We start from the raw sequence: 72,089 nt of genomic DNA, 5'->3' as shown, positions 1-72,089 counted from the left end.
GTCAGGTAGCGGTCCTCTTTCATTGTTTTGGATATGGATATCCAACTCTCCCAGCCCCATTTGTTGAATAGACTGCTGTGTCCCAGTTCAGTGGTTTTGGGGGCCTTATCAAAGATCAGTCAACATAGACCTGGGGTTCTATCTCCGAATTCTCAATTCAATTCCATTGATCAATATGTCTATCTTTGTGCCAGTACCATGCTGTTTTGACTACTGTGGCTTTATAATAAGCTTCAAACTCAGGGAGCATAAGTCCTCCCACTTAGTTTTTCTCTTATAGAATGTTTTTAGCAATTCAAGGCATCTTTCCCTTCCAAATAAATTTGATAACTAGCTTTTCCAAGTCTGCAAAGTAGGTTGTTGGAATTTTCATTGGAATTGTATTGAATCTGTAGATGAATTTGGGTAGAAATGACATTTTAATGACATTTAGCCTTCCTATCCATGAACACAGAATATTTCTCCATCTTTTTAGGTCCCCTTCTATTTCTTTTAGTAAAGTTATGTAGTGTTCTATGTATAGGTCTTTTATATCTTTGGTTAAGTTTATTCCTAGGTACTTGATTTTTTTAGTTGCTATTGAGAATGGAATCTTTTTCTTGAGTGTCTCTACAGTGAGGTCATTTCTAGTGTATAGGAACATTACTGACTTTCATGCATTAATCTTGCATCCCATTACTTTGTTAAATTTGCCTATTAGCTCAAGTGGCTGTGTCATTGATTTCTCAGGGTTTGCCAGATCTAAGATCATATCATCTGCAAATGATGAGAGCTTAACTTCTTCCTTTCCAATTTGGATGCCTTTCATTTCTTTGTCTTGCCAGATTGCTCTGGCTAGCACTTCTAGCACAATGTTGAGTAAGAGTGGTGACAGCAGGCATCCTTGTCTGATTCCTGATCTTAGAGGGAAGGTTTTCAGTCTCTCACCATTGAGTACTATGCTGGCTGTGGGTTTTTCATATATACCCTTTATTATATTGAGGATGTTTACTTCAATTCCTACCTTTTGAAGTGTTTTTATCAAAAAAAGATGCTGGATTTTGTGGAATGCTTTTTTCAGCATCTATTGAGATGATCATTTGATCTTTCTCTTTGATTTGTTTATTACAGTTGATTTTCTTATGTTGAACCATCCTTGCATGCCTGGAATGAACCCCACTTGGTCATGGTGTATGATTTTTTTAATGTGTCTTTGGATTCGATTTGCAAGTATTTTGTTGAGGATTTTTGCATCTATATTCATTAGGGAGATTGGCCGGTAGTTTTCCTTTTTTGTAGCATCTTTGCCTGGTTTTGGTATTAGATTGATGTTAGCTTCATAAAATGAGTTAGGTAGTGTTCCATTTTCTTCAATGTTTTGAAAGAGTTTGAGTAAGATTGGTGTCAGTTCTTTCTGGAAAGTTTGGTAGAATTCCCCTGTGAAGCCATCTGGCCCTGGGCATTTATTTGTGGGAAGATTTTTGATGACTGATTGGATCTCTTTGCTTGTGATGGGTTGGTTGAGGTCTTCTATTTCTTCTCTGGTCAGTCTAGGTTGTTCATATGCTTCCAGGAAATTGTCCATTTCTTCTACATTATCCAGTTTGTTGCCATACAGTTGTTCATAATATCCTCTTATAATTTTTTTAATTTCTTCAGGATCTGCAGTTATGTCACCTTTTTCATTCATTATTTTGTTTATATGGGTCTTCTCTCTTTTTGATTTTGTCAGTCTAGCTAGGGGCTTGTCAATCTTGTTGATCTTCTCAAAGAACCAACTTTTGGTGATATTTATCCTCTCTATTGTGTTTTTGTTCTCTATGTCATTTATTTCTGCTTTAATCCTTGTTATTTCTTTTCTTGTACTTGGTTTAGGATTGGTTTGCTGTTCATTTTCTAGCTTCTTCAGTTGATCCATTAGTTCTTTGATTTTGGCTCTTTCTTCCTTTTTAATATATGCGTTTAGTGCTATAAATTTCCCCCTTAGCACTGCTTTTGCTGCATCCCATAGGTTTTGGTATGTTGTGTTCTCATTTTCATTCATCTCTATGTATTTAGCAATTTCTCTTGCTAGTTCTTCTTTAACCCACTGATTGTTTAGGAGTGTGTTGTTTAACCTCCAGGTATTTGTGAATTTTCTAAGTCTCTGATGGTTATTGACTTCTAATTGTATTCCATTGTGGTCAGAGAATGTGCTTTGAATAATTTCAATCTTTTTAAATTTATTGAGGCTTGTTTTATGTCCCAGCATATGATCTATTCTGGAGAAAGTTCTGTGAGCACTAGAAAAGTATGTGTATCCTGGTGATTTGGGATGTAATGTCCTTTAGATGTCTGTTAAATCTAATTCATTTATCAGATTGTTTAGGTTTTCAATTTCCTTATTGGTCTTCTGTCTGGTTGATCTATCTATAGGAGAGAGTGATGTGTTGAAGTCTCCCACAATTATTGTGGAAACATCAATTGCTTCCTTTAGTTTTGCCAGTGTTTCTCTCATGTATTTTGTGGCACCTTGACTGGGTGCATAGACATTTACGATTGTTATTTCTTCTTGCTGAATTGCCCCTTTTATTAGTATGTAGTGGCCTTCTTTGTCTCTCAAAACATCCCTGCATTTGAAGTCTATTTTATCTGAGATTAATATTGCTACACCTGCTTTCTTTTGGCTGTAGCTTGCATGAAATATTTTTTTCCATCCTTTCACTTTCAGTTTCTTTGTGTCCCTGTGTCTAAGATGAGTCTCTTGTATGCAACATATTGATGGTTCATTTTTTTTGATCCATTCTGCGAATCTATATCTTTTAATTGGGGAGTTTAATCCATTTACATTCAACGTTAAAACCGTGAAGGCATTTCTTGAATCGGCCATCTTATCCTTTGGTTTATGTTTGCCATATTTTTCCCTCTCTCTATTAATATCCTTTATTGTACCCATACTGAATCTCTTTAGTACTGAACCTTTCTCCAAGTCTCTCTGTCCTGTCTTTGTTTCTCTGTCTGTAGGGCTCCCTTTAGTATCTCCAGTAGGGCAGATCTCTTGTTAGCAAATTCTCTCAGCATTTCTTTGTCTGTGAAAAATTTAAGCTCTCCCTCAAATTTGAAGGAGAGCTTTGCTGGATAAAGTATTCTTGGCTGGAAATTCCTCTCACTCAGAATTTTAAATATATCGTGCCACTGCCTTCTCGCCTCCATGGTGGCTGCTGAGTAGTCACTACTTAGTCTTATGCTGTTTCCTTTGTATGTGGTGAATTGCTTTTCTCTTGCTGCTTTCAGAACTTGCTCCTTCTCTTCTGTGTTTGACAGTGTGATCAGTATATGTCTCGGAGTGGGTTTATTTGGATTTATTCTATTTGGAGTTTGCTGAGCATTTATGATTTGTGTATTTATGTTGTTTTCAAGATTTGGGAAGTTTTCCCCAACAATTTCTTTGAATACTCTTCCTAGACCTTTACCCTTTTCTTCCCCTTCTGGGACACCAATGAGTCTTATATTTGGACGTTTCATATTATCTATCATATCTTTGAGGTCCATTTCGATTTTTTCAATTTTTTTCCCCATTGTTTCTTTTATGCTTTCATTTTCCATTCTGTCATCTTCGAGGTCACTGATTCATTGTTCAACTTCCTCTAGTCTTGTACTATGAGTGTCCAGAATCTTTTTAATTTGGTCAACAGTTTCTTTAATTTCCATAAGATCATCCATTTTTTTATTTAGTCTTGCAATGTCTTCTTTTTGCTCTTCTAGAGTCTTCTTGATATCCTTTGTATCCCGTACTATGGTCTCATTGTTCATCTTTAGTTCTTTGAGTAGCTGCTCTAGGTGCTGTGTCTCTTCTGGTCTTTTGATTTGGGTGCTTGGGCTTGGGTTATCCATATCGTCTGGTTTTTTCATATGCTTTATAATTTTCTGTTGTTTTTGGCCTCGTGGCATTTGCTGAACTTGATAGGGTTCTTTTAGGGTTTGTAGACCTATTGAAGTCCTTATCTCTTATTTATCAGATCTACAGCTTCGTGGAGTACACTTTCTCTAACTAACCAGCAGGTGGCATCCACAAGCACCTGTTCTCCACAAGCCAGTTCTCCCCTGCTTAGCCTTTTTGGTGAGTGTGGGAGTGAGTCTTGTGGGGCCCAATTGGTGTACCAAGCTTGCGTGTGTAGTTGGTGTTGCCTGCCCTGTATGTGGGGCGTGTTTCTGGGCAGTCGGGGAGGGGGGGTGGCCCTAACAATCAAATCTCCCTGGTGATCCTAGAGTTTTAAAGCTGCTGCAATAGTCTAATCCTTCAGTTCAGTCCTGCCACAGTTTGTCTCTGCCACTGACCCACAAGTCCTTGGTATTGGCGTATGGCTCCTGAGACTTGCAAGTGGGCCCCTCTTCCAGGCCGTGCACCCCGGGTCCTCTGTTGAGGGATGACTGTGCTATGTCACAGGTGAGTGCCATCCCCCCAGGGCAGTTCTGGGCTGCTGGGCTGTGTAGGGAGGCTCCCAGTCTGCTGAAATGATGGCTGAATGGGGCTTTGTTAATTCACACTGCTCTACCTTCCCAACTCTGGGACAATCAGCTGAGGTTGCAGGGAAGGCTAATGTCCACGCCCAGTTTTGTGGTGTGTGCCTGTTATTTGAAGCACTTCCGTCACACTGGGTTGTCTGGGGCAGCTCTGGGCTATGGGGCTGGCGCTGGGCAGGAGTGTTTCCTGTCCACCAGGATGGTGGCTGTGAGCGGACACCCCCCTTTTCTTGGGAAGTTGTGGTGTTTAGTGAATTTTCTCAGCCAATGGATTATTGCCTTTTGTCTCAGAGCTCTCTTCGTTCTGCTCTTGACTTGACGTGCCCAAATTGCAAGTCTTTGAAGCTTTCTGTATTTAGAAAAAGAAAAAAGGATTAAAAAAAAAAAAAAAAAGAAAAAAAAAGAAAAAAGGGCCCTCCTCAGAGATCTAATGGGTTATTGAAATGCTAAGAGACAAAGCAACCAGGGCCATTAGGGAAAGGTCCACAGGGCAGAGAGATCGGCTTTTCTTCGGGATTTGCATATGCGCCTTAGGGCCTGAGCTCCGCCCTTCCCCTTTCTGTGTTCACCAGAACTCCAAAAATCCTCTGCTTTTATTTTGGAGTTTTTCGTGTTGTTTTTTTTTTTCTATGCCTGTCTCCTCTCTGCTGGGCTGGCTGCTCTCAGATTCTCTGGTGTCTGGTCTCAGTCTATCTATGGTTGGAGTCTGGATCAGTAGAATGAGTTTCCGATAAGAACAGCCACTGCAGTTCTCCCTTCTCCTTCCCGGAGCTGACAGCCCCTCCTCCCATGGGACTGAGCCTGGCAGGGAGGGGCGCGGGTCCCCTGGCCGCAAAAACTTACAGATTTCGCTGATCTCAGCAGTTCCACGTTTTCATGAGTGTTGTATGAAGTATGCCCAAAGACAGATTGCTCTGTGGTGTCCAGTCCACGCAGTTCCTGGCTTTCTACCTACTTTCCTGGAGGAGTAACTAAAACATACAGCTCACCAGTCTGCCATCTTGCCCTGCCTCACTTTCTGTTACTTGTATAAACAACACTAATGGCCTCCTTTTCTTTGCCCAAATTTTGGATCATTCCTGTAGGATATTGCTCCAAATTTGCACTTAGATGAACAATTATTTTAAAGGCCTTTTGAGGTACATTGCCATATTGCTTTTCAAAGAGGTTGTGTTAATTTACATTCCCTCCAGCAGGGCATGACTTACCTCACCTTACTTTACCTTACCTCAGCTCAACTCACCAGTGCTGACCAAAATCACCTAGAAAGCATTTTGATCAAGACTGTGCAAAAAAGATTAAACTGACTGTCACCTACCCACTAATGACCTTAAACTTTCCAGAGAGGCAATGAAAAAAAGCAAAATATAAAGTTTGTGAGCTCAAGAAGTCTTCTTATTCTAAAAAAAAATCAAAATAAAAAGCATTTCTCATCACCTGCCTCCATCCTTTATAATCACCATCAAACTCCTTCCCAGTTCTCTTATCAGATCCCTGGCTGGTCAAGCCCTTCCCTAAAGCCAATTTAAGTGATCCAGTCTTTTTTTTGTAAATTCTCTGACTTAACTCCTTCGGCATCTCTGGAGCTCAGAGTCCACTGCCCTGCTCACAGCTGGTTTCCCATGGTTTTCTAGTTCGGCCTCTCCCATTCCTGACTTGCAGCATTGCTCTCTCTTTCTCTGTCATTTGGAGATTAGGGGAAAATATGCGAGCATCCCTACCTTGAATTTTTGTTCTTTGTTTTTTTTTTTTTTTTTCCCTCAAGGACTGAAAATGCTTCAGAGTTCATGGTGATGACGAACGTGCCTGACATTGCCTGAACATTCCATTCACAGTGCTCAGCAACTAGTCACTGGGTTATTTCTCTCAATCTTCACAGCTACCCTGTGGCACTGTTAAGACACCCATTTGAAAGAATTAAGGAGGTTTAAAGAAGGTAACTTGATTTAGGTCGCCTAACTTATAAATGATAGAGCCACCCCTACAACTCTCGAGTCCTAATATGTTGTTAAACCTCCCCTGGTTTTTCTATGGATCCATGCCAGGCTTTCCCAATGTTTTAATTCTTCCAGGCTTATCCATTCCTTTAAAGTATACTGATATGAATATGAATATGAATATGAATATGAATATGAATATGAATACTAACGGGAGACTCCATCCTACACATTTGCAGGAAGTCTATTTACCTCCCTAAGATTTCTCAAGGTCCTGGGGTATGCTGAGTACTATCACCCTCACTATAGACAGCTGCTTCAGGCGCTTCTGTGAATGGCTCCTGCGGATGGCTCCTGCCTCCTCATAACTTTTCTCCAGGCTGAGGTTCATCCCGAACACCCCAAACACACCCTCTTTTTCAGTGTACACACAGCTCCACTCTTCCCTCTCCTTTCATGGTCCTTCAACACCCGTGGTTGGAGACCAATGGTTCTGCTGAAGGCTAGGGAAGGACAGGTGATTGCTGAACAGAACAGGAGGGCTTGAAATTGACTCTGATTTCACTGCTGTCAGGTCTATTGATGGGCCTGTGTAGTGGAGTGTATTCCAGAGTAGAGGCTCCGGCTGAGAAAGCCCTGGCACAAAACACAGCTTTCTCAGTGGTGAGGCTACCTGGGTTGTTTCCGCTGGTCTCTGTTCTGATTGGTTGAAATGCATGCTGGTGTCTTCTGATTGGCCAGTTCATTGTCTCCTAGTCTCAGTGTTTGCTATCAAAGTCATGCTAGTCATTTGAATATCACTCTCATACTTAGGCATTTTGTGCCACAGTTTCCTTGTCTGTTTGCCAGAGGCCACAAAGTGCTTTAGGGTTGCAGTAGGGGAGGCTGGGTTGATTGGCATCAGAAAATGAGGTAGCTCTGTACGTTGGTGCTCAAATGGACCCCAGAGTCATAAGCAAACACAAGGCCAGTCAGGTGCCTGGGCCCTGGGATGGCAGCAGAAAAATCCTAAACCAATGTGGCTATGCACTGACAATTACAGTTTCATGAGGGCAAAATATGTTTGTAGTTATTTCTGCAGAAACTTGTGACAAGTCTCTCCTTGCAGGAAAACAGCTTACTGTCATCTGCTCCAGGTGAGTGAGTTTTGGATGAAAGAGCTTCAGAATTAGAAAATTATAAAAGTTGTTGCTTTAAGACTAAGCTCACCTCAGAAGAAGAACTCACAATAGATTTAGCCGCATTAAAAATGTAAATTTTTGTTTAAAATCATAAAGAGGACAACCACAAAACATATACATAACTTAATATGGCAGACAGTGTGTTTAATATCTTTAATATATAACTCATACCAGTTGATACTGTTTGAAGGAGAGGCTGTGTGGCAATGTGGAGAAAGCATTGTTTTTTGGACCCTAATTTTTAAAAATGGCCAAAACACGAATAGACAAAACAGAGAAACATAAATATAAATTAATTTTTTTTTTAATTTTTGGAAAAAAAAAGTTCTTCATCATTGATAACTAAATAAATTTAAATTAAAACAAGATTCTTTGCCTATCAAATCATTCATTCATTCATTCTTTCAATAAATCGATCTATTCAATCTATTCAAAGCAGACAAAAATCCCACTCTCTTGGAGGTTTCATTCTGGTGGGGGAGGCAGGCCATTTTTTTAAAAATACATAAAATATATGGTGTATTAGATGGTGATAAATGCTAAGGAGAAAAATAAAGCCAGAAAGGGGAGGGCATTAGGGGTGAGGAGTGGGGAGTGCTGTTTTAGGTGAGGTGTCCAGGGCTGACCTCCTGTGAGTAAAACTGAAGGAGGTGAGGGAGTGAACCATGCAAGTATCTGGGAAGGGGCTTCTCAATAAAGGTAGCAGGAAGTACAAAGTCCCTAAGGCAGAAATGTGTTCAAGGGAGAGCAAGGAAGCTGAATGACTAGGAGTGAGTAAGGGAGGGAGTGGTAAGATCAAGGATCAGAGAAAGAGGATGGGGGTCAGATGATACAGGGTCCTTTAGGTCACTGTAAGAACTCAAGCTTTAACAAAGCTATTGGAAGGTTTGGGGGTAGGATGGTATAATCTCATTTACATTTTAACAGCATCACTCTCACTGCTGCGTTGAGAATAGACTCAAGGGCAGAAGCCAAAAGACCAGTTAGGAGGTTACTGCAATAATCCAAAGGAAAGATGATGGTTTTGATATAAGGCTGGGTTTAAATAATAGGTGTCAAATTGTGCAAAAGTAGTCTCTCAACTCTATAAAATGCATACAGTCTCTTCTTCAACACATATTTCTCTAACTTGATTTAATGCATGCAGTTGACAAAAAGAAGTCCCATTGGTTCAGATGCTATTTTTCATAGCACGTTTATGTTTTGACCCACAAAGTAACAGAAACTGAATTTAAAACATGCAAATAGCTAACAAAGCAAGCCTACAAGATTCCATCTCTGAGTACAAGGCCCTCTCACCCTACATTCTTCCTCTTGGCTCATGTGGTTTTTGAGGGGAAAGATTTATTGCTTTGTCTCCTTCACCCAAAAGTCACAGACCCTCTTAATATCCCTTCCATCAGCTACCTGAACTTTTTTTTTTTTAACTTAAAGACTGTATTTACTGAAGTATTTCTTTAGTTATTAAGAATTTAACAGGAATTTAAATCAGGAATTTTAACTGTATTTTTATTTAAATTGTTATTGTTGTGGTCTCCGGTTATAAATTTGCCTAGGTTTTCAGTGGTCCATTCCCATCTCTGGTTTTTTCATAGTCCTGTTTTAGTGTGTGATTTTTCAGGATGTGGAGGATTCAAGGATGCATCTATATCACATTAAGGCCAAAATGCTTGTCATGTGTGTGTGTTTGTCCAAATTCTCTCCACCTTAGACCACTTCCACTGCTACCACTGGGGTCTAAGTTGCCATCATCTTGGACCTAGATTGTTGCCTCCAATTAATCTAATTGCTTCCACCTTGGTCTTCTTCAGTCTTTTCTCAACCCAGCAACTAGCTTGATCCTTTTTGTAAAGGAAGGAAATCAGATCATGCTGCCCTCTTTTCTTAAAAATCTTCAGTTGTTTTCATCCCATTTAGAGCAAAAGCCAGGGTCCTTTCTTGCTTTACCGTTTCCCATTGTTTTTATCACCTTCTATCATAACAAATAATTTACTTATTTTCTTATTGTCTGTCTTTCCCCACAAGAATGTAAGCTTCATGAATTGAAGGCTTAATTATCTGTTTTGTCTGCTACTGTATCCTCATATAAGAGGCAGCCTCTAAGATGACCGCCAATGATCCCACCCCCTGGTAGCTGTACCTTTGTGTAATCCTTTCCCTTGAGTGTGGGCTGGACCTAATGACTTGCTTTTAACATACAGAATGCAGCAGAAGTGATAAATTGTTACTTTGACATTAGATTTTAAAAAGATCATGGCTTCTATCTTGGATGTTCTCTTTCTCTCTCTTGGACCGCTTGCTCTGGGAGAAGCCTGGTACCACGGCATGAGGCAGCCCTGGGGAAAGAGGCACATAGTGAGAAAATGAGGAAGGCTTCTGGCCATCAGCTAGCCACAAACTGAGACCCTCTGTCCAGCAGTTATGCAGAATAGAGACCCACGTGAGTGAACTTAGAAGTGGATCCTCTTCCAATTAAGTCTACAGATGAGACCATTGCCCATTGTGACTACAACCTAATGAGAAACCTGAATCAGAGGCATCCAGCTAAGCTGTGCCAAGACTCCTGACCACCAGGAACTATAAGATAATAAATGTTTGTTGACTTAAGCTGCTAGGTTTTGGGGCAATTTGTTACTCAGCAATAGATAATGCCCTAGCACCTAAAATAGCACTTCGTAAATATTAGTTGAATGAATGAATGAACAGCAATTATATAGATATATGTAGAGAAAAAGGAAAGGAAATACCCAAAATCATTGATTGTGATTATCTCTGGATATATTTGTAGGTTCATGGGTGATTTGTGTGTGTGTGTTTGTGGTTTGTTTGTTTTTAGTGTTTACCATTCCCATGCATTGCCTCACCTTTTTATTATGCAATGTAACAGAGACATAAAATTGCATAAATGAAGAACTTGATTGAATATTACAAAATGAACACCTATGTAACCATCAACCAAGGCAAGGAATAGAATATTTTCTGTACCCCAGAATCATGTCATTTTATTTTCCTTTTAAAAATCCTTTTTTTTTTTTTTTGCATATTTTTCTCCAAAATCTAGGTATGACCTTTTTATGAATTACTTCTTGAATTAAAAAAAATTATTAGCTTTTAAAAAATCAAATTAAACTCATAAGAACCAGTTTAACCTGGTTTAAGCCCGCTGATGTACAGCAATAAGCAGTTCAAACATGATTTAAGTTAAGCAGCTGACTGAATGCCTCAACATGACAAGACTTAGCAACTTCTTGGCCAAGACATATTTTTTTTATATATTCCTGCCTTTTCCAAGTTTTCTCAAACCAGTTTGGGTGGGAAAGGAGCTGAAGCTACAGAACAGGGTGAAGGTTCAGGGATGCTAAAACCTCACCACAGTGTGCCTGCTGCCTCACCCCAAATGACCCTTGACCTGGAAACATTCATAGCAATCCAAGAACTACAATAAGCCTATTAATAATTAATTATACCAGCTGTCATTTATTAAATACTTAACTATGGGCTAGGCCCCATTTTTAAGCATTTTACATGTATTAACTCATTTGATCCTCACCATGCCCCTATGAGATAGATGTAACTATTACCCTCATTTTGCAGATCAGGAAACTGAGGCAAAGGGAAGCTGAGTAACTTGCTGAAGATTGCACAGAGAGTAGAAAGTGGAACTGGCTTCAAACCTTGGAAGTTTGGCTCAGAGCCCATGGGTTTTACCATGGCGCCCAAACTTTAGCGTGTATCAGAAACGCCTGGAGGTCCTTTAAGACTCTGGTTGTTGGGCCCAGCTCCAGAGTTTCTGCTTCAGTGGGACTGAATCAGGAGCCTGATAATTTGCATTTCTAACATGTTTCCAGGTGATGCTGATGCTGACAGGCTCCACACTTTGAGAACCAGTGCTCCTAACAGATTCTAAATGTAAGTGACATGGCCCAAGCATATACTATGAACCAGGCACTTTACAGGAACAGCAATCTTACGAGAGACATTGTTCCCATTTCACAATTGAGGATTTGAGAATCATCAGGATGAAGGACCTTCCCAAGTTCCAGAGGTGCACATGCTGCAGCCTGGGTTCAAGGCCAGCTTTCCGAATGTGAAAGCCCCTGTATTTTGTTTTGTTGTTGTTGTTGCTGTTGTTGTTGTTTTTAGGCAAGGAAAAGAAAAAAAAAATTTTTTAATAGCTGCCCCTATCCCAACAACCTTGTTTTCTTTCCCTGAGAGTCCAAGCATTAGGTGTTTCTAACTCACCCTTTATTGTCCTTGCGGTCGGTCCTCAGGGACTACGATAGTAGTTCGTGAAACAGTTCAACTTCGAAGTGCTATTTCAGTAAAGGCGAAACCTGTATTGCAGGCAAGTGAGTTAATAGAGCTCAAATGGAAGTCTTTAAGTGTCTCCCACGCAGCTGGCTGGGGCTGCAGCCACCATCTGCTCATGGGATTCAAGCTCTCTGCCATCTGCAAAGATGGGATGACAAAGCCCCGGACTTTTGCAACCCACTGCCTCCCTGTTGAGCTAGACTGGGTGCTCTTGGCAGGGTTATGGTTGGGCGCCTCTTCAAAGCAATGTTCAGTAAATGTTTGTCTGTTGTTTGTTTTAGGAGAGGCAAGGAGAGATGGATTTTCTATTTATAAAATTATAAACACACACATGCACGCATACACATACCTTTATGTTCAGAAATAGAAATAATCACCTGCACGGAACATAGCCTAATATTTGAACCTCTGTGGCACTGTCTTTCATTTTATATTATTTCTGTCATCTGTAATGGGGTAGTAGTTTGTCATTCACAGTGATTAAGGATCACTTCATGGCTAGTTTCAAAGTCTTCTTCAACATTCGTTAAGTGTGCTTCTTTTTTCTTTTCTGATCTTCATGTTGGCATATTTCCTTCATATCCAAAGGTCTTTTTCTCCCTTCTGTTTTCATTTGCAATTTACCAAATCAGACAAATTCTTAGAAAAAATACTAAAGGGTTTAAGTTTCAGACTTCCAGTTGGATTTAGGAACCAACTTTATGTTACTGTCAGCTGATTGGTCTCAGCACTAATGAGCTATGATTGGACGACTTGCAACAGACATCTTAGAGCGTGGGCCCATAGAGGAGCTTCTGCTCTCCATTCAAGGCTGCTGTCTACTTTGGCAAGATGGGGATAAATTCATATTTCTCTTATTACTTAAAGAATGGAGTGTGGAGACCTAAATTAACTGGTGCCATAGTGTCTATATTTTTCTTATGATGTTGTGGCCCACATCATCTTCTTTGCCAACATAATCTTACTGTTGTTCAGGAATTGGGAATGCAGCTATGTAGTGAGTGATTGAGAACACCTTCCCCAGCCCAAGGAATAAATTTGATTTTTTCTTTTTGCCAAGGATTGGTCGGGGGTTGCACATGTGATGAAGATCTGGACAATAAGATATAAAAGGAACACTGTTGGAGCTCCTGAGAAAGATTTTTCTCCCTAATAAATGTATGGAAAGCTATTCTACTTCTTATTCTTTTGCATTCCAAATCTTTTTTATAACACTTGTTCCATTTACACGTTCCAGAATAGTGTAAGTTACTGCCTAATTCTCTTATGAAGTGTTGAACCAAATGTTAAAATTGGTCCGCATGAAAAGACAAAGGCTCTGGAGTTCCATAGCTTTGACCCTACAGCAGTTGCCCAAGTTGGGGAAGAATTAGAATATTCACAGTCCATTCCTAGGGACAAAGAACACCTGGATATGAGCCATCTCTCTGCCTAGTAGCTCTTCTTGGGACCTTGGCCCAGCTATCTGATTGAGAATCTCAAGTGCCATGTTTTATAGCTATAGTACATACGAAGACTCAGACAGTTTTACAGGTTAAATTAGTTCCTACAAAACCGGTCATTAAGAATTCAATGTATCTGGTGCAGAACATGACAAATCCCTTTCTGTAGGTAGATTTTCTGGATTACAGGGACACCTGTGGGCTATATCTGGACTCCTTGGAAGTGTTCAGTTACCATCACTGTTGTAGACCACTTATTAATTGAATTAAGAAAGCAAAGATTATAGCACCATCTTTGGCCTGGAATTTCAGCCTGGCCAAGATCCTTAAGGGTAGAGGGAGAAAGCCATGTTTCAAAACTCCAAGACCTTAAAACAAGGCAATTCACTTGCTTTAGGCTTATGGGCCAAACTCTAAACCTTGGAGCCTGTAAGTAGAGTTATTATTTGGTAAATGACTGAAGCCAGCAGACTCCAATGACCATCGTCAGGGCCAGAGACAGGGTGAAAAAAACCCTTCCTTGACTTATAAACCAGAAGGGGGACCTCCCAACTAGGGATGGTCAATGCTGTTCCTCAAAACCCAAAGAAGAATCAGACTTTCCTTGTTTCTGTGAAAATACTGAATTATTTTATAATTTATGTTTCTGGATCCTACCCTTCTCTCTTCTTCTTGCCTAGTGCTTCTCAACTTTCTTTTTAATTTTTTTTAACTTTAGGCCCCCTACAAAGCTTTCTCACTCTGAATTCTATATATCTCTACCAGTCAAGATTTAGTTAGCTTTGCTTTCTGCAGTTTGAATAATGAAAACCATAGCTATATGGAATATTCTTTTTTAAACTTCTTCATTCTGCTTGGTCTCCTGGAGGTAGTGTCCCTCCCCCCATTTTAGAACATGAGCTCTAGTCTCAGATAATCCTGATCCTTGCACTGTCATCCTCTGCTGAGTCATTTATTTCCACATGCATTTAAGGAACATGCCAAGAAGCCCACAGTGTAAAGTAGAAATTTTACTAAATTTGGGTTTCTGTGACCTGGATAAGAAAGATCTAAAAAACAAGGAGATATTTTATTACATTTCCCATAACCCCCATCCCCATCCTTACTCTCCTCTTGTTTTATTATTATTATTTCACTCTCCCAGTTGGCATGAATTATTGGCTACCAATCAGGGTACATTTTGCTTTTACTTCACTTTCCCTTAGATCATTCAAATGTTATTGCTTGGCGAACATTCTGTGATTTTTTTCTTTTAATACAAAGATTCCATGACTTAAATTCAATTTAAAATTATTTTAGCAAGTACCTATTGCATATCCAGTTTAACAAATAAAACACAATTCCTGTCTTCAAGGTACTCACAGTCTAGGAGAGGACACAGCTGTGTACATTAAAAATTTTTTTTCATGAGTTTATTTTATTACTTAGCTATGCATTACTGGATAAAGGAGGCGTCAGCCACAAGATTTTTACAATAACATGGTCACAAGGTAAAAGCTACATAGTTATACAATCATTATCAAAGATCAAAGTGTGTACATTTTTAGATGACAACTTTTTTTTTAATGTGTATTAAGTGTGAATATAGAAATTTGGACATGCTGCAGAGATGATGCGAAGGAGGGAGCTAAGGAGAAACTTTGTGGAAAGGTGAATCTTTAAGATTTTTTTATTTGTAAAAGCACTAGCCTTTTTTTAAAAAAATGCAATTTTATTGAGATATATTCACACACCATACAATCCACCCAAAGTTTACAATTAATGACACACAGCATCATCACATATCTATGCATTCATCACCACAATCAATTTTAGAACATTTTCATTACTCCAAAATAAAAAGAAATTGAGGGAGAAAACTCCAAACATCCCATACCCCCTTAAACCCCCCTATCATTGATCTCTAGCACTGGTGTGGTATATTTGTTACTGTAGATGAAAGAATATTAAGATATTACTGTTAACTGTAGTTCATAGTTTGCAATAGGTGCATTTTTTTCCTATACCACTCTACTGTTAACTCCTTATAATAGTTTCATACATTTGTCCTAGTTCATGGAAGAAATTTTTTATATTTGTACTGTTGATCACAGTTTTAATTTTTAAAACAGCTTATCATAGTATGCTAGGGCTACCATAACAAGTTCCCACAAAACAGGTGGCTTAAAACAACAGAAATTTATTATCACATGGCTCTGTAGACCAGAATTTTGAAATCAAGTTGTGGTTTGGGCCGCGCTTCCTCTGAAGTGTGTAGGGCTCTTCAGGGCTTGCTGACAGCCTCTGGCCTTCTTTGGCTTGTGGCATAATTCAGTCTCTGCCTCTATTACATGGCTCGCTGCTCTGTCTCTCTGCATCCCAATTTCCTCTCCTCATAAGGACACATGTTATTTTGGGTTAGAACCAACCCTAAGCTAGTGTGGCCTCATCCTTAACTTATAACATTTTCAAAGATCCTATTTGGAAATAGGATCACATCACAAACCAGGGGTTATGACTTGAGCATATCTTTTGGGAGGACACAATTCTATCCATAACACAGCCTTAATGAGATATGATTCACTTAACATACAATGTTCAGTTTGCTAAAGCTGTCGAAATGCAATATACTAGAAATGGATTAGTTTTTACAACGGGGGGTTATTAGTTCACAAATTTACAGTTCTAAGGCCATGAAAGCTTTCTTTTCTAAGGTTTCTTTTCGAGATGATAAAAATGTTCTAAAATTGACTGGTGATGGTTGCATATATCTGTGAGAAAACCATTGAACTGTACACTTTAAATGGGTGAATTGTATATGTTGGTTTGGATCTATTATGTACCACAGAAAAGCCATGTTCTTTTGATCCCATCTTGTGGGGGCAGACATGTTGTGGGTGGGACCTTTTGATTAGGTTGTTTCCATGGAGATGTGACTCTGCCCATGCGGGGTGGGTCTTGATCCCCTTGCTGGAGTCCTCTATGGAGGATAAAAGGCACAGATATTTTGGAGAGAGGTCAGAGAAGCTAAGATATGTAATCCAGAGTTTGCCCCCAGGCAAAAGTATAGTACCCTTTACTACAACCCACCCTAGCCTCTAACCCCCTCATCTCTCAGCCCTAAAGAACACTAATCTACTTTCTATAGATTTCTCTGTCCTGGACTTCTATAGCAATTGAATCAGATAGTATGTTGTCTTTTGTGACTGGCTTCTTTCACTTAGCATAATGTTTTCAAGGTTCAGTCACGTGGTAGCATTTATCAGTACTTCATTCCTTTTTGTGGCTGAATAACATTCCATTGTTTGACTATATCAAATTTGTTTATCCATTCATCTATTGATGGCCATTTGGGTTGTTTCCACTTTTCAGCTCTTATAAATAATGTTGCTATGAGCATTCATGTACAAGTTTTTGCTCAAACATATGTTTTCATTTCTCTTGAGTCTATACCTAGGAGCAGAACTGCTGGGTCATATGTAACTCTGTGTTTAATTGTTTGAGGAACTGCCAGACTGTTTTCCAAGGCTGCTGCACCCTGTTACACTCCCACCTACAGTATATGTGAGTTCTGATTTCTCCACATCCTCACCAACATGTGCTGTTTTCTGACTTTTTGAATATAGTCATCCTAGTGGGTATCAAGTGGTATCTCATTACAGTCTTGATTTGCATTTCCATGATGACTAATGATGTCAGCATCTTTTCATGTGCTTTTTGGCCATTCGTATATCTTCTTTGGAGAACTGTCTATTCAGATTCTCTGCCCGTTTTAATAATTGGGTTATTTGTCTTTTAATTATTGAGTTGTAAGTGTTCTTTATATATTCTAGCTATAAGTCCCTTCTCAGATAAATGATTTGCCAGTATTTCTCCTTTTCCATAGGTTGTCTTTCACTTTTTTGATGGTGTCCTTCAAAGGACACATTTTTAATTTTGATGCAGTAGCATCACCCTTTTTAGTGTAATCCCTTCTCTCCTTTTTTGCTTGGCTCCCTTCCTTCTCTCTTCTCCTTTTAACCCATATCAGTCAGCATCCCTACCCCAGTTAACCTTGTTAATACTTGGTATCTCTTTTTCCATATTTTTCTCTGTGCTTACATATTCAGTCATATTCTTGTGTGTGTATGTTGTCATTGTTCATTTTGCAAAGTGTGATAAATATTAGAGACATTTCCTGCATCTTACTTTTCTCAACAAAGCCTTGTAAAAATCCCTTCATTTCAATTGATACAGTTCTAAGTCAGTCTTTTTATTAATTATATAAGATTCTACCTTATAGGTCTACCACATTTTATCCAACCATTCTCTTGTTGATAGATACACACTTTGCTTAAAGATTCAGACCAGTATGAGCATTGTTGCAATAGATATTCTTAGATGCATATTTTTCACTGCTACTACCTCTGTTTCTATGGGTTCAATTCCCAAGGGTGGTATTGCTGGTGCAAAGGGTATACTTTTAATATTAAAAAAAGTTGCCAGATCACTTTCCAAAAATGTAATAAATTCTTTGCACTTCCACTAGTGGTGTGTGAGAGAAATTCTTCTACCCACAGCCCCCTACTGCCCATCACTCACTCCCAGCCATAGATGTCATTAGGATCTTTCCAAATCTTTGTCAGTTAACTAGGTAACAAGTGACATGTCATTACTTTAATTTGCATTTCCTGGACTAGTTGTGTAATTGATATGCTTTTCTTTGAATCGTCTTTTCATACCTTTGGTCATTGTTTTTATTGGGTTGTTTATTTTGGGGGAGGGCAGTTTCTAAGAGTGCTTGAACATTAGCAATGTTAATGGTACATCCAAGCCTATCGTTTATCATTAGGCTTTTTTATTAACTATTTTCATTTTATTTTTTGTCACATAAAATCATTATGTTTTATGTAGTTAGATAAGTCTAACTTTTCTTTCATAGCTTCTGATTTCTAGGATTTTTTAAAGATCTCCTCTGCCATTTAAATATAGTCTCCTAAATTTTCTTACAGGATTTATATTGTTTTGTTTTTTCCATTTAAGTCTTCAATCAGTCTTAAATTACTTTTTATGTCTTACAGGGGCTCAATTTTATTCTTTTCCCCCCAATGGATAGTCTTTCCCCACTGATTTGAATTATCCCTGCTGTCATATATTAAATTTTCATATATACTGAGATGCATTTCTAGATTCTCTATTCTGTTTCACTAATGTAATGTAGGGGGCCTATTTCTAGCCCAATCCCAATTTTATTTGCTTACCATAGTCTCCAATTTCTTCTCAAAAGAGTACCCCTGCCACATTTTTTTCTTGGCTGTTCTTTGGTATTTATTCTTCCACATAAACTTTAAGATTCAAGGCTCTAAGTGAGAGTACATGTCTAGCTCAGCCTGAGTCACATGCCTGGGATGGAAAGCCAGCTTCACTTCCCCTTTTTTGATGGCTATTTATTTCTGTACTCCTTCTATGACAAAGGCTCTGATTGTTCCCAGGGCTCTCAGACCCTTACAACAAAAAAGATCTGTTTACTTCCTTTGAGAGAGGTAGGAGAAGGGCTACTTTCTATGCCACAGAGATAATGTACATTCCTGGGGTAAACAAGGGAAGGACTCTTACTAGAGCAGCAGAAAAGAAAACACACACACACACACACACTTTTGATCTCTGCTATCTCATGTTAAGGAAGTTAGACTTCATCCTGAAGCTATTTAGTTGGTCATTTAAAAGTTTTAGGTGAAAGAATCACAGGATCAGTTTGGCAGTGGAGAGGATATGGTCTAGAGGAGAAAGAAACTGGAGACAGGAGGCCCAGTTAGGGTACTACTTCAACAGTCCAGGCAAAGATGGATAAGGATGTAAAATCAGGCAATTGTCAAGGGGCATCAAGAGAACAGATAGAGTTGAGAACCCTTTAATAGCTAGAAATGACAGGTGATTGGTTTGAGGTTGGATTAGACAAGGAAAGAATCCAGAATGACTACCTGATTTCTAGCCTGGGTGATGGAGTGGATGGTGGTATAGCTAATGACACAGGAACACAGGAGGAGAATTCGATTTAGCTGGCCATGGAAATAATGAGCTTAGTTTGGGACACATTGAGTTTGAAGGCCTGTGACACATTCCAGTGGAGATGCCCCATTGACATGAAGATTGCATTGGGTTAGTGGGTCTGGAGCAAGGGGAGACCAAGACTGGACAAATGGTTTTGGGAATCATCAGGATATAGGTGGTAGTCAACCCCATGGGGTAGAGAGCTGAGGATGGAATACCAACCTTCATGGAATGAAGAAGAATCAGAGCCCACCAGGAGTCTTGAGGAGGAGCCATTTAAGAGGCAGGAAATGGCAACATAGAAGATAAGAGAGAAGAGTTTCAAGGAAGAAGTGGTCAACTGTGTTGAAGGCAGGAGAGGGGCTTCGGGGTATCCAGGTGGATCTGGCAATCAGCAAGACCATGGTGACCATGGCAAGAGTAGCTTCAGAGAAGCCAGGTCTTTAATGGAGAGGGAAAGCAAAACATGAGGAAGTGGCAGCAGATGTCTTCTCTGTCTCTCCAGATCCACCACGAACCCTGTATCACCTTGTTTTCTGTCCTGGGCACACTGGCAATATCAACAGATTCCCAGGACTTTGTTTAGTTTGACCATTGGCAGGCCCTGAGTGGAGCTGGGAGGGAAGAAAGAGAGTGAGGTGGGGTATTTATTCTCCTGACTCCCTCCCTGTGGTGTCTGTTGCACTTTTTCAACAAAAGGTCACCACTCTCTCTTCCTTTTAACCACTTCCTCTTACCTCCTCTCGGGCCTGGGAGTGGTAATAGCTCAGCTTTACCAGACCTGGGGTTCCCCACCCTGCCTACATCTTGCCCACACCTTTGTAAATAGTCCCTTATTAAACGCTCCTTGAATTATCCTAATTTGAGCACACCATCTCTGTCCTGCTGGAACCCTGAATCATGCGGGGAAGGAGCCTTGGCTGAGAAGAGAGAGAGAGAAATATGCAACAGCAAAGAGAGGTTTTGTCATGAGGTTTATTTTTTAAGGATTGGAGAGATTTTGACTATATGGACAAGATCACGAAGTTTTAACAGCCAGGTCCTATTTCAAAGGTGTGATCTGAGAGAAATGAAGAAATAGGAAGACACAGAGTACTTTGCTCCCCTCTGAGGTTGGTGACACCACAGGTGGCCTCATGAAGACTGCTCAAGGATGGTTTGGAACCTGCATTTCCAGTTTGTCTAGTCCATTCATTATCCAGAATTGCCCATGGCTGTAATGGCAACTGTTGGTCTGAGCCATGAGCTCAGAAAATTTGACAGAGAGGCTCAAGAAGGAGAAAGAACAGGGGACAGGACCTCAACAAACCCAGACACACCTCAGTACACCGAGTCAGTCAGACAATAAACAAAGTAGCTGGTGTTTTTTTCAACTCTGCCTGGCTCTGTAGGATCCGGCACTGTTCATTGCGCCAACCTCCTCCCATGGGGTCTCTGATTGGACTGCACCACTCGGCCTCCTCCTCCTCTCTCTTTCTCAAGACTGGTAAGCCCTAGTCTGCTCTTGAGCCTGAGCTCTGACCTTTCTGCTGCCTGGATCTGGGAATGCACATTCCCCAACGCCTACCTCCTGCTAACTCCTCATCCAGATCTCCTCTTAAAAGCCACTTCCTCAGCAGGCCTACAACCAGTCCAAATCAGTCCCCTTTGCCACTACCCCTTGAGAATGTGGGACTCTTTCTTATTGCAGTTACCACATTTTAAAAAGCTATCAAGGTGGAGAATTTTATTCAGAAAGTCTCCTAGAATTTCTTACAAACCTTTGTTTTGCTTTCCTTTGTTTTTGTTTTTGTTTGGTTTTTATATCTGTCTTCCACCCATCTCGAATTTATTTTTGTCTGCTGTATAAGGTAGGGCCCCGTTCACGGTCTGTTTCTCTGGTACTTTGTTGCATCCTCTCACAGCTTGCTCTTTCACTCCCTCACTCACCCGTCACTCATCCACTTGACGATTGTTTAGTGACTAATGATCGCGTCCCAGGTCCTGTATTGGGCACAGAGAATAATGACAGAGCTTCTGAGCCCTGGGCCTGGAGGTCTCAAGATACTTGGGGAAACTGACATATGAATGGAGAAATGACACTGTAACAAGGGAAATCCTTTAATGACTCATGACCCTGTAGGATTATAAGCTTCTGGAAGGCAAGGAATGTGTTTTGTTTTATTTTGACTCTCTCACATTCTATAGCACAGTGTCTTACCCACTCAAATCACTTAATAAATACTTTAAAATTAACCTCAATGTAAAATGGATGTTGTTTTCAGTACTCACTTTTCTCCAGAGTTCCAAACTCCTGTTCACTTACTAGATACCTCCATGGGATATCCAAGAAGCATTTCCAAGATGTCCTAAACAGAACTCTTTCTTCCAAAACCTAGCCCTCCTTTACTCCTCACCTCAGTTTCTTCTATCTGAGACAGAAAGCTGAGAATCATTCTCAACACCCTTTCCCCACATGGAACCAGTCACCTAGTTCCTGCTGATTCCAGGTCATAAATATCTGGTGATTCATATTGTTTTTCATTTTCTTCTTCCCACTACATTGGGTCAAGCCTTCATATCACCTCCCCAAACAGATAAAAAAACATCCCAACAGGTTTCCTTGCCTCCTCTCTCTTTTCTCTGCAATCTTCTAATTGCCACTACAGTGTAATTTCTGAAATACAAATCTGACACTGTCACTCTCCCACTTAAAATCCTTTTGTGACTCACAGTGCTTCTCAGATAAAGCTACAATTCTTTAGTGTGGCTTGAAAGGCCCTTCTCAATCTTGCTGTAGACAAATCTATCTCAACCAAATAATCTAAAATACTGAAAAAGTTATAAACACAGAGATGTTCCTCAGGTACTATAAAAATTGAAGCAAATCATGTGTCCAGTAAGAGGGGAACGAATGAGTAAATTGTGGGAGAGTCACTCTCAAGAATATATATCTACTTAAAAATACATAAATAGTAATTACAAATTGGTAAATACATATGATTATAATTAATAAAAAAAGTATACACATATAAAAAGATTGGAAGGAAATAGAACAAATTGATGCTTGTTTTTGCCATGATGGTGGAACTTGTGTAATTTTTGTCTTTCTTCTATATCCTAACTTTACTGTTGCATAGTTCTATCATTGAGGCAGACACTATTAGTTGTCTATTCAATAACTGCTTTCCACTTTCTTATTACTAAGATAATGGTGATTTGGGGGGAGGGGATAAAAATATTCACCTATCAAGACTCTCTTGCAGTAACAATAGCCATGTGTTTCAGTTCTAGCTAATGAGCTATAAGAGGAAGTCATTGATGCACTTCTAGAACCCCCTTTTAAAGAGAGAATGTTGACTGACATGTCCCTTTAGCCTTTTGTCTCTACTTTTTTCTTCCTATTTGGAATGTGGATGCAAAGCCTAGAGGTTCAACAGTCTTTATATGATCATGAGGCACCGAGCCCGAAGCTGTTGGAGGAGAGGAAAGATGGAAAGATTCCTGGACTTTCTAGCTTTAGATTTATTTTTGCATGAGATGAATGACCTTTATCTTGCCATTGGGTTTTTTGATATTTGCAGCCAAATGCAAGTCTAGCAGGTAAAATTATTTCCATAATTAAAATGAAATTAAAGAAGAAAAATTGTCTTATTCCAAGTTACATTTTCTCAATTTCTTTTCCAGTCTATTTGGTGAATAGACCAAGGCCTCTGTTCATTTAAGCTTGGCTCACATTCTTTTCTTTCCCCTGATGCTTTCTATCCCCTACCCCACTTCTTTCTCTGTCCCAAGTCAATATCACAGCCCCTCCAGAGTCTTTCCCAAGCTTTCCAAATTCAAAAAAATTCATCTTCATCGTCATAGCAGGAAAAACAAATTTTTAGAGAAGTTGTGGGTTTACAGAACAATCATGCATAAAATACAGAATTCCCATACCCCATCCTACCATCAATACCTTCCGCTGGTGTGGAACATTGGTTACAACTGATGATAGCACTTTTTTGTAATTGTACTATTTTTTTTTTTGACAGTAGTTACCTTTGTTACAATTGATGAAAGATTACTAAAATAGTACTATTAATTTTCATCCATGGTTTACATTAGTTATATATTTCCCCATATACCACCCTATTAACACCTTGTATTAGTGTCATACAGTTGTTATAATTCATGAAAGAACATTCTTATACTGTTAACTATAGTCCATCATCTATAGTAAGTTTCACTGTATTATACACTCTTATGTTTTATCTCTCAATTTTTATTCTAGTAACATATACAACCTAAGGCTTTCCCTTTTAACCACATTCACCTTTATAATTCAGTTATGGTAATTACACTCACAATAATGTGCTGTTATCACCACCATCCATTTCCAAACCTTTACATTCAACCTAAATAGAAATTCTGTACAAATTAAGCACCCACTTCCCTCTCTAGTGCCAATCTATCCCATGGTAACCTATATCCTAGATTCTAACTTTATAAATTTGCTAATTATAAATAGTTCATGTCAGTGAGATCACACAATATTTGTCCTTTTGTGTCTGACTTATTTCACTCAGCATAACGTCCTTAAGGTTCATCCATGTTGTTGCATGCTTCAGGACTTCATTCCTTCTTACAACTGAATAATATTCCATCGTATGTATATACCACATTTTGTTTACCCATTCATCAGTTGATGGACACTTGGGCTGCTTCCATCTCCCGGCAATTGTGAAGAATGCCACTATGAACATCAGAATTCAAGTGTGTGTTCGCGTCCCTACTTTCAGATCTTCTGGGTATATACCAAGCAGCAGGATTGCTGGATCATAAGGCAACTCTATACTTATCTTTCTGAGGAACTGCCAAACCATCCTCCACAGTGGCTGTACCATTTTTACATTCCCATCAGCAGTGAATGAGTCTCCTGTTACTCTACATCCTATACAACACTTGTATTTCCTGTTTTTTTAATAGTGGCCATTCTAGTAGGTGCGAAATGGTACCTCATTGTGGTTTTGATTTGAATTTCCCTCATCACTAGTGAAGCTGAGCATCATTCCATGTGCAATTCAGTCATTTGTGTTTCCTCTTTGGAAAAATGTCTATTCATGTCTTTTGCCCATTTTTTTAAATTGGATTGTCTTTTTATTGTCGAGTGGCAGGATTTCTTTATATATACTAGATATCAAACCCTTATCAGATGTGTGGTTTCCAAATATTTTCTCCCATTTAGTAGATTGTCTTTTTGCCCTTTTGACAAAGTCCTTTGAAGCAGAGAAGTATTCAGTTGTGAGGAGTTCCTATTTGTCTATTTTTCCTTTCATTGCTTGTACTCTGGGTGTAAGGTCTAAGAAACTACCACCGGGGGCAAGATGGCAGACTGGTGAGCTGTATGTTTTAGTTACTCCTCCAGGAAAGTAGGTAGAAAGCCAAGAACTGCGTGGACTGGACACCACAGAGCAATCTGACTTTGGGCATACTTCATACAACACTCATGAAAACGTGGAACTGCTGAGATCAGCGAAATCTGTAAGTTTTTGCGGCCAGGGGACCCGCGCCCCTCCCTGCCAGGCTCAGTCCCGGGGGAGGAGGGGCTGTCAGCTCCGGGAAGGAGAAGGCAGAACTGCAGTGGCAGCCCTTATCGGAAACTCATTCTACTGATTCAAACTCCAACCATAGATAGACTGAGACCAGACACCAGAGAATCTGAGAGCAGCCAGCCCAGCAGAGAGGAGACAGGCATAGAAAAAAAACAACACGAAAAACTCCAAAATAAAAGCGGAGGATTTTTGGAGTTCTGGTGAACATAGAAAGGGGAAGGGCCCTGAGGCGCATATGCAAATCCCGAAGAAAAGCTGATCTCTCTGCCCTGAGGACCTTTCCTTAATGGCCCTGGTTGCTTTGTCTCTTAGCATTTCAATAACCCATTAGATCTCTGAGGAGGGCCCGTTTTTTTTTGTTTTTTTTTTATCCTTTTTTCTTTTTATAAAACAATTACTCTAAGAAGCCCAATACAGAAAGCTTCAAAGAATTGCTATTTGGGCAGGTCAAGTCAAGAGCAGAACTAGGAGAGCTCTGAGACAAAACGCAATAATCCAGCGGCTGAGAAAATTCACTAAACACCACAACTTCCCAAGAAAAGGGGGGTGTCCGCTCACAGCCATCATCCTGGTGGACAGGAAACACTCCTGCCCATCGCCAGCCCCATAGCCCAGAACTGCCCCAGACAACCCAGTGTGATGGAAGTGCTTCAAATAACAGGCACACACCACAAAACTGGGCGTGGACATTAGCCTTGCCTGCAACCTCAGCTGATTGTCCCAGAGTTGGGAAGGTAGAGCAGTGTGAATTAACAAAGCCCCATTCAGCCATCATTTCAGCAGACTGGGAGCCTCCCTACAAAGCCCAGCAGCCCAGAACTGCCCTGGGGGGACGGCACTCACCTGTGACATAGCACAGTCATCCCTCAACAGAGGACCCAGGATGCACGGCCTGGAAGAGGGGCCCACTTGCAAGTCTCAGGAGCCATACACCAATACCAAGGACTTGTGGGTCAGTGGCAGAGACAAACTGTGGCAGGACTGAACTGAAGGATTAGACTATTGCAGCAGCTTTAAAACTCTAGGATCACCAGGGAGATTTGATTGTTAGAGCCACACCCCCTCCCTGACTGCCCAGAAACACGCCCCATATACAGGGCAGGCAACACCAACTACACACGCAAGCTTGGTACACCAATTGGACCCCACAAGACTCACTCCCCCACTCACCAAAAAGGCTAAGCAGGGGAGAACTGGCTTGTGGAGAACAGGTGGCTCGTGGACGCCACCTGCTGGTTAGTTAGAGAAAGTGTACTCCACGAAGCTGTAGATCTGAGAAATTAGAGATAAGGACTTCAATTGGTCTACAAATCCTAAAAGAACCCTATCAAGTTCAGCAAATGCCACGAGGCCAAAAACAACAGAAAATTATAAAGCATATGAAAAAACCAGACGATATGGATAACCCAAGCCCAAGCACCCAAATCAAAAGACCAGAAGAGACACAGCACCTAGAGCAGCTACTCAAAGAACTAAAGATGAACAATGAGACCATAGTACGGGAGATAAAGGAAATCAAGAAGACCCTAGAAGAGCATAAAGAAGACATTGCAAGACTAAATAAAAAAATGGATGATCTTATGGAAATTAAAGAAACTGTTGACCAAATTAAAAAGATTCTGGACACTCATAGTACAAGACTAGAGGAAGTTGAACAACGAATCAGTGACCTCGAAGATGACAGAATGGAAAATGAAAGCATAAAAGAAAGAATGGGGAAAAAAATTGAAAAAATCGAAATGGACCTCAGGGATATGATAGATAATATGAAACATCCAAATATAAGACTCATTGGTGTCCCAGAAGGGGAAGAAAAGGGTAAAGGTCTAGGAAGAGTATTCAAAGAAATTGTTGGGGAAAACTTCCCAAACCTTCTAAACAACATAAATACACAAATCATAAATGCTCAGCGAACTCCAAATAGAATAAATCCAAATAAACCCACTCCGAGACATATACTGATCACACTATCAAACACGGAAGAGAAGGAGCAAGTTCTGAAAGCAGCAAGAGAAAAGCAATTCACCACATACAAAGGAAACAGCATAAGACTAAGTAGTGACTACTCAGCAGCCACCATGGAGGCAAGAAGGCAGTGGCACGATATATTTAAAATTCTGAGTGAGAAAAATTTCCAGCCAAGAATACTTTATCCAGCAAAGCTCTCCTTCAAATTTGAGGGAGAGCTTAAATTTTTCACAGACAAACAAATGCTGAGAGAATTTGCTAACAAGAGACCTGCCCTACTGGAGATACTCAAGGGAGCCCTACAGACAGAGAAACAAAGAAAGGACAGAGAGACTTGGAGAAAGGTTCAGTACTAAAGAGATTCGGTATGGGTACAATAAAGGATATTAATAGACAGAGGGAAAAAATATGACAAACATAAACCAAAGGATAAGATGGCCGATTCAAGAAATGCCTTCACGGTTATAACGTTGAATGTAAATGGATTAAACTCCCCAATTAAAAGATATAGATTCGCAGAATGGATCAAAAAAAATGAACCATCAATATGTTGCATACAAGAGACTCATCTTAGACACAGGGGCACAAAGAAACTGAAAGTGAAAGGATGGAAAAAAATATTTCATGCAAGCTACAGCCAAAAGAAAGCAGGTGTAGCAATATTAATCTCAGATAAAATAGACTTCAAATGCAGGGATGTTTTGAGAGACAAAGAAGGCCACTACGTACTAATAAAAGGGGCAATTCAGCAAGAAGAAATAACAATCGTAAATGTCTATGCACCCAACCAAGGTGCCACAAAATACATGAGAGAAACACTGGAAAAACTAAAGGAAGCAATTGATGTTTCCACAATAATTATGGGAGACTTCAACACATCACTCTCTCCTATAGATAGATCAACCAGACAGAAGACGAATAAGGAAATTGAAAACCTAAACAATCTGATAAATGAATTAGATTTAACAGACATATACAGGACATTACATCCCAAATCACCAGGATACACATACTTTTCTAGTGCTCATGGAACTTTCTCCAGAATAGATCATATGCTGGGACATAAAACAAACCTCAATAAATTTAAAAAGATTGAAATTATTCAAAGCACATTCTCTGACCACAATGGAATACAATTAGAAGTCAATAACCATCAGAGACTTAGAAAATTCACAAATACCTGGAGGTTAAACAACACACTCCTAATCAATCAGTGGGTTAAAGAAGAAATAGCAAGAGAAATTGCTAAATATATAGAGACGAATGAAAATGAGAACACAACATACCAAAACCTATGGGATGCAGCAAAAGCAGTGCTAAGGGGGAAATTTATAGCACTAAACGCATATATTAAAAAGGAAGAAAGAGCCAAAATCAAAGAACTAATGGATCAACTGAAGAAGCTAGAAATTGAACAGCAAACCAATCCTAAACCAAGTACAAGAAAAGAAATAACAAGGATTAAAGCAGAAATAAATGACATAGAGAACAAAAACACAATAGAGGATAAATATCACCAAAAGTTGGTTCTTTGAGAAGATCAACAAGATTGACAAGCCCCTAGCTAGACTGACAAAATCAAAAAGAGAGAAGACCCATATAAACAAAATAATGAATGAAAAAGGTGACATAACTGCAGATCCTGAAGAAATTTAAAAAATTATAAGAGGATACTATGAACAACTGTATGGCAACAAACTGGATAATGTAGAGGAAATGGACAATTTCCTGGAAACATATGAACAACCTAGACTGACCAGAGAAGAAACAGAAGACCTCAACCAACCCATCAAAGCAAAGAGATCCAATCAGTCATCAAAAATCTTCCCACAAATAAATGCCCAGGGCCAGATGGCTTCACAGGGGAATTCTACCAAACTTTCCAGAAAGAACTGACACCAATCTTACTCAAACTCTTTCAAAACATTGAAGAAAATGGAACACTACCTAACTCATTTTATGAAGCTAACATCAATCTAATACCAAAACCAGGAAAAGATGTTACAAAAAAGGAAAACTACCGGCCAATCTCCCTAATGAATATAGATGCAAAAATCCTCAACAAAATACTTGCAAATCGAATCCAAAGACACATTAAAAAAATCATACACCATGACCAAGTGGGGTTTATTCCAGGCATGCAAGGATGGTTCAACATAAGAAAATCAATCAATGTATTACAACACATTAACAAGTCAAAAGGGAAAAATCAATTGATCATCTCAATAGATGCTGAAAAAGCATTTGACAAAATCCAACATCCGTTTTTGATAAAAACACTTCAAAAGGTAGGAATTGAAGGAAACTTCCTCAACATGATAAAGAGCATATATGAAAAACCCACAGCCAGCATAGTACTCAATGGTGAGAGACTGAAAGCCTTCCCTCTAAGATCAGGAACAAGACAAGGATGCCCGCTGTCACCACTGTTATTCAACATTGTGCTGGAAGTGCTAGCCAGGGCAATCCGGCAAGACAAAGGAATAAAAGGCATCCAAATTGGAAAAGAAGAAGTAAAACTGTCACTGTTTGCAGATGATATGATCTTATATCTAGAAAACCCTGAGAAATCGACGATACAGCTACTAGAGCTAATAAACAAATTTAGCAAAGTAGCGGGATACAAGGTTAATGCACATAAGTCAGTAATGTTTCTGTATGCTAGAAATGAACAAACTGAAGAGACACTCAAGAAAAGGATACCATTTTCAATAGCAACTAAAAAAATCAAGTACCTAGGAATCAACTTAACCAAAGATGTAAAAGACCTATACAAAGAAAACTACATAACTCTACTAAAAGAAATAGAAGGGGACCTTAAAAGATGGAAAAATATTCCATGTTTATGGATAGGAAGGCTAAATGTCATTAAGATGTCAATTCTACCCAAACTCATCTACAGATTCAATGCAATCCCAATCAAAATTCCAACAACGTACTTTGCAGACTTGGAAAAGCTAGTTATCAAATTTATTTGGAAAGGGAAGATGCCTCGAATTGCTAAAGACACTCTAAAAAAGAAAAACGAAGTGGGAGGACTTACACTCCCTGACTTTGAAGCTTATTATAAAGCCACAGTTGCCAAAACAGCATGGTACTGGCACAAAGATAGACACATAGATCAATGGAATCGAACTGAGAATTCGGAGATAGACCCTCAGATCTATGGCCGACTGATCTTTGATAAGGCCCCCAAAGTCACTGAACTGAGTCATAATGGTCTTTTCAACAAATGGGGCTGGGAGAGTTGGATATCCATATCCAAAAGAATGAAAGAGGACCCCTACCTCACCCCCTACACAAAAATTAACTCAAAATGGACCAAAGATCTCAATATAAAAGAAAGTACCATAAAACTCCTAGAAGATAATGTAGGAAAACATCTTCAAGACCTTGTATTAGGCGGCCACTTCCTAGACTTTACACCCAAAGCACAAGCAACAAAAGAGAAAATAGATAAATGGGAACTCCTCAAGCTTAGAAGTTTCTGCACCTCAAAGGAATTTCTCAAAAAGGTAAAGAGGCAGCCAACTCAATGGGAAAAAATTTTTGGAAACCATGTATCTGACAAAAGACTGATATCTTGCATATATAAAGAAATCCTACAACTCAATGACAATAGTACAGTCGGCCCAATTATAAAATGGGCAAAAGATATGAAAAGACAGTTCTCTGAAGAGGAAATACAAATGGCCAAGAAACACATGAAAAAATGTTCAGCTTCACTAGCTATTAGAGAGATGCAAATTAAGACCACAATGAGATACCATTTAACACCGGTTAGAATGGCTGCCATTAAACAAACAGGAAACTACAAATGCTGGAGGGGATGTGGAGAAATTGGAACTCTTATTCATTGTTGGTGGGACTGTATAATGGTTCAGCCACTCTGGAAGTCAGTCTGGCAGTTCCTTAGAAAACTAGATATAGAGCTACCATTCGATCCAGCGATTGCACTTCTCGGTATATACCCGGAAGATCGGAAAGCAGTGACACGAACAGATATCTGCACGCCAGTGTTCATAGCAGCATTATTCACAATTGCCAAAAGATGGAAACAACCCAAATGTCCTTCAACAGATGAGTGGATAAATAAAATGTGGTATATACACACGATGGAATACTACGCGGCAGTAAGAAGGAACGATCTCGTGAAACATATGACAACATGGATGAACCTTGAGGACATAATGCTAAGCGAAATAAGCCAGGCACAAAAAGAGAAATATTATATGCTACCACTAATGTGAACTTTGAAAAATGTAAAACAAATGGCTTATAATGTAGAATGTAGGGGAACTAGCAGTAGAGAGCAATTAAGGAAGGGGGAACAATAATCCAAGAAGAACAGATAAGCTATTTAACGTTCTGGGGATGCCCAGGAATGACTATGGTCTGTTAATTTCTGATGGATATAGTAGGAGTAAGTTCACAGAAATGTTGCTATATTAGGTAACTTTCTTGGGGTAAAGTAGGAACATGTTGGAAGTTAAGCAGTTATCTTAGGTTAGTTGTCTTTTTCTTACTCCCTTGTTATGGTCTCTTTGAAATGTTCTTTTATTGTATGTTTGTTTTCTTTTTAACTTTTTTTTCATACAGTTGATTTAAAAAAGAAGGGAAAGTTAAAAAAAAAAAAAACAAGGAAAAAAAAAGATGCAGTGCCCCCTTGAGGAGCCTGTGGAGAATGCAGGGGTATTCGCCTACCCCACCTTCATGGTTGCTAACATGACCACAGACATAGGGGACTGGTGGTTTGATGGGTTGGGCCCTCTACCACGGGTTTTACCCTTGGGAAGACGGTTGCTGCAAAGGAGAGGCTAGGCCTCCCTATGGTTGTGCCTAAGAGCCTCCTCCCGAATGCCTCTTTGTTGCTCAGATGTGGCCCTGTCTCTCTAGCTAAGCCAACTTGAAAGGTGAAATCACTGCCCTCCCCCCTACGTGGGATCAGACACCCAGGGGAGTGAATCTCCCTGGCAACGTGGAATATGACTCCCGGGGAGGAATGTAGACCTGGCATCGTGGGACGGAGAACATCTTCTTGACCAAAAGGGGGATGTGAAAGGAAATGAAATAAACTTCAGTGGCAGAGAGAATCCAAAAGGAGCCGAGAGGTCACTCTGGTGGGCACTCTTACGCACACTTTAGACAACCCTTTTTAGGTTCTAAAGAATTGGGGTAGCTGGTGGTGGATACCTGAAACTATCAAACTACAGCCCAGAACCCATGAATCTCGAAGACAGTTATATAAAAATGTAGCTTATGAGGGGTGACAAGGGGATTGGGAAAGCCATAAGGACCACACTCCACTTCGTCTAGTTTATGGATGGATGAGTAGAAAAATAGGGGAAGGAAACAAACGGACAAAGGTACCCAGTGTTCTTTTTTACATTAATTGCTCTTTTTCACTCTAATTATTATTCTTGTTATTCTTGTGTGTGTGCTAATGAAGGTGTCAGGGATTGATTTGGGTGATGAATGTACAACTATGTAATGGTACTGTGAACAATCGAAAGTACGATTTGTTTTGTATGACTGCGTGGTATATGAATATATGTCAATAAAATGAAGATAAAAAAAAAAAAAAAAAAAAAGAAACTACCACCTATCGCTAGATCTTGAAGATACTTCCATACATTTTCTTCTAGGATCTTTATGGTACTGGTTCTTATATTTTGGGCTTTGATTCATTTTGAGTTCATTTTTGTATAGTATGTGAGAAAAGAGCCATCTTTCATTCTTTTGGATATGGATACCCAGTTCTCCCAACACCATTTATTGAAAAGACTGTTCTGACCCAGTTCAGTGGACCTGGCAGGCTTGTCAAAAATCAATTGACCATAGATCTGAGGGTCTATTTCTGAAGTCTCAGTTGGAGTGCATTGATCAATATGTCTATCTTTTTGCCAATACTATGCTGTTTTGACCACTGTGGCTTTATAATATGCTTTAAAGTCAGGAAACATGAGTTCTCCTACTTCATTCTTCTTTATCAAGATGTTTTGGCTATTCAAGGCCACTTACTGTTCCAAATAAATTTGAAAATTAGCTTTTCCATTTCTGCAAAATAGTCTGTTGGAATTTTGATTGTTATTGCATTGAATCTGTAGATCAATTTGGGTAGAATTGATATCTTAACAACATTTAGCCTTCCAATCCATGAACATGGAATGTCTTCCCATCTATTTAGGTCTTCTCTGATTTCTTTTAGCAATGTTTTGCAGTTTTCTACATACAAGTCTTTTATACCCTCGGTTAGATTTATTCCTAGGCATTTGATTCTTTTAGATGCTATTCTGAATGGAATTTTTTTTCTTGATTTCTTCTTGTAGCAATGTTTTGTAGTTTTCTGTGTCCAAGATCTTTACATCCTTAGTTAAGTTTATTCCTAGATATGTGATTATTTTTGCTGTTAATGTAAATCAAATTTTTTTCTTCTTGATTACCTCCTCTGATAGCTCATTATTAGTGTATAGAAACAACACTGATTTTTGCATGTTGTTCTTGTATCCCACCATTTTGCTGAACTTGTTTATTAGCCCTAGTAGCTTTGTCATATTTTGGGGGGATTTTCTAAATATAGAGTCATGTCATATGCAAATAATGAAAGTTTTACTTCTTCCTTTCTGACTTGGATGCCTTTTATTTCTTTTGCTTGCCTAATTTCTATAGCTAAACCTTCTAGCACAATGTTGAATGACATTGTGACAGTAGGCATTCTTGCCTTGTTCCCAATCTTGGAGGAAAAGCTTTTAGTCTCTCACCATTGAGTATGATGTTAGCTGTGGTTTTTCATATATGCCCTTTATCATGTTGAGGAAGTTTCCTTCAATTCCTACCTTTTGAAGTGTTTTTGTCAACAAAGGATGCTGGATGTTGTCAAACACCTTTTCTGTGTCAATCAAGATGATTGTGTGGCTTTTCCCTTTTGATTTGTTAATGTGGTGTATTACATTAATCAATCTTCTTGTGTTGAACCACCCTTGCATACCTGGAATAAAACCTACTTGGTCATGGTGTATAATTCTTTTAATGTGCTATTGGATATGATTTGCAGTTATTTTTAATGGATTTTTGCATCTATATTCATTAGAGAGATTGGTCTGCAGTTTCCTTTTCTTGTAGTATCTTTATGAGGCTTTGGTATTAGGGTGATGGCTTTGTAGATTGAGTTAGGTAGTGTTTCCTGTTCTTCAATTTTTTGGAAGAGTTTGAGCAGGATTGATATTAATTCTTCTTGGAATGCTTGGTAAAATTTACCTGTGAAGCCATCTGGTCCTGGGCTTTTCTTTATTGGGAGGGTTTTGATGACTGATTCAATCTCTTTACTTGTGATTGGTTTGTTGAGGTCTTCAATTTCTTCTCAAGCCAGTGTAGGTTGTTTGTGTGTTTCTAGGAAATTGTCTATTTCATCTAAGTTTTCTATGTTTCTTTTTATATTTTCAAATTCTTCTTTATGTTCCCATATTGTCTTCTTAATATCCTTTATGTCTTTATGCATATTTTCCTTCATCTCCTTGAATTGATTTAGGAGATTTGTTTGAACATCTTTGATTAGTTGTCCCAAATTCTGTGTCTCCTCTGAAGTTTTAATTTGTTCCCTTAACTGAACCATATCTTCCTATTTCTTGGTATGGCTTTTAATTTTTTGCTGATGTCTAGGCATCAGATTATCTTGATGAGATAACTCTGAAGGTCCATTTCTCCCTTTTGTCTAGGTTTTTTTTGTTGATTGGCTTTGTGGTAAGGCTCTTCTTTGACACTTGGCCCAACTTATTATGGGCCTTTAGAATAGCTTGAGTTTGACTGACCAGATTTTCTCGGCTCTTTTTCATCTGATTCTTGCCCTGGATATGTGGTACAATTTTTAAGATTGCACTTTTTGTGCACTTATTTCACCACCAGGAGAGAGATTCCTTTCCTCAGTTTCTTCTCTGGGAATCTTGATCTGTTCTATTTGCTTTTCTGCAGAATTTTCTCCCCAGCTCCTATGATTCTTTAAAATTTTCTCCCTCCCTCAGTGCCTCTTTTTTCCTTACACTTTTCAGTTCTGGGTCCCCCATCTTACAGCAGTTAACTTTAATACCCCCTTTTTTCTTTGTAAGGCTTTTCTGCCTTCAGTTTCTTCCCCTTAAGGTATCCACCTTGGGGAGCAAGATGTGGTCAATCCAGAAAGGTGGGTCACTCCAGAGAAGTCCATTTTGTGTTTAGATAGTCGAGCCAGCAGTAACTGGATTGAGTGAGTGCACTACTTGACAGCCACCATTCTACCACAGTTTCTTCTTCTCACCACCCCTGGGGGCCCTTTTTTTATGCAGCACTCCTCTGTGGCTTGTGTTCCATCCTGGGGCTCTGTGGACTTGGGTCCCTGTGCCTGGATATGCAGGGAGTTCTGACTCACTGCTGTGAGTGGTCTCATAGTCTGTGTCCCCGGTGGGAGGTGAGAGGGATCTGGGCCGCTGCCTCTGAGCAACTCCCAAGCTGCGTGGGACTGAGTAAGGAGGAGGAATGAGGACCATGTGCCTGGGACAGAAATTTCCTACCTGATATGTTTCTCTTTCTTTGATTCAGTGTGTGTGGAGTCCTTCTCCAGTCTCTACCTTCCTCCAGAGTTCTAAGCCAGTGGTATTTGTCCTTTTAGTCTCTGAATCTCTGTGGAGGAATTTTTAGAGGATGTTTTAGGTTGTCATGTTGATGATGTTGCCCCTGTTTTCATAGCATTTTGTCCACGCTTCCATGGCAGTTTTTTTTTTTTTTTTTAGTCACAAGGGCACAAGATAAAGGTTATACAATCATGTCAGAGATTAAGGCAGCTGGATTACAGTTCAGGTTTCAGGTATTTCCCTCTATCTGCTCTAATATACCAGAAAGTAAAAAGGAATATCTATATAATGACTCAGCAATCATAATCAGCCCTTAAATCCTAACTTCTCAGTTACAACTCCTCCCTCTCTTTCAATCTTCAGGGATATCTGGGTGACAACTCTTATAACTTCTTCATGCCAAGAAAAGGGGCATCAAAATTATGGGGCAGAGGGATGAAACTGGTTGTTCATGGAGAGACTGGTACTTCTGCATTTTAGAGCTTATCTGGCATAGGAACAATCTGGAGGCTTTAAGTCTCTGCAAAACAATAAGTAAAACTTTTGTAGATCCCAGGGTATCCTTTAGGGTTTTCAGGAATACTGTTGGTTGGGGCTTGCCATATTGTGGCAGTTTGTAATAGGAGTAACTTCCAGAATAACCTCTTGACTTGATTTGAAATCTCTTAGACATTGAAACTCTGTTTACTTCTTTTCCCACTTTTGGCCACCCAATTCCACAGTGCCAGAGCCAGGCTCATCCCTGGGAGACATGTCCCATGCTGTCAGGGAGATTTATATCCATGGAAGTCATGTGCCATGTAGGGTGTAGGTAGTGAGTTTATTTGCAGAGTTTAGCTTAGAGAGAAGAGACCACTTTTGAGTAACAAAAGAGGTTTCCTGGGGTGATTCTTAGGCATTGATTATAAGCAGGCTTAGCTTTGCCATTACAGAAATAAGTTTCACAAGGGCAAATCTCAAAATCAAGGGCCTGGCTCATCTAACTGGGACCCCCACCAATGGCAGTAGTTTGGTTTTTTTTTTTTTTGGATTAATTTTTATTTTTTTATTAAATTCAGTTTTATTGAAATACATTTACACACCATACAATCATCCATGGTATACAATCCACTATCCACAGTATGATAACATAGTTATGTGTTCATCACCACAATCTATCTCTGAACATTTTCCTTACATCAGAAAGAACCAGAACAAGAATAAAAAATAAAAGTGAAAAAAGAACACCCAAATCATCACCCCCATCCCACCCCATTTGTCCTTTAGTTTTTACCCCCATTTTTCTACTCATCCATACACTAGATAAAGGGGGTGTGATCCACAAGGTCTTCACAATCACACTGTCACCCCTTGTAATCTACATTATTATATAATTGTCTTCAGGAGTCCAGACTGCTGGGTTGGAGTTTGGTAGTTTCAGGTATTTACTTCTAGCTATTCCAATACATTAAAACCTAAGAGGTGTTATCTATATAGTGCGTAAGAATGTCCACCAGAGTGACCTCTCGACTCCATTTGAAATCTCTCAGCCACTGAAAGTATTTCGTCTCATTTTGCATCCCCCTTTTGGTCAAGAAGATACTCTCAGTCCCACGATGCCGGGTCCACATTCGTCCCGGGGAGTCATATTCTGCATTGAAAGGCAGTAGTTTTTACACTGTATTGCATTTGTCTAGTTTCTTGACTGCTTCCTCCTCGGAACACTGAGCAGCTGGGGGGCAGAAACTATGTTTCATATTTGTCCCCTCAAAGGCTGGCACAGCAGTCAACATGTAGTAGGTGGACAAGAAATATTTTTTTAAATGAGTAAAAGAAGAAGAACAAACAATATCTATGTGTTTAAATGAGATTGCATTCTCTCTTTCCTAGTGTAATCCCTGTTTTCTCTCCATCTCTGTTCCTTTTGTTGTTGTTGTTTGCCTGTTTTTAATGGTAAAAGAATAATTAAGGAATTAGAATTTAGTGAATGTGTATCAGCATTTGGATTGTTTTAATCAAGATGAGGGTGAGGAGGATTTAAAGACACATTTGTTCAAAAGTAGGGAAGACGTTGAGAACCCTAGTAAGTAAATTAGGGAAGAAGATTCAGAATTAAGAATGAGAATCTGTCAGTTTCTCCTACCCTAAATCACAATTTGTCCTTACCCAAAGCTTGGGATTTTACCGACCTGGCCCAAACTTGGAGTCACAGAGCTGATGGTTTGAATTCCAGCTCTACCACTTCCCCACCCATTTGAAGTAGAGGAGGCAGGCCACTTACATGCAGCTTCTCTAAATTAGTTTCTTCCTCTGAGAAATGGGAATAGCAGTATCTACCCATTCTAGATCTTAGAATTGTCAAAATCAAAAGTGATCAGGCCTTGTGCTCACAGACATAGGGGACTGGTGGTTTGATGGGCTGAGCCCTCTACCACAGGACTTGCCCTCGGGAAGACTGTTGCTGCAGGGGAGATGCTAGGCCTGCTTATAATTGTGCCCAAGAGCCTCCTCCCGAATGCCTCTGTTGCTCAGATGTGGCCCTCTCTCTCTAGATAAGCCGACTTGAAAGGTGAAATCACTGCCATGACCCACTACATGGGATCTGACACCCAGGGGAGTGAATCTCCCTGGCAACGTGGAATATGACTCCCAGGGAGGAATCTAGACCTGGCATGGTGGGATGGAGAACATCTTCTTGACCAAAAGGGGGATATAAAAGGAAATGAAATAAGTTTCAGTGGCTGAGAAATTTCAAAAGGAGCTGAAAGGTCACTCTGGTGGGCACTCTTATGCACAATATAGACAACCCTTTTTAGGTTCTAATGAATTGAAATAGCTAGCAGTAAATACCTGAAACTATCAAACTACAACCTAGAACCCATGAATCTTGAAGACGATTGTATAAAAATATAGCTTATGAGGGGTGACAATGTGATTGGGAAAGCCATATGGACCACACTCCCCTTTGTCCAGTGTCTGGATGAATGAGTAGAAAAATTGGGGCAAGAAAAAAAAAAGGCACCCAGTGTTCTTTTTTACTTTAATAGTTCTTTTTCACTTTAAATTTTATTCTTATTATTTTTGTGTGTGTGATAATGACAATGTTCAAAAATTAATTTTGGTGTTGAATGCATAACTATATATTGGTACTGTGAACAATTGAATGTACGCTTTGTATGACTGCATGGTATGTGAATATATCTCAATAAAAATGAATTAAAAAAAAGTGATCAGGCTTTAGCTTATACAGTAGGACTATGTGATTGTGAAAACTGTGGCTCACATTCCCTTTATCCAGTGTATGGATAGATGAGTAGAAAAATGGGGATTAAAAAGTAAATGAATAATAGGGTGGAAGTTGGGGATGGGATGCTTTGGGTGTTCTTTTTTTTTTTTCTTAAATTCAGTTTTATTGAGAAATATTCACATACCATACAATCATCCATGATGTACAATCAACTGTTCACAGTACCATCTTATAGTTGTGCATTCATCATCCCAATCTATTTTGAACATTACCAGAAAGAATTGGAATCAGAATAAAAAATTAAAATTTAAATTTAAATTAAAAAAAAAACCCCACCCAGATCACACCCCCCCCCATCCCACCCTGTTTTTCATTTAGGTTTTGTCCCCATTTTTCTACTCATCCATCCATACACTGGATAAAGGGAGTGCGATCCACAGGGTTTTCACAATCACACTTACTGTCACCCATTACAAGCTACATTGTTATACAATCATCTTCAAGAGTCAAGGCTACTGGGTTGGAGTTTAGTAGTTTCAGGTATTTACTTCTAGCTATTCCAGTATATTAAAACCTAAAAAGTGTTATCTATATAGTTTGTAAGAACGTCCACCAGTGTGACCTCTAGACTCCATTTGAAATCTCTCAGCCACTGAAGCTTTATTTTGTTTCATTTCGCATCCCCTTTTTGGTCAAGAAGATGTTCTCAATTCCACAATGCTGGGTTCAGATTCATCCCTGGGAGTCATATCCTGTGTTGCCAGAGAGATTTACATTGGGTGCTCTTTTTTTACTTTAATTTTTATTTTTATTATTTTTTTTAATTAATGAAAATGTTCAAAAATTGATTGTGGTGATGAATGCACAACTATATGACGATACTGTGAACAACTGATTGTACACTTCGGAGGATTGTATGGTATGTGAATATATCTCAATAAAATTGCATAAAAAGGTAATCAGGCATGTGCATAAGATATGCTGTTACACACAATGCAAATATAAATTGTGTAGCTGTACTGCTTTTTTATATGTAGGAGAAACTCAGTAAATGTTTGATGGACAATTGAATTCATTGATCCCAGTTAGCTGATGATCTTATTTTAATCGAAGACTAAATGCAGGAACAATCTCATCTTTAGGGTTTCTGTAAAACAACCAGCCTATATGACATCATCATGACCTAGAAAGCACTCTTCTCCATTAAATTGCTGACCCTTTGACTTCCTTTATGTGGGACAAAACCTGTCATTCCACCATTTGAAATCTGGCTTGAAATGTACCATGTCAGGGAAAGGTAACATTGAGACTTAAATCACATGACTTAAGGTACACATGACCAACCTCATACATTGAGGCATATTTTAATAAGGACTAAAGATGAAATTAGTTGTTTTGTTTTGTTTTTGTTTTAAATTTTAAACAGTAATGTGGTGTACTTTATGAGCTGCACTGTTAATGAGGAGAATGAATGGTAATTTGGAGGCCAGCCACCCATCCCTCAGGCTATAAAATGGGTCCTCACCTATATCCTCCATCTTATTTCATCTCCTAGAAATTGTGAATCTGCTGCTTAATTTAAACTAACAGGTAGCTACATTATTGATTTGAAGTTAAAAGTTATAAATACAGACACTGTAATCCTTCCATTATATCTGGATGAAACTCTGACTTGGAAGAATATTGGGGTAGATCACAGAGAATTTTAATAATTTATCCCCACATAACAAAAATGCCCACTAATTTGCTCTTGCTATTATCAAAATAGTCATCACAAACACCATGATGAAAAATATCCACATGAAGAATCGGTCTATGACTTTTGCAACCTTCTTCCACTCACTGCCTTTGGAATGGGTGGCCTTGTGGTCCTCGAGGCACTTGGCGATGTACTCAATATTCCTTGTCAGCGATTGGTACCGTGCACAGTAACTGTCAGCATCCTGAGGGTTCTCTCTCTGGCACCCCAAGTCATTCTTTAGGAGTCTGTTCATTTCCTTCTTTCTGGAAAGGTCCTGGTTCCTGGCTGCTTTCAGATTCGGCTCTGGAGGTTGATCATAAACCTTTGTTAGGTGGTCCCGCTCCCGGCCGTGGCGCAGGCTCAGGCAGCTCTCACCCACGTCATAGACAAACAAGGCCCTGGACATGTATTTCAGGATGACCACCCTGGCCCAGTGTGGCACTGGCCGGGCCTCAGCCCCACAGAAGTGGATGTTCATCACCATGATGGTCAAGGCCGTGGAGGCTGTGATCAAGGCCATCGTGGCTATGTAGTATTTTCCTGGAATTAAAACAACAGCAAGAACAATGACAGTTAAGTTAGTTTAAAGAGTGTCTTCATGTGTGGCAGGCTGAATTATGTACGCCAACAAAGATGTTTTTAATCTTAATCCCCATTCCTGTGGTCATTTGTGAATAGATCCTATTTAGGTATGGCCCAACTGAATCAGGGCTTTAAAAAGAAAAGTCAGAGAAAGTCACAGGAAAGAGATGGGCTGGAAATCAGCAGAAACTAGAAGAATAGACACAAGAAAGAGAGAGATTGCCATGTGCCAAGAAACGGAAAAGCAAGCCAGAGAGCCACAAGGATTGCAGCAAGCCAGCACCAGAATGCTACCAACTTTGGGAAGAAAGCATGGCCTTGCTGATGCCTTGATTTGGGAATTCTAGCCTTCCAAATCGTGAGACAAAAAATTTGTGTTGTTAAGCCAACCCATTGTGTGGTATTTGTCATAGCAGCCTGACAAACTAAAACATCATGTTTGGCTTATAAAGAAACACCTTTTCTAAGGAAGCAGTATACCCTAGTGGTTACTAGTATAGACTTTTGAATCAAACTTCCTGGGTTCAAATCCTATCTCTTTCATTTATTAGACATGTGACCTGGAGCAAGTTAGGTAACACAATTAAGCCTCAGCTTCCTTCTCTGTAAAGTGGGTATAATAATAGTATCTAACTCATAGCAATGTGGTGAGACTTAATTGAGAACATGCATATCAAGTTCTCAGCACTACCCCTGGCCCAAAGTTAAAAGGTTTGTAAATGTTTGCTGGGATCATGATGTGAAAAACTTTTCTTCTCTCAAAAAACAATTAATGAACTTGACCAGTTCTCAGAATTATCTTCAGACTTGATTAAGATGGAAGCCCATTGCTATTGGGTAAGAAAGGAGGCATGGTGTCACTAAGAGTCTTTATTTAAAATGTGATTGCATAAAGCAAATGTTCATGAAAAAGGAAAATAAAAGAAGTAAACAATAAAAATAAGGGCACAAGTCCATATAGAACAAATACTTGAGAAGATGAACAAAAACAAAAACATGTTATTAGAAAGAGTAATAAAACAAAACTTTAATAAGAATTGCTCAAGGTAAAAAGAGAGAGAAATAGAGAAGATACAAAAGAGGAAATAATAACAGAACAGAAATTTAGAAAATGATAAAATAATTTTATAAAATAGCCATATAGGAATATATTTGATAACCTAGATGAAACAGACAAATTTCTGGGAAAATATGAAGTCAAAAATTAATGAAGGAACACTTGAATAGAAAAGGAAATCAATCAGCTACTCCTTCTCTTCCCCACAAAAAAGCTCTAGGCCCAAAAGGATGAAAAAATAAGTATTACCAAACATTCAAGGAACAGATAATTCAAATCTTATGCAAGTTCTTCCAGAAATAGAAAGAGAGGAATAGCAGCTCAACACAAAAAAAGCAACTCAAGTTAACCCTGATTCCAGAACTGGCAGGAAAGGCAATTTGGGGGCCCACTTCACTTATAGACTTCTTTGCGAAAATCCTATAAAAATAATTAGCTAACAGAATCTAACTGAATCCAACAGTATATTAAAGTGATAATTTATCATGACAAAGGATGGTTTGGCCCAGGGATGCAAAGCAGTTCAACATCTGATAATCTTTCCATGAAATTCACTACATTATTGAGATAACAGTTATCTCTTTAGATAAATAAATAAAACATAATTATCTTAGATAAAGAAAAAGCATTTGAGAATGTTTACCACCCACTTATTAAATGTTAAAAACTCTGAGAACACTATAAATAGATGACTTTCTTAATATGAAAAAATCCATGGGTCAGAAATCTACATCAAATGCTACACTTAATCCAGAAATTTTAGCCATGCTTCTGTAAGATCAGGAACATATTTCATATGCACTATTCCCTAAAACAATCCTGGAGGTCCAGGCTAATGTTACAGGATCAAAGAAACAGTAACATTGGAAGGGTGGAGATATAATTGTCATGCTTTTCAGATATTGTACTTCTCTACATAGAAAATCCAATAGAATCAACAAACCATTCGAACTAACAAGAGATTTTGTCAAGGTACTAGATATAAGATCAATTTATAGAAATCTATAGCATTTCTTTACATTAGGAATAACGAATAACCTTTCTTAAAAAGGTTATTAAGAAAAGAAGAATAATTAAATTAATGGAGAGATATATCATGTTCACAGATGGAAAAATTTATTGTAATAAAGCTTATTAATTCCCTCCAAATCAATCTATAATTACAATGCAATCTCAATTAAAATCTCCTTGGAATTTTCTTTTAAGGAATTAGAAAAACTGACTCAAGATTAATATAGAAGATTTATGCCCATACATAGCTAGATCAATTTTGAGGAAAAGAATGAAGAGGAAGGAATTAGCTTATGAGATACAGATAAATCTACAAAACAATAATATCAAAAATAATAAGAACAGACAAATAGACCAGTGGAACTGAACAGTGAGCTCAAAAGTGGATATATGTATATATATACACACACATACATATATATATATGCAAATGGCAATTTGATATATGATGAAGGAGGCACCATAAAGCAAAGCAGAAAGTTGTACTATTTAGAAGATACGGTAGTAGGTGCACATAAAACTAAGCAAACGAAAAAAACAAAGTCACGCCTTAACCAAAAATTGCAACATAATTAAATTGAAAAACTTGAACGGGGATGAACAGCAACTGCTGCTTACTTATTCCATGATTCATCCTCCCTTTCCTTTTAGAAATAGAACTCTGATTTGTGGCAGGGCCAACTACTTCCAGATAGAAAGCTACATTTCCCAGCCTCCCTTGCAGCCTGGTATGGCCAATGGACTATAAGTGAAAATGATGTGACACATCTAAGATAGCTCCTTAAAAGAAAGGGGTGTTGTCTTCTTTCTCTTGTTCTCTATTCCACTGTTTGGAAAACAGATGCAGTGGCTGGAGCTCCAGCAGTCTTCTTAGACCCTGAGGATGAGAACCATACCCTGAATGGTGGAAAGGAAAGCTGGAAAGAGCCTGGCTCATGATGATAATGCAGATGCTGTACAAGCCCTGGTCCACTTCTTTAACTTCAGAGAGTACAGAGTTCTATCATGTTTAAACCACAACAGAAGGGAGTTCTATGATCTATGATCTAAATAGTACAGAAGTTGGCAGGGACCAAGTAAGAAAAGAAAAGCCTCCTTTTCCATAGAGAAAGTCAATAGATAATGTCTAAATTTTTAAAAATTGAGAAATACCAACATAAGAATATTATTCAGAAATATGAAGGTGAGAACCAAAAGAAATGACTTTAAAGTGCTTGTCTCTGGGAATTGAGACCCAGAGGTGGAGAGAGGTGGAACCAGGGACTGTGATTTTTTTTTTCCATTATAAGTCTTGTAATACTATTTGACTTTTTATACCATTTATATATACTACTTTTATTTCTAATACACTTTGAACTAAATTTTAAAAATTATTGTGTGATCTCATAGGTGGCCTGTTAATCTTCAAGCTTATACTCCTTTTCCCTTTCAAAGTTACCCTTGATGTCCATTTTAAACTTATTTTTCTATTCTAGATGTATTCTAAGAAAGATAGCATGCAGGGTAATTTATCCCTGAGTTTTGTGCTACTCTTTATTCTAGCTCTTCTAACTGAATTTGTACATAATTAAAGATGTTCTTCAATAAAGTAGATCTCTTTCAAAATATATTAGGGACTTAAGACTTGGGGCTAAATTTAGGGGTGGGGACTTGGTAAAGAATGCCTCCTGCAAGAACTTTCAGGAAATTGGTGTGCAAATGGCAGTGTCACTCATCAGAAGCTTGGGTGATTGAATAGAGAGGAGTGTGGCTTCAGAAGGGTTCAGGGTCAAAGTGAAAGGGCAGGAATGAGGGGATCAGTAGAGAGGAGCAGGCTACCTAGGGTAAGGAAGTCTGGGTAGATCGTGGTGACATCAGGGAATGAGAGCCAAAGTCTCAGAAGTTGTGGTTCCTGAGATTCTTGGACGAATGTGTTCACTGCAATTTCCGCAAGGCCTAGAACAGTGTCTGGTATGAAGTAGATGCTCAATAAATATTTTTTGGATGAATGAATGAATGAATAAATAGAAGAATGAATGAAATTGCCCTTTACAGGTTTTAACATTCACCTGCATTTAACAATGTTCCCCTTCCCTAGGGAAATAGATGCAAATAACAAATTATGCTTGCTATTATTCTCAAGATCAGTGTGCACCCTCCTTTAAAAGCTAATTTTCATATTATCACACAAGCAGAACAAGCAATGCTTGCAAAATCCCTGTGAGACATCTCTGTTCAGAAATTCACCAGCTTGCTGCTTAATGTTGCTGCTAAACAAGAGAGAGGGACCTGCCAACTGATCCTGCCTCAAGCAGGGTTATGATTTGATGTCATCACTGCCAATCGTTTCTGCCTCAGGCAAGGTAATAAAAATGCCAAAACACATTTTTTGTGTGTGAGGAAAGTAACCTTCTGCATCTGTTTCTCAAAGAGGGGTGAGTGTGTGTGTGTGTGTCTGTGTGTGTGTATGTGTTGCTTGGAAAGACATAAAAAGGAAGAAATCTTCAGAGAAACCAGTGTAGTAACATCTAAATATTTGGTAAAATTACTGGATTCAGCAGAGAGTAAAAGGGAAGTAGAATATCCCTTTGATGTTGCTCTCTCAGTCTCTTGGTGTGGTGGCTTGGAGCTGTATGTACCCCAGAAAGACATGTTTTTAAATCTAATCCATTCTTGTAGATGTGAATCCATTGTAAGTAGGACCTTTTGATGAGACTCCTTCAATTAAGGTGGGACCCATCTCAATCAAGATAGCTCTTAATCCTATTATTGGAATCCTTTAAAAGTGGAATGAAATACAGGAATAGGCAGAGAAAGCCACAGGAAGCAAGAAGCTGAACATCAGTGGAAACTGGAAGAGAAGTGAGAGACCAGGAGACTGCCTAAAGACCAAGGATCACCAGCAGCCAGCCCCACAACGCCAGCCTTGGGGGAGAAAGTATCATCTTGACATCTTGATTCAGACTTTTTCCAAGCCTCAAACCAGGAGCAAATAAATTCCCATTATTTAACCCAACACATTTCATGGTGTTTGCTTGAGCAGCCTGGAAAACTAAAACCCTTGGTATTCTGACCTTTTTCCTCGTTGCTTACATGTTTCTGATTCTGGCTCGCATCTGTTACAACAGCAAGGTGTTGAGATTGAAGGGCTGGATCGGAGGGGTGTCTTTGGCAGCAGGGAGTTGGTGTTAAAGGAGGGCTGTCAGAACAAGACAGGTAAAGGAGAGGGCAGACGGGGGTGGTAGCTTCTTTGACACTCCAACCCTTGGAGGAACATTTCATTATCTCAGATTTTTGAACATGTGGTCTGTTTTAGAATCACCTCAGGTGCTACTTTAAAACTCAGATTCCCAGATCTTGCCCAAGATTGCTAACTCAAACTCCTTGAATGTGGAAATCTGCATTTTAACAAGCTCTCTCAACAGTTATTATGCCCAGTAAAGTTTGAGGATTATTCTGTCAATGGTAGATGTCAGGCTTTAAAATCCAGCTCATCTTTTTTATCATGTTTGCTGCTGTTCCCAGAAGAAAACTCTTGTAACGTAAGAAAATAATAACAGTTGCTATTTACTTGGTGTTCATCTTCTGCCAGGTTTTGTGCTAAGCCATGATAAAATGAGTTGGCAATTAGGCAAATTTTGCAGTTAAAGACTAAGCAATCAAGTAACTTCCCTGAGATTAATCAAGGAGGTGTGTGGTAAAGTCAGAGTTCAAATGCAGGTTACTTTTACTTCAAAATCAGAGTCCTTAACCTCTAGATGCAACAGAAGGCATACCAGAATCACCAGGAGGGCTTGTTAAAACAGATTGCCAAACCTCATCTCCAGAGTTTCGAATTCAGTAGGTTTAGGTTGGGGCCTGAGAATTTGCATTTCCAAAAGTTCCCAGGTGGTGTTGATTCTATGGATCCAGGAACCACACTTTAAGAACCACTGTTCTAAACCTAGTGCCTCTCATTGCTCATTTGTGTAAATCCAGAAACCATAAGGCCAGCTTTGTTTCCAACAAGCCATATCCATATTCAAAGATGCCAACTGCAGTCACCAAATGAATTATGTGACTGTCGGTGTTAAATCGGAAGTCAGCCCGGTTGTTACGAGTTTAAAGGCACATACATAGCCCCAGTCGCGACAAAGCTGGGCTCAAAGTGTTAGACACTTGAACTCACCTATCAGTGGGACATTTTCTGAGGCTGGCATGATTTCTGCCACCATGAGCTGAAATACAGTCATGGCCAACAGGATCGTCACTCCCAGGGAGACCTTTTCCCCAGAGGCAGCTGGGAGGTAAAAACTCAAGGGGGCCAGAAAAGATATGAGCACGCATGGGATGAGGAGGTTGACAATATAGAAAGAAGACCTCCTCTTCAGGAGGAGAGTGAATGTCACATCTGGGTAAGGCTCAGAGCAGCAGCCATAGGCGATCACATTCTTCACAGCAGGCATGCCGTGGACCTCCCACTCCACGTCTTCAATAAAGTCAGAGAGGTCTCCACTATCCAGGGCATTGAATATGTCCACCTGATTGCCATTGTAGGTCCAGGAACCAAAGGTCAGGTTGCACTGCTGGTTATCAAAGGGAAAGTAGGTGACGTCCACCACGCAGGAGCTCTTGGTGATGGCTGGTGCATCCCAGGTGATCAGCCCATCGTACCGCAGGACCACATTGGTGTTCACGGGCTCTGAAGATTCATCGTCAGCCCTGGAGGCCAGACAGAGAAAATGAAAACTGCTTTCTAGAACTCACCATACTCCTGATCCCAGACTGCTCACTGTCCCGTGCTTATCACTTCAGCATCTTTACCAATGGGTCACCATTTTCCCTATCACCCTGGCTTAAAAGCTTGTACTCAACTCTAATTCACTCTTCTCCTCCATCTCCTGCAACTAGTCAGGGCCCAAATTCTCCTGGATTCTTGCTTTAAAGCATCTCTGCTTTAAAAAAAAAAAAAAAAAAAAAAAGAATCAGCCTGTGAAGGCCAAACTCTGCTTTGAACTCTTACCTGATTTTGTTACCTTTGGGACACCAGAATGTTAAAATAGCTTTTTGTTGCTGTTGTAAGTATTGTACATGTGTATTGTAGAACATTTGGAAAACACAGAGAAAAAAATTCAATCACTGATATTTTTAGAGATAATCACTTATTCTATTATACCATCTTTTTGCTTTATCAGCATCCATGCCTCCTCTTTTTGGTTACAGAATTTCAATTTTCTTTTAAGGAAGTACTTTTTCCCCACCAACAAGGTGGCAGAACTGTTGTTCGAGGTGCCCCACACTCCTTTGACCAGGGGCTGGCTGTGTGATGTTAGCCGGACCCAACTGATTCTGCTTCTCTGGAGTTTAAATTTTAAGAAGAGTGACCCAAAACCCCAAAAGAATTGGAACAGAGTCACCCTAATATTGCCTGTTGGGGATCCCCATTGGCCAAACCCAACCAGAATCCAGAGGGCAAGAGGGTCTACTGACTGAAAATATCAGCCCCACTACTCGGGAGTGGTTTAAAGATATTACTATTTAATCACTTCATTCAACCTACTTATTTAATCACTATTCAATCAACAATATTGTTTTATCTTTCTAGTTTCTCTGATCACATCACTTGACAGCTCAAAAATTCTGATGGTTTCCTAAGGCCCACCAAATAGTTCCAAACCTCCTTCATTCATTTAGATGTTCCATTATCCACTCTAGTCCCACTTTCTAACCTGATGTCTCCCACTAGTCTCCTTCACTCACACTCCATCAATCATGACTAAAACCTCAGCAGACCCTGTGAGTTCCTGTCTTTTTGTATTCAAACACTTTCTTCTACCTACGATGCCCCCCTTATTCTTCATGTACAAATCTAATCCATCCTTCAAGACCCAGTTCAAATGCCACCTTCTCTGCAAAGTCATCCCAGTCTCTCTAGGGGGACAAAATCTCTCCGTCTTTGAAGAACCACGGCCCCTTATTTCTATGTTTCAAGGGACTTACCTTTTTTACCTTGTATTATAGTTATTTACATGCAGTTCTTATTAGATTGTTCCTTGAGTCAGAGACAAAGCCTTAAATCCTCATTAACTCCTCAACACACTGCAATATGTCTTGCACAGAAAATGATTTAACAAAGAAAGATAGGTAGGTAGGTAATTGGGTTGACTGAATAAATAAGGCTCATTCTCCTTTAGAAAGTGGCATGGAATCATAGAAGATTCATGGAGAGACCTAGGTTCAAACACTGGCTCAGGCTGTGTGATCATAAACAAGTTACATTTCTGTGTAAAATGTAAGGATTTTAATAGTCACCTTAAGATTTTTTTAAATTTTGCATTAAGTAAATAACTATGTGAATTAGTTTCCTATTGCTGCTGTAACAAATTACCACAACCTTAATATCTTTAAACAACATCATCTTAGAGTTCTAGAGTTCAGAAATCCTAAAATCAAGCTGTCAGCAGGGCTAAGTTCCCTCAGAGGCTCTAGGGAAGAATCAGTTTCCTTGCCTTTTCCAGTTTCTGGAGACTACCTGCATTCCTGGGCTACTGGCCCCTTCCTTGCATCAATCCAATTTCTGCTTCCTTCTTTGCATCCTCTGCTCTGACTCTGAACCTCCTGCCTCCCTCTTGTAAGCATCCTTATGATTACATTGGGTTGACCAAGATAATCCAGGGTAATCTCCCCATCTCATGGTCCTTAATTTAACCACATCTGGAAAGTCCCTTTGCTGCGGCAAGGTAACATAGTCACAGGTTTGGGGGATGAGGGCATGGACATCTCTGGGGCACTATTATTCTGTCTACCATACTATGTAGAGCCCCAACTCAGTGCCTGACACATAGTAAATGTCCAATACATGTTAGTTTCTTCTATTTTCCTTCCCATTGTTTCTAACTGGGTCTACATTCTCAAATAAAATATGAAAAAATTACAGGGACAAAATAAAAAGCAGAGGTTGGGAAAGGCAAGGTTCAACAATATGACCCTGATAAAATATTTAAATTGTTTTCCTTTTATCTCCTCTTTCCTTGGCCACTCAATGCCTTCCAGGCAGCCCCTCCACTTTTCCCTGTCTGATCAAAGACTGAGCTGCCCTTGGTCATTTTGCACTTGAGCATACATGCTTTTCCCAGCAGGGACAGTAAGAAGCCCATTCCCAGGAATCGGGGAAGAGTGGGCTGGTGAAGGAGAACACAGGGAGAGTCAGCCAGTGTTTTCAGTCACCAGGGAGTACCTGAATCTCAGCCTAGATTTTGTTTGCTCGGTCCCGTGATCCCTTCCTTTGTGCATCTCCAAGGTCTCCATCTTTCATGTGTCTGATTTTAGTTCCCAGATGCTGGTGAGCTTATTGAGTTTCACAGTAGAATTTTTATTTGAACCCAATGAACACTTCCCAAATGAGGTATTGACTAAAATGCACATAATGAGGTCAGACCCAGATGACCCTGATCCCTTCTTCTGTCATGGGTCATAAGTGACAGACTGCATTGGGCGCCAAACTCATTGGAAGAAGAGGAAGGACGACACTTGGAAATGTTGGAAATGTGTTAAGCAACAGGAGAGCAAAGGAAATGGAACTTCTAGAACAGTGTACAGAACAACTTCTGATGACTTATTCTTTAATTACTTTAGTACTCCTGAAATGCCCAAGTTTGGAATGCTAAGTAGGGATGCTAAAGCAAAAATTCTTGAAGATCTTCAATTTGGGCTCTTCTTCATGAGCATTTAGTTCCAAGATCAGTATTATACTTGGCAGGACAAGGCAAATAGGAGGATGATGACTTTGACAAAGGGAAGAACCAGGTGAAAAGAAGAGGAAGAAATATAATATTAACCAAAACTAGAAGGCTAACCCTAAAACCAGCGCTGCTTTGCAGAGTGCCAACTGCTGTGAGCTGGGGGTATACACATCATTGAATAATAGCAAAAACAACTGAGTTGCTCACACATATATATATATGGCAAGACCTTGAAGAAAGCTCTTCTCTTTATCTTCAAGGCTAACTTCTTTCCTATGTCGTGACTTCCTTTCCTCCCAGGTCTCCTTCAGAATTTTATCCTCTCTTGGTCCCTCTTGTTTTCTGTGGCTCTTCTAACCTCTTCTCAATTCTACCAACTTCCTTTCCTCTCAAATATTTCCCACCTCTCTCATCTCCTTCAGCACACTGCTCTCAAGAGTAATTTATATGTTCTGCTCTCAACTCCCCATTTCACTTTTGTTTCTCATCTCGTTGCAATTTGTTTTCTTTCCAACATGCTTTTTCAAATGTCATTTGTGACTTCCAACAGACAAATCTAAAGACTTCTTCTAAGTCCTCAAGCTGTTCAATTCTTCCAAGCATTTCACACTGTGGATTGTTCCTAGACCTCCTTTTTTCTCTTGGTTTCTTTGACACAACTCTGTATTTATTCTTCTTACCTTTTTAACCATTTCTTCCAAGTCTTCTCTGTAAATTTCTTAAATGTACAGGTTTCCCAACTTTATCCTCAGCCATTTTATTTTCTTCCTTGAGTAGTTCTATCAGGGCTTAAAAAGGATTTTGGCATCTAAATACCTGACCTTCCTTCCAGGTTTAAGATTTGCCTTTCAATCCCCTTATTGGACATCTCCACGTGGCTATTCCTTGGGTCCCCCAAACTGAACAGGTCCCACACCAAACTCAAGATCTGTTCCTCCTTCCCCTCCTTTATTTCTAAAAGTCCTGCCATCCTTTCAAATATCTATGCTACTTAAGCTAACCTTAAAGCTAAATTCTGCACAAATCCTTCTGAATGCAGTAGGGCACCCAATTCCTCACTAGGTCTAAAATCCAACCATTAAAAATGCCAATTAAGATTTAACCTTTAAAATTTGCCCAAAACTGACATTTGAAATTTACATAGCCCACACTTTATTTAATCTAAAAATGCCAAGAATCCTTGCAGCTTCTTATACTAACCATTGTACTAACCATATACTAATGCTAACCACTCCCAACAGAACCTTGAGTTCTAATTCACTTATCTCTTTACTGATTTCCTGACAGAGCCAGTTTACTTGAACTACTGTGTTGCTAAAGAGCTTACTACCTCTTGGTTCAATTCAATGCTCAAGTTATTAAGGGCATTTTCTTTTGTTGAGTAGAACTATCCTCCCTTTAACTTCTACTCAGCGTCTTGTGTTTTATTCTCTGAATCAATTTTCTCCCTTTTCTCTACCCTCTATGTTCTCTAATTGCATAAGACAACCATAAAGTCTTCCCACATAGACTTCTCTCTTCCAAACTAAGCACCAACAAGTTAAAATGCTCCTCACAGGAGATGGCTTCCAGGCCCATCACCATCTGGATCTTTGCCTAACAAATCTAGCCCCATGGATTCAGGCACCATGGTGAGTCTGGAGGCTAAGAATATTTCTGCCCAAACCGTCCTAATCGCATCCTACCTTGATCTTCCTTTCCTGACTCACCACCACCTATGAAGCCCATTTTGTGGCCTACAAAATTCTGTGCCAGCTTCTGAAAAGTGGTGATACTATATCTGGGATTAGAAGATTCTGCAGGGTCAAGAATTCAGCCAAAGACCAAGGTCAGAAAAACATCTATGATTGGGTACCTCCTTTGCCTAAGCCTATAGTACTCTCCTCTCTCCTTATCTCAGTTGGTTAAAGGAATGCAAATGCCATGCAACCATAGCTACACAAAAGAGTTCCCTCTAGACAGTAAAACTCTGAGGTTACTGAGAAGGAGAAGGCAAAGGAGAAAGAGGATCAAGGATAGAATTGCCCATGTTAGGAGGGCAGGAGAAGACTAAAGAACTAATCAAGAGGAACAGGAAAGAACTGACCAGTCAGCATGGTAAAAAGGCTGTGTGTGAGAAAGGGATGGGGCACAGAACTCCCATAGCATCTTAAGGTCAATAATCTTAGGAGAAAGGAAAAGAGAGTGGAACATAATTTACCAAAACCAGAGTAGACTTGTGTGAGCTCAGTAGGCTTTCTCTGATAAGTTGGTACTGGGGTGGGCTTAACTTAGGGTGTCAGGCAAGCTTGCAAACAGCTGGTGACTGCCTCAGCCAACCAAAGCAGGAGAGAGAAGAGGACTAGAGTTTCACTTGTTTTCCAAGGAGAATTGTTAACATTTATAGAATGCTCTGAGATATCTGTGTCAACTGTATTCTCAGACTACTTTCCTGTACCCTATGTATGAGAGAGAGAGAATGAATAGCAGCTCATTTTCTTGCATGTTCTGTGTGTTTGTGTGAATAAGAAAGAGAGAGAGAGAGAGAGAGCAACAGAGAGAGAGAAAGTGAGAGAGACAGAGAGCACACATGGGGAGGGAGGGTGAACTAAAGTAATAGAGCACAGCACTTGAATTTCACTTCCTTGCTTGCAAAGGAATGTGGAAGAATCCTCTGGCCACTCAGGGTGGGGACAGACAGCAGGATCAGGGCAATGATTCAAGAGGTCATGACCCTTGGACAAGCTCTCTGACGAGGAAGGAAGGAAGCAACCAGAGTTCCTTCTTGAAAGGAGACTCATGCCCACTAGAAAGCTGAGCTATCAGGGGTGTCCCCTAAGCTGCCCCTCATTCACCTTGCTTTGGACCACAAAAGGAACTTTCTGAAACTTGGGCTCCAGAATAAAAAGAGGGAGAGGCCCTTCAACAACAGGTGGAGCAACTGAGCTTGATTTGTGCCAGGGTGATCTAGTTCCTTCTCAAAGCGTGATCCGTGGACTAGCAGCACCAACATCAGCTGGAGCTTGTGTCATGCAGAATCTCAGGCCCCAGCCCAGACCTACCGAACCAGAATCTTTATTTTAACAGATCTCTGAGTGATTTGTATGAACATTACAGTTTGAGAAACACTGATTAGCTCACATAAACTTGACCACCCATTTATGCAAGGCCCCTTGCTGTGAGACCAGGAAAAGGCCAACTGGGGATCTTATAATCTAGCTCCTCCTCTACCCCACACAAAACCCCAAATCCATGGCCCAGCTTCTGATTTCTAGTTTAGTTTGAGTAGTATCATTGTTGTTGTTGTTTTTGTTTTTTGAGAAGTTGTAGGTTTACAGAAAAATCATGCATAAAATACAGGGTTCCCATATACCATCTTATTATTAACAACTTGCATTGGTGTGGTACGGACATTACAATTCATGAAAGAACATTTTTATATGGTACTATTAACTCTAGTTCATTGTTTACAATAGACTACTGTTTGTGTTGTTCGGTCCTATGTTTTGTTTTGTTTTTTAGTATCATTGTTATTGATACATGTCCTTGGATGACAGAGGACCTCCAATGTCTCATCTGAAAAGGGGGACTGTAAATTGGACATGGTGGTCTCCTTCCAGTTCTAAGCTTTTGTGACTCATTACTTCATTGTCTAAGATTTTATGACCATTATTTGAGGGCCAAGGAACATGGATCAGTACTTCATGCAAGTTTTCAGCATTCTATTTTTGTCATGTTTAAATTCTGTTAGATCAATACATTGAAATTCATTGCTGGCAAACCTCAGCTCTGACTTGCACTTACTTGTTATATAGGACAATGTCCGGCCGCCACACCAGGTCGCTGGGGATCCTGATGGAGTCCAGCCCATCATACTGGTCTCGATCCCACTTAAGATATGCATCATGCCAGATTTGGCGGATCCATAAATAGGCAGTCAGAATTTGGTTTCTTTCATCCTGTTCAACAAACCCAGATGTCACTCTGTCCAGTACACACCTCAACCAAATGCCCTCCATTTCTAGAACAACTTGTTCTTCACAACAGGAATTTCAAAAGCCCTAATTTATTTTCAGTAAGTGAGAGTTTTTTCATTCTATCTCTTGATTGCCTATCAAGGCCACATTTTTTCCTGCTTGATTTAGTATTTAAACTGTAAAGTGGAAAAATGTTTGTCATCAGATCTTTGCATAGACAATTGCTCAAATTTCTCTGAAAGTTAATCAACTAATGATATGTTTGAATAAGAAAGTCAGGAAGTATCTATCATGTCCAGAAGAAAAATCTTTGACGTTTCATAACTTTGTGAAATTAAACATACATATGCACTTAATAAATTGAGGTAAATTGCATAATATAAAATTCACCATTTAAATAATTTTAAAGTGTACAATTTAATGGCTTCTGATACATTCACAATATGGTACAACAATCACCACCATCTAATTCCAGAACATTTTCACCACCCCCAAAGGAAACTCCATACCCGTTAAACATTCACCCCCACTTCTTCCTCCCCCTTCCCCCAGTCCCTGGCAACAACTAATTTCCTTTCTGTCTCTAAGGATTTACCTATTCTGAACATTTCACATAGGAATCACACAATATGTAACACCTCCTTTCTTGATGTACGATATGTAATGTCATAATCCAAGAAGGTTACAGTTAATGGCCAGGATAAGGTACCATTTAGTGGAATTAATTTCATAGATGGCTTCCCATGGTGGTCCCTTCTCTCACCATCTTGCACACGGAGCTGTCTGTTCTCATTCCCTGTCAAACTCCCAGTTAAGACATTCCCTCAGGAAAGCACTGTTGTTTCCATGCTGAGCACCGTTCCAAAGAGCCACCACCATCTGTTACTCACCATATCCTTTATCTGAGAAAGTGTAATCTGCAGTGTGACATTCAGGACTTTATCTGTATCTTCCACTGGACGAAGAGCACTGGAATAATCTTCAAAAAGGTCATTAAACAACTTCTGAGCATATTTTCCATCTGCCGCTTCTACAGCTGCTCAAAAAGAGGGACCTGGATCAACCCTCAGAGGGTCGTGTGCATTTCAAGGCAAAGGACACCAGACTGAGCTCTAAAACTGGGGACAACCCAGCATCGGCTGGGGACAAGCTTTGGATCAATAGGAGTTGTTTTTTTGGCATGCCCTACCCAGATCAGCACGAGTCAGTAAGAAACATGGCTACTTCCATGCAGTTGGGTTATTTGCTCTGCCTTTCCTGCCCCACCTCTCACCCCCTACCAAAGAAATGACCCCAAATGAGCTGAGATGGTGACATGCCCCAGCCTCTCACCTCTCAGTCTGGAGGCAGCAAAGTAAATCCAACAAAAGGAGATGCAGGAATGAGGCCACTTCATTATTTCCCTGAGCCTCTATAAAGTCCCAGGGAGGCAATGCTGTCCTCCACTTCCCCCTGTGAGAGGGAAGCCTCTGGGCACAAAGACCCCACTCTGGCGAGTCTCACTGCGACAGATGGAGAGCTCAGGCTTGCGATGCACAAAGGACCAAGGGCCTCCCTCCCCCTCTCGTAACCCGAGACTGGCGGTTCCAGTGGCTGAGAGTCCTGGAGTCCTGGGTCCCCAGTCGGTTTAGGTCAGGCAGTGCATTTCTGGGAGAGCCCTCCCGGTTGAGTCTCTGCCACTCCACCGCAGGAGCATCCAACAAGACCTTTGGCAGAAGAGAGGTGGGGTGGGGAGGCTGGGGTGCCAAACACCCCAGAGACTCTACCTACACAGAATGGGCACTTGCTACCACTGCAGCAAGCAGATTCAGCCCAGTCTGGGGACTAAGGGAAGCTAAGCAGACCCAGCTATGGGGTAGCCCTCCAGAAAGGCCCCTGTACACTTCTAGCAGCATCTGAAGAGGGAAAGAGAAGCAATTCCATTGTCTCCACATCACACTGGGATTTGGATTTCTTCTCTGCCTTTGGGCTTCTGATCACTTCTGGTGTCCCACTGGGCATGGACCTTTGGTAGTAAATCTTTGTGTGAGCATAAGCACGAAGGCGTGTGTGTTTTGGATAGAAGAAGAATATCTGCTCCTGTAAGAAGAAGCAACACTGTGAATTGGATTTGTAGTCAAAGACCTGGGTTTGACACCTGCCCCAATCCTTACTAGCTCTGGGAATCTGCACAAATTACCTAATCTCCCTGAACCTTTTTGCTCCACAGATTGGGTAAAATAATATTCCCTCTCTCCCAGAGACACTGGGACACGAAAACACTTTGTTAATTATTTGTGAGGGTATGCAAATGTTAGTGATTTTCATCTCTGTTCAGCTTTAGAGATGCAGAATTTCTACATTTATGAAGCCATCCTAGGGTTTACCAGCTCTAAAAAAAAAAGTGGCTCAAAAGGCTAACCAAATCTGCATGAGTATGATTCATAATCAATGATGATATTGCTAAGAATGATATCACCTTGCATTCGAATACTGCTTATATAATTTCACAGTCATTTCTCATATGTGAACTAATTTTGCCACCACAAAAGGATAATGATTCTCAATTGCCAAGTAGTCTGGGGACTCATGCCTGTCACTTCTCTTGCCTAGGGAAACCTCTTTGGAAAACCAAATCATGATCACGAGGCTGCCTGGAATCAGAGCAAAGGAAATTGGGTAGCTCTATTTTATTGGATTACAACTGGCTGATGAGTCACCCTCCTCCTCTCCAGGAATATTTCCTACAAGTGGAACAGATATTCAAGTCATCAGTTAAGTGTATTTCTTAATGGTCTGTGTCCTTGTGTTGATTGTGAAGACATTATTTTCCTGATGCCTCTCGTCTGACTCGCCCATCAAACAACACAATTCCTGGTGCCCTCACTCAACTTCCTTCAACAAACCATCCATCCTGGCATCTGAGGCTGAAGTTACTTTTGCAATTGAGTTTAAGGCCTCAGCTTAGGGTACAGAGTGGCTTGTCTGCAATAGCAATTGGCCTGGGGCAGAATCCAGACCTCCTGCCCTAGGCCAGCACACTCACCTCAACACTAACACTGCCTCTCCTTCACTTGGTTTTTCATCCACATGGCATTTGATGCCGACTAGGAGGTGACTGACTTCCTTGGGGCACTTACTCTCTGCCTTGTACTTCTTTTATAGCACTCAGAGCAGTACCTGGTGATAGTTTCTCAGTGAACACTTACTTGCTGGCCATTGCGACTGTGGCTTAAAAACCGTCTCTTAGGTAATCATCTCTGGTAACCTGCGGTTGTTTTCGATCAACTCAGTTCTTTCGATTGGTCATTTATGACATTTTAAAAATGGTAACAGTTGGTACTCACTTCTCAATGTTAACTCAAACCAAAACTTTTGGGGAACAATTCTACCTTTTACGGCAAAGATGCTAGCAACTAAAAAGCAAACTCCTCTCAATTTCCTTCTAAAAACAACCGTAATACCAGGTGTTTTCCTGGGGACCTGCCCATCTTCAGCCCAATCAACCACCCCTTCCCCAGCTCCAAACCATAAACTTAAAAAAGATCTGAAATATAGTGGTCCCGCAGCTTGTAGGAGGCTTGAATGGAAGATGAAATAGTTAAAAAAACACTATTTAGGGTTCAGTAAGGCTGGAGAACAGGCAAATACGCTTTAGACTGATTTTCCAAAGTGTAGACTCATACAATGAAAATAATCCAAATAAACTTCAGCAATGCAGAAGATTTACCATCTTGAGGACATTCCAGTTCCTGAGTGCCCCAGTTAACTTGGTCATGGCTACTGAGACATTAACTTAGCTTAACTGACTGTAAGGCTATCTAAGTTTGGAAGGTCATGGTTCTCATGCCAGTAGCTACCTTTCTTGGGACCCAAAAGTGGAAATTCTGAATAGCATCTCACCCTACTTCGTGTGATATCATCACCCAAGGGAGTACATTCTGGCCAGACAAAAAGGACCCACAATTCAAAGAATTTCTAGAAAGCACAACAATCCTTTCAGCATCTGCACTTCTCAAAAAGCAAGAGTTCTTTGTCACAAATTCACAGACATCAAGTATTCTGGCCATTTCAGGGTCACCGGGAGCCAAGTCCTCCCCCATGGACTAATTTTGAAGAAACTCTTGTTTCTCAAAATGTGCTGTTGGGACATTACACGTATTCATAAGTGTAACTTTTTTAAAAATATAATTTTCATTAAATAAGTAATACATGTCCATCAGAGAAAAATTTTTAAGTATAGAAAAGTACAATGAAGAACAGAGAAGGTCACCAGAAGAATCCAAACAGGTTGTGATTGAAAAGGCTAACATGGTGCCGGTGTTTTTAAAAGCTTGTCCATCTGTGATGTCACAGCATGTGAGAGCTGGAAGGTCTTAGGCCATTGCCTGAACTCAGTCTTGCTTGTTACAGATCATGAACCCTTAGAGTACAAAGGATGGTTCTATATATTCCTTTCGTGCTCTCATGGGGTTGAGTTGTAGTTCATACAGGCTCTACCTTGAATGATCTCTCTTCCTTTTTCCTATTTTATCCCTCTACCCTCCCCTCATGGTCCTGATCAACCCTTTCTGGTTGAAGCTGCAAAGAACTTTTTCTTATTGGGGTCCATTGGCTCCATTCAGGAAGGACGGTGGCTGTGCCTCCCATTTTTAAGAACAGGGTTCCTCCTGACAAAAAAAAATCTAATGAATTATTTTGCTAAAAGACCTTTTATCCCAGCAGCAGTGGGAACTGGGGAGGACAAATACCTTTGTTTCAATTTGCTAATGCCGCTGTTATGCAAAATACCAGGAATTGATTGGCTTTTATAAAGAGGGTTTATTTGGTTACAAATTTACAGTCTGAAGGCCATGAAAATGTCCAAATTAAGGCACCAACATGACTGTACCTTCACCAAAGAAAGGCTAATAGCATTCAGAAAACCTCTGTTAGCTGGGAAGGCATGTGGCTGGCATCTGCTGATCCTGGGTTGTGTTCCAGCTCCTCTCTAATCTCCTGTGCATTCTTCAAAATGTTGCTGTTGGGGTGTTTTGTCCTCTCTTGGCTTCTCCAGAGCAAACACTGGGCTAGCATCTCCAAAGTGTCAGCAAAAGTCTGCCTTCAACAGCCATCTCCAAAATGTCTCTCTTAGCTGCTCTCCAAAATGTCACTCTCAGCTATTCAGAGGTCCTTCTGTTTGTGAGCTTTTATAAGGCTTAGTAAACTAATCAAGACCCACACTGAATGGGTGGGGACACACCTCCATGGAAATAATCTACTCAAAGGTATTACCCACAGTTGTGTGGGTCACATCTCCACGGAATCAACTTAATCCACAGATTCCAACCTAATCAACACTAATATGTCTGCCCGCACAAGTTTGCATTAAAGAACATGGTGTTTTGGGGGACATAATACATCCAAACTGGCACAACCTTCATTCTTCTACATGTATTTTTTAAACAAAAATTGTAAAAGTCAAACATGTTTTCTAAAGGATTATTGTTATTTTTTTCACAAATTAATACAGCCCGAATATTCCCCATTGCATTAAATATAGAATCAGAACATTTTTGACCCATGAAGAGCAATTAGAGACCACCTAGCTAAGCTTCCTCATTTTACAGATGAAAAAACTGAGAAGAAAGCAGCTTTCTTAAGGAGGCACGGTTTCCAGGGATGGACACTGCTGCTCTAAGTGTTCATGATCTGTAACAAGCTTCTCCTGATTCTCAATAGAGTGCTCTTTCCACAACACTAGCATGGTCTGTAAGGAAGCTCAGCAGAAACCTAAAGCCAAGAGTCCCTGTAGGAGGCCTGGGGCACAATTACATTCAGCTGGTGGTGAGTGGGACCCCAGTCTGCCCCACAAGGTGGGGGTAAAGGGGAAAATTGCTAACTCTCCATGCGGAGCCAAGGCAGAGACTCTCAGCTTACTGATGCACTCAAGCTCTCAGCAGGACAAAGCTGTCCTGGGCACTCAAAGCTGTGACACCAGCTAAATAATAGTGCTGGTTTCATCTATTATGTCCCCTGCAAAAGCCATGCTCTTTAATGTAATCTTGTGGAGGCAGACTTACTAGTCTTTTGATTAGGATAGGACATTTGATAAGGTTGTTTCCATGGAGATGAGACCCACCCAACTATAGGTGAGACCTTTTGATTAGATCATTTCCATGGAGGTGTGACCCCACCCATTCTGGGTGGATCTTAATTAGATCATTGGAGTCCTTTAAGAGAGCTCAAGGACAGAAGGAGCTCAGAGAAGCTGAGAGAGATATTTTGGAGAGAAGCTAAGATATGTAATCCAGAGTTTGCCCACAGGAGAAGCTAAGAGCCAACGCAGATCCAGATGCTTGGAGATGCAGACAGAGGATATTTGGAGATGCTAAGTGTGCCAGTTTGAATGTATTGTGTCCCCCAAATGCCATTATCTTTGTGGTCTTGTGGGACAGACGTTTTGGTGCTGGTTAGATTTGCTTGGAATGTGCCCCACCCAGCTGTGGGTGGTGACTTCGGTGGGATACTCCTATGGAGGTGTGACTCCACCCATTCAGGGTGGGCCTTGATCAGTGGAGCCATATAAAACATGCTGACTCAAAGAGACTGAACGGAGAGCAGCTGTGAGTGATGTTTTGAAGAAGAGCAAGCTTGCTAGAGAGGAATGTCCTGGGAGAAAGCCATTTTGAAACCAGAACTTTGGAGCAGACGCCAACCACGTGCCTTCCCAGCTAACAGAGGTCTTCCGAACACCATTTGCCATCCTCCAGTGAAGGTACTTGATTACTGATGTGTTACCTTGAACACTTTATGGCCTTAAGACTGTAACTGTATAGCCGAATAAACCCCCTTTTTATAAAAGCCAGTCCATCTCTGGTGTTTTGCATTCTGCAGCATTAGCAAACTAAGACAGATTTTGGTACCGAGAGAAATGGGGTGCTTTTGCTGCTGAGTTTGCAAATACCAAACATGTTGGAACAGCTTTTCAAATGCATAAGGGGAAGATTCTGGAAGAATTGTGAGGAGCTTGATAGAAAAGGCCAAAACTGCTTTAAAGAGACTGTTTGTGGAAATATGGACTCTAAAGATACTTCTGACGAGGCCTTGAACAGAGATGATCAATGTGTTGTTGTAAACTGGAAGAAAGGCGAGCCTTGTTTTAAAGTGGCAGAGAATTTGGCAAAATTGAGTCCTGGTGTCAGATGGAAGGAGGAATTTGAAAGCAACAATCTGGAATACTTAGCTGAGGAGATCTCCAGACTATGTGTGGGGGATGTATCCTGGCTTCTCCTTGCAGCTTATAGTAAAATGCGAGTGGAGAGAGATAAACTTAGAACTGAACTCTTGGGTTCAAAGAAACCAGAAGCTGATGGTTTGGAAAGTTACAAGCTTCCAGGGGGTGGAATTCCAGAAGCTATAGCCCAACATGAGGATGTAACCAAACATGGAACCCAGCCACCATTTCAGTACAAGCCAAGATTAGAGATGGAATTATCCAGAAAGGATTTGTGGAAAGTCCTATTGTCTAATGGCTTTGACCCCTGTGTGCTTCATGCAAAGCCAACAGAATTTTTGCGAGCTCTTTATAGACAGAGCCATTGCTGGTCTGGACTTGAGGAGACAGACAAGGAAAAAATTAAAGGAAAAATCTCTTCAAAGACAGAGCCATGGAGGTTGAGGTCTGGAGTCAAGAGGTCTTGGGCTGGGAGAGCGGAGCAGCCCACATGCATGGAAAGGGTGAGTTTGCCCTGGAGGTCGAGAGCGAGCCTTCCGCCTCGATGCTCTGGAAGAGTTTTGCCATCTGAGGTCCCAAAGAGGGCAGAGCACATTCCCAGGGAATTGGGGAGAGCCTGGCTGCCACCACACTGTTCTGAAGGGGTTGAGCGTGTGCCCCGGAGATGGAAGGGAATCCGGGAGCTGCCCCGATGTTTGAGGAGGGTGGGGCCGAGAAGGTGGTCTCCCCAATGTGTGGATATGTTGGAGCACTCACCCAAGCATTTGGAGAGAAAAGGGCTGCTGCAGAGGCCCTTGGGAAGGGTTAGACTCCCGCTCTCTCAAGCCCCAAGGATGCAACGTCATTCTGTAAATGACTCTCAGACTTTGAAATCTAATGGAGTTTGTCCTGCAGGTTTTAGGAACTGTTTTGGTCCTGTTAACCCTGTTTTCCTTACTCTTTCTCCTTATGGCAATGGAAATGTTTATCCTATGAATGTCCCTCCTTTGTATATTGGAAGCATATAACTTGTTCTAAGTCCACAGATCCAAGCTAAAGGAAAAGTATGCCTTAGGACTGACCACGCCTATATTTGATTTTGATGGGATTTTGTACTTAACTTTTGTTACTGAAATGGTTTAAGTTTTTGTGATATTGTAATGAAATGAATGTATTTTGTATTTGGAAAGATAATGTCATTTTGGGGTCCAGGGGGTGGAATGTGCCGGTTTGAATGTATTGTGTCCCCCAAATGCCATTATCTTTGTGGTCTTGTGGGACAGACATTTTGGTGCTGGTTAGATTTGCTTGGAATGTGCCCCACCCAGCTGTGGGAGATGATTGTGATGAGATGTTCCCATGGAGGCATGGCCCCGCCCATTCAGGGTGGGCCTTGATAAGTGGGGCTATATAAATGAGCTGACTCAAAGAGAGGGAAGTGAGTGCAGCTGTGAGTGGTGTTTTGAGGAGGAGCAAGCTTGCTGGAGAGGAATGTCCTGGGAGAAAGCCGTTTTGAGGCCGGAGCTTTGGAGCAGACGCCAGCTGCCTTCCTAGCTAGCAGAGGTTTTCCGGATGCCATTGGCCATCCTCCGGTGAAGGTACCCGATTGTTGAGGTGTTACCTTGGACTTTTTGTGGCCTTAAGACTGTAACTGTGTAGTGAAATAAACCCCCATTTTATAAAAGCCTATCCATCTCTGGTGTTTTGCATTCTGCAGCATGAGCAAAGTAGAACACTAAGTTAAGAGATGAAGCCCAGAGTTTGCCCTGGAAAAGCTAAGAGAGTATTCCTAGATGCTTAGGGAGATATTCCTCAGGAGAACCAAGCAGAGAGCTGAAAGCAGCTGAGAGAGACAGAAGCCCAGAGACATTTTGGAGAAAGCCATTTTGAAATGCAACCCAGGAGCAAAGAACCAGCAGACACCAGCCACGTGCCTTCACAGCTGACAGAGGTATTCCAGACACCATTGGCCTTTCCTCAGTAAAGGTATCCTATTGTTGATGCCTTAGTTTGGACACTATTTTGGCCTAAGAACTGTAAATTTGCAACTTAATAAATCCCCTTTATAAAAGCCAATCCATTTCTGGTATTTTGCATATTAGCAGCTTGAGCAAACTGAAACAGTAATGCTTCACAACTCATCCAATCTCAGGAAATGACATGATGTGTATCCACACCTGGGGACCTATTTCATTGCTACTTTCTAAACTTGCAGATTCATTCTGGGTATGTGTCTTGAAGTAAAAAGACTTGAAGTTCCTTTAAAGAGGTGGTCTCCAAATCCTTTCACCATACACCTCTAGTATCAGAGTTACCCATCCATTTTAGTTTCCTTGGCTGTTCAAGCAAATACCATGTGACGGTTTGGCTTAAACAATGGGAATTTATTTACAAACAGTTTTGAGGCTAAGAGAAGTTCCAAACCAAGGCATCATCAAGGAGATGCTTTCTCCCCAAAGACTGTGGTGTCCTGGGGCGAGCTGCTGGTGATCCCTGGTCCTTAGCTTGTCATATGCAAGGCACATGGTGGCCTCTTTTGGCCTGTCCCTTCTCTTCCAGATTTCAGCTTCTGGCTGCTTCCTCTGTGGTTTTCTCTCTGTCTGTCTGCCTGAATTTCATTCTGCTTATAAAGGATTCCAGTAGTAGGATTAAGATCCATCCTGAATGATGTGGGTCACACCTTAACTGAAGTAACCTCATCGAAAGGTCCTACTTACAATGGGTTCACATCTACAGGAATGGTTTAAATTTAAGAACATGTTTTTCTGGGGTTCATATAGCTCCAAACCACCACACCATCCAAAACAGAGTTGGGATAAGAAGGAGCTGGGATGCCAAGTCATGCCAAAAGGGCTAACCATCAATTCAGTGCTTCTTAAACATTTTTGTTTCAGTTTCTGTCTTGTTTTCTTAATCAAAAATAGCAGTATAACATATCATGTAAGAGCACAGACTCTGGATCCAAATTGGATTCAAATCCCAGCCCTGCCCACTTACTTGCTGTGTAACTTTGGAAAAATTACTTAACCTCTCTGTGCCTCCATTTCTTCATCTATAAAATGCAGATAATTATAATAATGACTACCTCTCAGGGTTGTTTTGAGGACTAAATTGGTTAACATATGTAATACCTATGAACAGTTCTCGACCATGAAGAGTGATAATTAAAAGGGGTAAAATGCAGCCCAGCAGTTAAAAAAAGAAAAAATGAGCATGTGACCTATAACCACAATTCCACTGTTTCTCTCTCTCTTCTCTCACTGACAGATCTGATTAAGACATAGTTGTTTTCTCTGACAAGCCGCTTGTACTATGGGCGAGAACCTCAGTCCTGCCATTTTGTTATATTGCAATATTAATAGTATTGTTGATCCACAGTGGATTTACTTATTTATCTTTGTTTTAGTCTTTTTAATCCTCTTGTCCACTTTCTGAGAGTTAGCTTAGCTAAATCCATCACAGATGTTGAAAGCCTTTTCTGCAAAGGGCCAGATAGTAAATATTTTCGGTTTTGCAAGCCATATGGTCTCCATAGCAACCATTCATCTCTGCCATAGTAGCGTGAAAGCAGCCATAGGCAATATGTAAATGAATGAGCATGACTGTGTTCCAATATAACTTTATTTGCAAAACTAGGCTGTGGGCCATAGCTTGCTGACCCCTGGTCATTGAATCCATAAATCCATTCATTCAGGCTCAAGCAAACGGCAGTAGTGGTCATTGTCCCAGATGAAAAAGAAGCATAGCCTGAAGGGGAAAAAGTCCAGATGTCTGAGCTCCATCTAAGCAGATGCATAATGAGGCTCTGAGGAAAGGGCTGACACTCAGCTGGTTAAACTCAAATTGTCTCCCAGAGCAGGTTTCCAGGAACTGCGTACCAGATTCCTAGAGAGAGGGAAGCTATAATGCATTGAAGGAGCCTTTCCAATGAAGAGCCAGAAGCACTCAGGATCAGGCTTGTTTGATGGCTGGAGACTGGCAGGCCTCCTCACTTTTGCACAGTGACCTTTAGAGAAATGTGGACAAAGAATTAGCATCCCCCCAAAAAGGTGACACAGCCAGTGATGATCGAAACTGTGGCTACAGCCAGACTAGGAGATAAAAACAGTGAATAGCAGGGGAGTTTATTAGAAATACACTGATTTCCACTCACGTCCCCATGTGAGACAGCTGGAGCTTCTAGGGCAGGGCTCTAGCAATTTCACTGGAAAGAGGAGAGCCTCAGAACATTGCTTTGTTTCTAGGAATGAAACCCCAATTCCTCAGTTGTAACCAGGTCCATTTGGCTTGGAGAAACGCAGGTTAATCAGAACAAAAGAGATTCAGCAAGGGAGTAAAGGAGGAACTCCTGGGGAAACAGGAACAGTGGGCCACATATCCCAGTGCAGCACAGCATGATTGCTTTCCCAGGATAGAGAGACTCTCCTCCATCGAAATGTGTCCAGTCTGGTTATGGGGCTGCTTCCTCTTTTTGTAACTGCACATCACGGTGTCTCACCTTTCCCCAAGCCACTCTGGCAATGGTACAGGTCTGCAGTGGACTGGGAAACTCTTGCTAGTGAAACCCATCAGACATTCTCTTTTGGTGCTTCTGAGCATCATGAAGGGAATGTCCAAATCTTGAACATTTCTAATCATGTCTTAAAATAGATGAAATTCCTGGGAATTGTCCTTGACTCCTCTTTCTCATCCCACATCCAATCAGCCAGTGAATCTTGGGCACGCTACCTTCACAGTATAATGGGAATCCAGCCACCTCTCATATCCTTCAACACTGTGATCCTGGTGCAAACCATCACAGATGCTCATCTGCATCACTGAGCTTGCCTCCTGATGGTATACCTTATGCTCTATTCTCCATATGGTTTTCAGGTGGGTGTTTTAAAACACAAATCGAATCACATTGCCACTCTGTTAGCTCTCTCTAATGGATTCTCTCTCACTCGGAGTAAAAGCCAAAAGCCTTACCAGGGACTATGAGGCCCTACATTTTCTTGCTGGGGAAGTCAGGGACCCACCGAGCAGCTGTCTCCCAGCCCTTGCCTATCGCTGGTTCTTTTTCTGTTGTGTACAGATTTTTCAGTATGTTTATAGACCCCAGCCTGGGGGAGTTGATAGCTGTAATGACCTGTACCTTAAATCCTTCCAGTGTCTTACCAGTGTGGGAACTTTCAGTGGTAGCCCACCCACCCACCGACCCCCACTGTGGTCATATAAACACTCCACCCTTGGCAGCAAAGACTTGTCTCTCTTCTCTTATCCAAAGTGGGGTGTGTGGAGCTGCTATTCACCAACCCTGACCTGAGAAGCTGGCCTCCCTGGGAGACCAGCCACAGTAGGATCTTTTCCCCTGCTCCTTTGGACCCTTTGTGCTGTGTAAGTTATAAAGCAGTCATTTGCTGAAAGTTTCTGTTGTGTCTGAACCTGTGTTCTCATGACACACTATGTTGCAACACACTTCACAAATCTCTCCTCTGGCTTTCCGTCTCTAGCCACATTCCAATCCATTCCAGCCACACTGACCTCCTTGCTGTTCTGCAAACACACCATGTCACTCCTGCTCAGGACCTTTGTCCTGTCTATTCTCTCTGCTTTACCTCATATCCTCTTGGCTCTCTCTCCCTTCTTGTTTCAGCTCCAATGCTCACCTTATCAAAAAGCCCTTCTCTGATGACCCTACATAGGGAAACATTCTACCCCTTTCTATCCATCTTTCCTGCTTTACTTTTTTCATTGCACTTATGACCAGGTGATGTGTGTGCATGTGTCTGTACTTGTTTGTTTATTGTGTCTCTTACTACTAAAAATTAAGTTCTTGTTCTATACTGTACTCTAAGAAGTTATTGATTGAATAAATGAATGCTATCTAGAATGATAAAAGAAATCTAAGGAATTAAAAAGGCAGGGAAAGTAAGGGAAAGACCAGCTTTCAGAAAAGGAATGGTGCATTATGTCCTATGATGCATAAGCTTACCAGAAACTTTTTAGCACTCATGGCCAGGATGTTATTTATAGCCTTACATTGTTAGTCTACTACTCAATTATATTTTAACCTATGTCAAAGCAAAATTCCTTGAGAATAAGAACCATAATGTGTATTTCCCCATACACAGCCTTTGCCTTATATATGGTCCTAGCTCAAGAGGAACAACCACCAAGATCTGCCGTGGAGGCAGGAGGGGGCCATGGAGCTGTCTGTCTCACGACCCCACTGACTTCAAACAATGGGAAGAACATAAAGCCATAGAAGTGGTTCTCACCCAGGCCCAGGTTCAATCCTGGAGCCAGCACTTGCCAGATATGTGAGCCTGGGCAAGTCACTTCTCTGAGTGTGTTTTCTCATTTGTAAAAATGAGGGCTATTGTGAAGATTAAAAAGAAAACAGCTGAAGTGCCCAGTGCAGACTTGGCCCATGGCAGGCACTCGGTAAATGTTACTGTGATTCCCTTGCTAAACCACACAGGCTCAAGTAGTCAGCAAACCCCACTTTGGTAAAAACAGACCCAGTAAGTTCCCAATAGGAGAAAGAGTCAAGTTCATGAAGAGACATGACTAGGTGATAAGGCACATGCCGTTTTCTGGGTCAGGAGAATTGCTGATACATGATACAGGGTATCTGATATGTCCAGGCAAGTGATCCTGGGGCCCTTAACGGGCTCTGATGTCTGTGTTTTGTCACAGGGCGCATCTTGTTCCCCCTGAGGCTCCCTCAGGGAGTATCTGAAAGCCATTAAACTTTACACAACTATACAGGGTGAGTCTCTCCTGGCTTGTTGTCTCTGGGGTCTTTCTTTACCAAATGCTAAGACTCAGAGAAGTTATGTGACTTGCCTCCTTGTTAGGTCACTTGCTTCTTGTGGCTTTTCTGAACTGCTCCTTTGCTCTTGAGTTTCCCACCCCAGTATTTTCTCACTCCACTAGCTTTCCTTCCTCGTTTCATGGCAGCCTGTGTGGTTACACTTGCACAACATTTTCTTCATATTCGCAGTCGCCATCCCTCTGACAACAATGCAAGAATTAGGCATGTGACAAGCCTGAGAGGAGACAGGAGGGGGCCCTCCTGTTAGTTGTAAATTTGTTCAAGGCTGCTCATCCTCACGAAGAGGAACGGGGAACTGCAGGGACAGCACCATGCAAACCGAACCGATACCCTTCTGTTCTGGTTTGCTAATGCTGCCATTATGCAAAACACCAGAAATGGATTGGCTTTTATAAAGGGGGTTTACTCAGTTACAAAGTTACAGTCTTAAGGCCATAAAGTGTCCAAGATAAGGCATCAACAATAGGGGACCTTCACTGAAGAACACAGATGGCGTCTGGTAAACCTCTGTTAGCTCGGAAAGCACATTGTTGGCATCTGCTCCAGGGCTCCGGTTTCAAAACGGCTTTCTCCTAGGACGTTTCTCTCTAGGTGTCTAGCACTATTCTCTTAGTTTCTCCCAGGCAAACTCCAGGGTAGCAAAAGTCTACTTTCAATGGCTGTCTTGAGAATATCTCTGTTGGCTGCAGGGCTGCAGCTGACATCAGGGGTCCACAACTCCAAGCATTTCTAAGCACCAGTGTCAGCAAGCATCTGGGCCTGTGTGGCTCTCTCTTAAGGTACTCCAGTGATTAAATCATGACTCACATTGAATGGGTGGGGCCACACCTCCATGGAAATAATCTAATCAAAGGTATTATCCACAGTTGGGTGGATCACATCTCCATGGAAACATCCAATCAAGAGGTCACCCCCCCCCATAAGATTGCATCAAAGAATATGGCTTTTTCTGGGGGACATAATATATACAAGCCAGCACACCTTCTCGGGCTATTTTGGGGGCTATTGGCTCCCAGCCTCCCCCACATATGTGCACCCCCTGAGAAGAAGCATGTCCTTGTGAGCCCCGATCCTCCCTTGTCCCATTCCCCACCCCCCCAATCCCCCCACCCCCTACTGCCGCATCTCCTGCCCTGGTTCTGGGAGGAGGAATTAAAGGGATACATGAAAACAGAAAAGAAGCAAGGCCCACAAGCAAAGAGCAGCTCAGTGTGGCGGTGCCATTTAGGCCCCTGCTTCTTGGAAAGCATGTTTGGGAGGCTGAGGGAGGAAGGTGAGTCCCTGGGGGAGGAGGGTCCTGAAACATAAAGCAGAATTGGAAGATCTAATTCCCATTTTTCCATGCTCAGGGCCACTTCTTAATTTTCTCTTTGCAATTTCTTCTTCTCACTTATCATTGCCGTTGACCAGGCCCCTTGACCTGATATGAATGAGAGGAGACTGGGAGAGCCACAGAAAGGACAAGGTAAACCATGTAGGGGCAGGAGAGGGGACAGGCATCCACTGACCAGGTACAAGCCGGGTCAGGGCTAGGCCCCCAGGTACATTAGCTCTTTTCAGTGCCTGTCAGAGCCGTATCGGAGCTTGAGATAAAAAGAAAGTCAGTTAATACCGATCCTATCTATTTTAAATTTGGATATTTTGTTCATCATGATTTTTTTGCATTAATTTTGATTTTTTTAAATATTGCATTAAAATAGTATCTGTCTTCATTACGGATTTTTGGTACCCTCTTAATCTTGCACCTGAGGTGATTTCCTCCCTTGCTGCACCCTCATCCTAGCACTGGCTCTTTGAACCTTCACAACAACCTCATGTGGTAGATTTTATTATTTCCATTACAAAGAGAAGAAAGCAAAGCTTACAGAGACTGGGAGCTTCATCCAACATCACACAGCTGGTAAGTGGAGAAACCAGGATTGAAACCTAAATGCACTGCCTCTCAAGTTCATGAACCTTCTTCTATACCAGGGATTGGCAAACTATAGCCCATGGATCAGTGTTTTGGTAAATAAAGTTTTGTCAGAACACAGTCATGCCCATTATTTTAGTATTGTCCATGTCTGCTTTTGCATCACAACAGCAGAACAATTGCAACAGACCCTTTATAGCATACAAAGTGTAAAGTATTTACTATCTGGCCCCTTACAGAAAAAGTTTGCCAATCCCTGTTCTATACCATAAATATTAGTAGAATTCCCAGGGAGAAAAATCCACTGCTACCTTTTCCTCCCTTTTGATTCCCGAATTCAAGGCCTATTTAGGGATGTGAATGATTCACTTTAATGCAGCTGGTACCAGTTAATTCACCTAATTGATGGTTTCTTTAGGAAAGAAAGGCTGAGGGCTATAGAATAATACAAAAAAAAAAAAAAAACACAGTCTGTTTCTTAAATACATAATTGCAATCCTTCTAAAAGCGTTTGAAGAAAGAATGGAATCTTCAACCACAAAAAACAAATTTTAGACGCAATTCCTGTAGCACTAACAAAGCCAGAGAACTTCACCCTACCAGCCACCAGGTGTCTCTGTAAACTCCCTGCAACAGGCTGCCGAAGAGAACGTCATCTGCGGGTTCTGTTTTCAATCTGCTCTAAAGAGATCAGGCAGAAAACAGTTTGGAATGTGATCACCGCAAATACCAAATCTACAGAGATCCATCCATTTATCCAGGATTTCTGACTAATAGCTAATTGCTTAATATAATAAACTCCATTAGCAGACTTAAGCTAAGAAAGAGATTATTAGAGTCAGTTTTGTCATAAGCAATATACTTTCCAGAATATTCCTGCTTTATTCTTTTTCCAGTCCCTTAGCCAGATCAATTTCTAACGGAGCACAATTCTGCAAGACTAAAACAGAGTCTTCCAGGAGGGTCTTGGAGAAATTAATTTGACTCCTAGTTTTTAAGCTCCATCTTAATAGCTCCTTTAGGGCAGGCAATTTTGAAAATAGTATATATTTGTTGCTTATGTTAAAAAATAAATGCATGAGATGACATGGTCAAGGTCCAGGAAGTCAAGTGGTGGAAAAGTTGCACCATTCTCCAAAAATAAGTTTACTTAGGTTTGTTATCATCCTTTCCCTTTGTGCCATCACACCTCGCCCTCAGAACCAAAATACTTCAGCAAGTAGGCTATTTCCTCTGACCGTAATTTTTTTCTAAGTTGATTCTGCAAACAAGCCCTTCATTCAGTATCTTGCAGGAACCATAGATCCTTCCTCCAAGGGATCAGGACAATGATTCTTTCTTTTTAAATTCAGTTTTATTGAGATATATTCACATACCATACAATCATCCACAGTGTACAATCCACTT

The 72,089-nt window shown here is 40.5% G+C and overlaps 1 protein-coding gene and 1 long non-coding RNA gene across 2 annotated transcripts; both read right to left on the bottom strand.

Moving 5' to 3' along the window:
- Positions 1–9,082: 9,082 nt before the first annotated feature.
- On the bottom strand, positions 9,083–12,024 carry LOC119528594. The gene is made up of 2 exons (XR_005215756.1): positions 11,843–12,024; positions 9,083–9,936 (listed from the first exon to the last, which is right to left on the bottom strand). It is a non-coding gene; the product is annotated as an uncharacterized LOC119528594 (long non-coding RNA).
- Positions 12,025–40,365: 28,341 nt separating this feature from the next.
- CHRNA9 (cholinergic receptor nicotinic alpha 9 subunit) lies at positions 40,366–56,593 on the bottom strand. The gene is made up of 5 exons (XM_037828920.1): positions 56,109–56,593; positions 55,667–55,812; positions 54,604–54,758; positions 47,268–47,800; positions 40,366–41,010 (listed from the first exon to the last, which is right to left on the bottom strand). Exons 1-5 carry the CDS (start codon positions 56,170–56,172, stop codon positions 40,469–40,471), a joined length of 1,440 nt encoding a protein of 479 aa, XP_037684848.1. The 5' UTR covers positions 56,173–56,593; the 3' UTR covers positions 40,366–40,468.
- Between the last annotated feature and the right edge of the window lie 15,496 nt (positions 56,594–72,089).

This window comes from Choloepus didactylus, chromosome 3, assembly GCF_015220235.1.
Source record: "Choloepus didactylus isolate mChoDid1 chromosome 3, mChoDid1.pri, whole genome shotgun sequence".
Classification (NCBI taxonomy): domain Eukaryota; kingdom Metazoa; phylum Chordata; class Mammalia; order Pilosa; family Megalonychidae; genus Choloepus; species Choloepus didactylus.
This window is presented reverse-complemented; position numbering and strand designations above follow the sequence as displayed.

What these genes read in the sequence shown, in the direction of transcription:
- CHRNA9 (XM_037828920.1), bottom strand. Translation starts at nt 56,172, where the DNA reads ATGAAGTGGCCTCATTCCTGCATCTCCTTTTGTTGGATTTACTTTGCT. An exon ending in TGCTGCCTCCAGACTGAGAG is followed by an intron (nt 55,813 to 56,108) that starts GTGAGAGGCTGG and finishes CTTTTTGAGCAG; the next exon opens with CTGTAGAAGCGGCAGATGGA. An exon ending in AGAAAATGTCCCACTGATAG is followed by an intron (nt 41,011 to 47,267) that starts GTGAGTTCAAGT and finishes TTTTAATTCCAG; the next exon opens with GAAAATACTACATAGCCACG.